The sequence below is a fragment of the Gopherus flavomarginatus genome, chromosome 18 (assembly GCF_025201925.1).
Source record: "Gopherus flavomarginatus isolate rGopFla2 chromosome 18, rGopFla2.mat.asm, whole genome shotgun sequence".
Classification (NCBI taxonomy): Eukaryota; Metazoa; Chordata; order Testudines; family Testudinidae; genus Gopherus; species Gopherus flavomarginatus.
Window position 1 is genome coordinate 6,248,034 of NC_066634.1, and position 69,737 is coordinate 6,317,770.

The 69,737-nt window shown below is 51.5% G+C and overlaps 4 protein-coding genes across 7 annotated transcripts; 1 reads left to right on the forward strand and 3 right to left on the reverse strand.

The window, feature by feature from the left end:
- Positions 1-12,903: 12,903 nt before the first annotated feature.
- On the forward strand, positions 12,904-19,869 carry LOC127036586 (E3 ubiquitin-protein ligase TRIM7-like). Of its 4 annotated transcripts, none has more exons than XM_050927622.1 (4): positions 12,904-12,931; positions 14,868-15,187; positions 17,406-17,516; positions 17,621-19,869. In XM_050927622.1, exons 2-4 carry the CDS (start codon positions 14,911-14,913, stop codon positions 18,136-18,138), a joined length of 906 nt encoding a protein of 301 aa, XP_050783579.1. In that variant the 5' UTR covers positions 12,904-12,931; positions 14,868-14,910; the 3' UTR covers positions 18,139-19,869. The 4 variants fall into 4 exon arrangements, with proteins under 4 accessions (XP_050783579.1, XP_050783578.1, XP_050783580.1 ...); XM_050927621.1 differs by having other exon boundaries at positions 12,915-12,931; positions 14,814-15,187; XM_050927623.1 differs by lacking the exon at positions 12,904-12,931 and adding an exon at positions 13,622-13,840.
- An 8,193-nt stretch (positions 19,870-28,062) lies between these two features.
- LOC127036581 (olfactory receptor 13H1-like) lies at positions 28,063-34,328 on the reverse strand. The gene is made up of 2 exons (XM_050927616.1): positions 34,247-34,328; positions 28,063-29,017 (listed from the first exon to the last, which is right to left on the reverse strand). The coding sequence occupies exon 2, from the start codon at positions 28,993-28,995 to the stop codon at positions 28,063-28,065; it is 933 nt and encodes a 310-aa protein (XP_050783573.1). The 5' UTR covers positions 28,996-29,017; positions 34,247-34,328.
- Positions 34,329-42,979: 8,651 nt separating this feature from the next.
- LOC127036592 (immunoglobulin superfamily member 1-like) lies at positions 42,980-49,632 on the reverse strand. Its single transcript, XM_050927634.1, has 7 exons — positions 49,499-49,632; positions 49,273-49,308; positions 48,708-48,983; positions 47,705-47,995; positions 46,582-46,647; positions 45,019-45,128; positions 42,980-43,741 (listed from the first exon to the last, which is right to left on the reverse strand). Exons 1-6 carry the CDS (start codon positions 49,527-49,529, stop codon positions 45,019-45,021), a joined length of 810 nt encoding a protein of 269 aa, XP_050783591.1. The 5' UTR covers positions 49,530-49,632; the 3' UTR covers positions 42,980-43,741.
- Positions 49,633-61,609: 11,977 nt separating this feature from the next.
- On the reverse strand, positions 61,610-63,369 carry LOC127036931 (olfactory receptor 10A7-like). The gene is made up of 2 exons (XM_050928216.1): positions 63,336-63,369; positions 61,610-62,514 (listed from the first exon to the last, which is right to left on the reverse strand). The coding sequence occupies exons 1-2, from the start codon at positions 63,367-63,369 to the stop codon at positions 61,610-61,612; spliced, it is 939 nt and encodes a 312-aa protein (XP_050784173.1).
- Between the last annotated feature and the right edge of the window lie 6,368 nt (positions 63,370-69,737).

Genomic DNA, 69,737 nt, shown 5'->3' on the forward strand with positions numbered 1-69,737 from the left:
TGAGATCGGGGCCCCATCGGGCCGGGCGTTGCTCAGACCCAGAGTCACCGAGATCGGGGCCCCGTTGGGCCGGGCATTGCTCAGATCCAGAGTCACTGAGATCGGGGCCCCGTTGGGCCGGGCGTTGCTCAGACCCAGAGTCACCGAGATCAGGGCCCCGTCACGCCAGGCGCTGCCCAGACACGGAGTCACCAAGATTGGGACCCCATCGCACCGGGCGCTTCCCAGACACAAAAAGTTCACAGTTTTAATGGGCACCACCTAGGGTGAAAGGAAAACTCTCCTCCCCCTGCCACAGTTGAAGAATAGGGGCTATGGGGACGTGGAGGGACTTGTCCAGGTCTGGTGGTGCTGGGTGCATCGGAAACCAAGAAGCCAATTGTTCCTGTGGGGGAAACTGAGGCACACTACAGCCTCGATCCTCAAAGGTGCTTACGTACCTAAATCCCATTGGTTTCCATGCAATCCAGGTGCCTAATTCCCTTTGGGAATCTGCAGCCAGGTAAGCTGCTCACGGTCACCCAGTGACTTGCTAGAAGAGTAGAATCAGCTCTCTCAAAGCCCACCCACAGAGGGGGAGCACTGCTGGGGCTGATGGGATATAAGTACTCCCCAACCTGAAGAATGTGACAGAGAACCCAGCTGGATCCATGTGAGAGTGACGGGGATGATGAAGTGGGGATTTCCTGTAATAATTTGTATGAATATCCTGTCTGCCTCAGTTTCCCTTGTATGTAGATGGTGGGAAAAGATTGGTTACTCTCTGCAGAGACCCTGAGACCCAGGTGTGTCGGATGCCTGGCTGGCTGGGGCCTGGGCCCCACGGTCATGGAGAGTCCACGAAGACAATGGTCAGGCCGGCTGCCCGGACATTTGGTACCTAGCAACTAAGGACCATGGCTGGCCCATCCCGCTGCAGGAAGCCGGCTGGGTTTGCCCGGGAAGACCAAAGGACTGAGGAGGGGCCAGGTAGGGGCTGTTGCATGTGGGGCGGCTGGAAGATGAACTGGGACAAAAGGGGGTGAAGATGGACCAGGCTGTAACTCTCTGGCCCCCGTGTTGACCAAGGACCCTATATGCTGTGCTCCAGCAGGCTGAGAAACCCTACTGTCTTTGCCCTGCTGGCGGAAGGTCACTGCAGGGGCTGGATTTGGGGGTGCACATGGCTCCGTGTGGGGGTACACCTCTCCCTCAGGTGCCCATCTCAGGGGGACCCGCTGAAGGGACTCAGAGGGTGAAGCTCCAAGGTTCAGTCCAAGGAGGTGGAGAAGCCACGTGGCTTCCCCTAGGGATGCAGTGAGGAAGGGGCTTTCCCGAGCTCTGGACATGTGGCTCCATGACCAGGGACTGTTAGCATTCGAGCCAGGGCGTTTTGCCCTTTTCCTGGTAGGTTTTTTCTTGGGTGTTAAAGTGCAGGAACTTTCCCACCACGGGTGGCCAAATCTCACTGCCAAAACACCCTCTCTTACCCTGCAAATGGCCCTGTTGGGTTTGGTTCAGCTGCATCTCCTTCTCCGCGGGGTTATTTGCTCATATCCAGGGCTGGATTTACCTTCTGTGGGCCCGGCTTCAAACATATTTGTAGGGCTCCATGGAGGCAATGGCGCATGGCATGGGGGAGAGGGGTCCCCAAAGCGAGGAGCCATCCAGGGGCAATGGGGTATGGCATAGTAGGAGTGGCCCCGCTCCACCCAGCCCAGCGCGAGGGCAGTATTTACAGCAGCTGCCAGATGCACACACAGTCCATCCACTGTGCTGCCAGCATGCCCCTTCCCTCGGGGGTGGGCCCATGCTCTGCCACACAGCCCCCCTCGCCCAACACAAACACCCTTGACTCCCTATGGCCACAGGCCCCTGGACCTGCTATGCCCAGCACCCCCCCAGACCCTGCCTCAAATGCACAGCACCGTGCACACCACCCCTACCCAAAGCCCCACCACAACTTCCCAGCACCCCCCCACAGAACCCCCACTCCCTAGTGCCCCAACACACACAGATCTTCCCTGCCCCCTCACAGCCCAGCACCCCCCCCGACTCCCCAGAGACTCCCTCCCGCATGCCCTGCCTCCCAGCCGCATTCACCGGCCCTGCTGGGAGGTGACCAGGGCTGGTCTCAGGGTCGGGAATTGCTTCGGCCCCTTGGGAGTGGCACAATCAGCCAGGCCAGGACCTGCCCCGACTGGGCTCCCTCAGGACTCATATTCCTGGAGGGGCTTAGCCAACCCCCTCCTATCCCTCTCCACCTGGCTGAGACTGTCCAGGCTTCTGCACCAGTCCCAGGCGACTCTGCTCCAGAGAGACTGGTGGGGGCCATACAGCTGGTGGGAAGCAGAGACTGCCTGGAGCCGGAGGTGCACTGGGGTCTGCCCGGGGGCAGTGAGGAGCCGGCAGGTGGGGCCAGAGGGTGGAGAGGAGCCCTGGGCTGGCTGGCAGGCAGGCCAAGAGGAGCAAGTGGTGGGCGGGGTGGGGAGAGCCAGCAGGCTGGTGGGGTCTCGGGGCACAGTGCAAGTGGAGCAGGCCAGGACCCCTTCTGAGCATGGGCCCAGCTCCATGGAGCCACTGGAGCTATTGTAAACCTGGGACTGCTCATATCTGGTGTGTGTGTGTGTGTGTGTGTGTCACAAATCTATTGGCCCCCACACAAGGGTGCCTGTCAGCATTTTTCCCTTGGAAAGGTATTGCTAAACTTGATTTCTAGAGCTAATGCTGGAGAGTGGGTGTTTTCCAGATGTGAGCAGTGAATCCAGCCATCCGTCCAGCCGGCCTCTGCCTCGCTCACCACCTTGGGGCTGAAATCTCTGGGAGGCAATCAATCAATCAATCAATCAATCAATCAATCAATCTTTCCCTGCCTCATTAACCTCCTCCCCTCTGTAATTGATGGCTTGTGGGTGAACTATCAATCAATCAATCATCAATCCCCTCCATCAATAACCCCCTTGGGTCTATAATCTATGGCTTCTGTATGAGCTGCCAATCAATCGATCAATGAACCAATCTATCCCCCAGTCATTCCTTCCCCACTCCGGCCCTGTGATCTCACCAGCCCACTTCAGGCTCTGTGGGGAGCCGGACTTTGGCCCTTGAACATCTGATTTCTGTTCCTCCCAAACCCTACCCCTCTCTGACGCAAGGTGTTGTCACCCAGCGGCTACAGCCCTGGCTGTTCATCCCAAGGTTCCCCCCAGCTCTTCACAAAAGAGGCTGGGCTGGCGATGCCCATTTGACAGATGGGGAAACTGAGGCAGAGAGTGGGGCTGTGCTGGGAGGCACTCGGTGGGTGCCCAGCAGAGACCAGGGTGGGTGTTCACGTGACCCTGGAGGATCCTCTAGCCCTCATGTGGGGAGAAATGAGGAGAGGGAGCGAGCACCTGGCAAGGGGCATGCACCGGGGTGGCCCATCTCTAAGCCATCTTCAGCTGCCATCCAGGGGTCAGCATGGCCTAGAGGCTAGAGCCCGGTTCTCAGGATTCCTGGGTTCTGTTCCTCGCTGTGCTCAGGCCCTTCTGCTTTCTCTGCACAATGGGGTGAGCAGCCTGTGACGTTATTGCAACTACTGTTCTATATTTGCAGCAAATATTGTAGAAAGGTTGTCGTGTGAGGTGTCCATGGAAAGGTTATGATTTGCTGGATATGATGATGCTATCTGTATGTGTGTATCATTTTTGCAGTTGAAGTTATGACTATAGGCTATGTACTTGTATCTCAATGTGTTTTGATTCTAAGCAGCCTCAGTGAAGCATTTGAGAAGTAGCCTCAGTTTCTTGAGAAGGGACTATTCTCAGTAAGTGACCAGTCAAGAAACACTTAGCTGACAATGCAGCAAAGAGTCCTGTGGCACCTTATAGACTAACAGACATATTGGAGCATGAGCTTTCGTGGGTGAATACCCACTTCGTTGAATGCATGACAATGGGTTTTGGGAGACACAAATCCACATCTGAGCTTTCCTGGGAACATTCAAACTAACATGTAGACAATGGCGTGGGCCTGCAGACTGAGTCATGCATGGACATGTGACTTGCCCATGCAACTCCAGACTCCATCTTGCTGCTGTAATTTTCCACAGTAAGGACAAAGAGAGGTCCTTCCACCTGGAAGAGACTATAAAAGGCAGCTGCCTCATCTCCATTTTGTCTTCAATCCTGCTTCTTACCTCTGGAGGGACTTTGCTACAAACTGAAGCTCTGAACAAAGGACTGAATGACCCATCCCAGCGGGGGATGCTCCAGAGACTTGATTTGAACTTGCAGTTTATTCCATCACTGCTACAAGCCTGAACCAGGAACTTTGCCCATCACTGTATGTAATTGATTCCATTTAACCAATTCTAGCTCTCATCTAGATCTTTTTCCTTTTATGGATAAACCTTTAGATTCTAAAGGATTGGCCACAGTGTGATTTGTGGGGAAGATCTGATTTGTATATTTAGCTGGAGCTGGGGCTTGGTCCTTTGGGATTGAGAGAACTTTTTTCTTTTATTGGGGTGTTGGTTTTCATAACCTTTCATCCCCAGGACGAGTGGCACTGGTGGTGATATTGGGAAACTGGAGTGTCTAAGGGAATTGCTTGTGTAACTTCTGGATAACCAGTGGGGTAAACCAAAGTCCTCTCTGTTTGGCTGGCCTTGGTGTGCAAAGGAACTCCAGCCTTGGGCTATAACTACCCTGCTCTACACAAATTGTCCTGAATTGGTATGCTTTTTTAGAAATCATAAAATATCAGGGTTGGAAGGGACCTCAGGATGTTCTAGTCCAACCCCCTGCTCAAAGGGGGACCAATCCCCAGATTTTTGCCCCAGATCCCTAAATGGCCCTCTCAAGGATTGAACTCACAACCCTGGGTTTAGAAGACCAATGCTCAGAAGTGTCCCACCAAGGGCAGCATCATTACACAGCCCCCACCCCTCCCTTATGCTGGGGGTGCTGTGGACTGGAGGGTGCTGTTCCATATACCCTGGTGGAGGGGGGGGAATGGGAAGTCCCAGACCCACAGGGGGGCCGGTCTGGGTCCAGGGGCTGGGCTGGAGCTGGGGTAGGCCCCATTCCCTGCAGGGGGTGAGGCATGGCAGAGTCTTGGATCTGGGGGGCAGACGGTGACAGCAGAACGTGGGGGGAAAGGCAGGGGGGGTGGGTATGGCAAGGGATGGGGCCACTAACCCAGTGGTGGTGGTGACAGGGCAGGGGGCTGGAGGCTCTGAGCTTTGGTCCAAGGAGGCGGAGAAGCCACGCGGCTTCCCCTAGGGACACAGCGAGGAAGGGGCCTCCCGAGCTCTGGACATGTGGCTCTGTGACCAGGGACTGTTGGCATTCGAACCAGGATGTTTTGCATTTTTCCTGGTAGGTTTTTTCTTGGGTGTTAACATGCAGGAACTTTCCCACCGCGGGTGGCCAAATCTCACTGCCAAACCCTCCCCGTCCCCCTGCAAAGGGCCCTCTTGGGTTTGTTTCAACCTTCTCCGTGGGGTTATTTGCTCAAATCTCAGGGGGGAGAGTCACAAATCCACTGGCCCCCACGCAAGGGCACCTGTCAGGGTTTTTCCCTTGGAAAAGGTTTTCCTCAATTTAATTTCTAGAGCTAATGTTGGAGAGCTGCAGTTTTCCAGATGTGAGCAGTGAATCCAGCCATCTGTCCATCTATCCAGCCCATCTCAATTATCGCCTTGGACCTGAAATCTTTGAGTTTTGCGTGAGCTACCAATCAATCAATCAATAAATCCATTCCCCAGTCAACCCTCTACTTGGCCCTAGGATGTCACCAGCCCGCTCCAGGCTCTGGGAGGAGCCTGACTCTAGCCCTTGAAAAGACGGTTACTCACCTTTGTAACTGTTGTTCTTCGAGATGTGTTGCTCATATCCATTCCAGTTAGGTGTGCGCGTGCCATGTGCACGTTCGTCGGAGGATTTTTACCCTAGCAACACTCGGTGGGTTGACTGGGTGCCCCCTGGAGTGGCGCCGTCATGGCGCCGGATATATACCCCTGCCGACCCAGCCACCCTTCAGTTCCTTCTTGCCGGCTACTCCGACAGAGGGGAAGGAGGGTGGGTTTGGAATGGATATGAGCAACACATCTCGACGAACAACAGTTACAAAGGTGAGTAACCGTCTTTTCTTCTTCGAGTGCTTGCTCATATCCATTCCAGTTAGGTGATTCCCAAGCCTTATGTAGGTGGTGGGGTCGGAGTGAAATGTGGCAGAATGTAAAACTGCTGAGCCAGAGGCTGCAGCATCTCTTGACTGTTGAACCAGAGCATAATGCGAAGCAAAGTTATGGACCGAGGACCATGTAGCTGCACGACAGCTCTCGTGGGTAGGTACACGAGCCAGCAAGGCGGCAGATGAAACCTGAGCCCTGGTAGAATGCACGGTGATGTGGCTTGGGGAAATATGAGCCAAATCATAACAAGTGCGAATGCATGCCATCACCCAAGATGAGATCCTCTGAGAGGAAACAGGTAGGCCTCTCCTTCGGTCTGCTACCGCAACAGAGAGTTGGGGCTTTTTACGAAATGGTTCTGTCCACGCAATATAAATGCGAGCGCTCTACAGACGTCCAGGGAGTGCAATTGTTGCTCCCATTGCGTTGAGTGTGGGTAACATGAAAGGCCGAAACCACCTTAGGGAGGAAAGCCGGGTGTGGTCGTAACTGCACCTTGTCTTTGTGAAACATAGTGTACGGCGGAACCACCGTAAGAGCACTGAGCTCGGAGACTCGTCTGGCCGATGTAATGGCTATGAGGAAAGCTGTCTTCCAAGACCGGTATAGCAGCGAGCAGGTCGCTAACGGCTCGAATGGGGGAGACATAAGTCTGGTTAAAACCAGGTTGAGGTCCCAGGTTGGGGCTGGGCGGCGTACTTGAGGGTGTAAGCGCTCCAAGCCCTTGAGGAACCTAGAAACCATAGAGTGTGAGAACACGGAACGACCACCTTAGCCTGGGTGGAAGGTAGAGATGGCTGCCAAGTGTACCCTCAGCGATGACACCACTAGGCCCTGCTGTTGTAGGCCAGAGGTAGGCCAAATAGCGGGGATCGAGACCTCAGTAGGAGTAAGATCAAGCATTTCGCACCTGTAGGAGAAACGCTTCCACTCGGCCAGGTACGTTGACCAGGTGGAAGGCTTCCTGCTACCCCGGTTTAGCCATGCAGCAGCCACACCCTGAGGTGAAGAGACTGCAGGTCCGGGTGGCGAAGCCTGCCGTGGTCCTGAGTTATGAGGTCTGGGTGGGGTGGCAGGGCAATTGGGTTGGCTATTGACAGGTCGAGCAACGTGGTGTATCAGTGCTGCCTGGACTGCGCTGGAGTGATCATGATGATGCACGCTCTGCCCCTGCGGAGTTTGAGGAGGACCCAATGAACCAGCAGGAACGATGGGAAGGCATAAAGGAGTTGGCCCTTCCAGGGCATCAGGAAAGCGTCTGAGATCGATCCTGGGGAGAGACCTTGGAAGGAGCAGAACATCTGGCATTTCCTGCTCTCGTGGTAAGCGAACAGGTCTATGTGGGGAAAAGTCTCCACTTCTGGAAAACAGAATGCATCACATCGGGGTAGAGCGACCACTCGTGAGACAGGAAAGACCTGCTGAGTCTAAGCGCCAAGGCGTTCTGAACACCTGGGAGAAAGGACGCTACCAGATTTATCGAGTGGGCTATGCAAAAGTCCCAGAGATGGATGGCCTCCTGACAAAAGGGGGAGGACCATGTCCCTCCCTGGTTGTTTATGTAGCACATGGCCATTGTGTTGGCTGTAAACACTGAGACACCACGGCCTCGCAGCTACTGCTGGAACCCCTGGCACGCCAGGCGGACTGCTCTCATCTTTGGACATTGATGTGATGCCAGCTCCTGAGAAGACCAAAGGCCTTAAGCTCGAAGGTGACTGAGGTGAGCACCCGAGCCGAGAGATGACGCATCCGTCGTCAGGGACAGTGGGGGCTGGGGTGGATGGAACGGCATCCCTGCCCACACCAGGGAGGGAGTTAGCCACCATTCTAGGGAGCCTAGGGTGCTCAAGGGAATGGTGACTATCATGACCATTGGGTCCCTGTCTGGGCGGTACGCCGAGTTGAGCCAAACTTGGAGAGGACGGAGGCGGAGCTTGGCGTGTTTGGTTACAAACTTGCAGGCAGCCATGGGACCCAGGAGACCGAGACAAGTGCTAGCCGAGGTCATTGGGAAAGTCTGCAGACCTCAGATGATTGTTGCCATCGCCTGAAACCGCGGCTGTAGTAAGCAGGCTCCAGCTAGGTCGGAGTCCAGGATAGCTCCTAGGAAGTCTAACCTCTGCGTGGGAACCAGAGTGGATTGTTCTATAGTAATCATCAGGCCTAGACTTGTGAATAGGTCCTTGATGATGCCCACATGCTGAGTGATTTGTGTCTCGGAGTCTCCTCGGATAAGCCAATTGTCCAGATACGGAAAAACACATATCCGATGTCGGCGAAGGTAGGCGGCTACTACGACTATACACTTGGTCAATACCCGTGGGGCTGTAGAAAGGCCAAACAGCAGGACCATAAACTGGAAATACTGACAGTTGGCTAGAAAGCAGAGGTATCTCTTGTGCGGAGGGAAGATGGCGATGTGAAAGTATGCGTCCTTCATATCGAGGGCGGCATACCAGTCTCCAGGATCCACGGACTGGATAATGGTTCCCAGGGATACCATGCGGAACTGCAACCTTATCATAAACTGGTTGAGTCCTTGCAGGTCTAGGATAGGTCTGAGACCTCCGTTCGAGTTGGGGATTAGGGAATAACGGGAGTAAAACCCCTTGCCCCTTTCGTCCATCGGCGTCTGCACCTCTTGTAAGAGGAATTGCTCGTGAGAGGGGTCCCTGAAGGGGGACAGGGTTGGAACAAATTGGAGGTGGTACCCACACTCCATCGTGCATAGGACCCAGCGATCTGAAGTTAACTGGGACCACGCCAGGAGAAAGTAGGAGTGGGATCCTGGCCTGTAACTGGTACGCTGCCCTCGGGCGCACCTTCAAAAGTTCGTCTTTGGTCCCGGTGGTGATTGCGAGGGATCTTGATCTTGGCCCTCTAGGGGTCCTGACGGTCACTTGCGACCATCTCGGCCGCACCATCTGCCAAAGTCCTGTCTCTGGGTAGGCACAGAGTACGGCGGTGTGGCTGGGGACGGAAAGGCCTGCGTTTGGTCGCCGGCGTATGCACGCTGAGAGAGCGCATTAGGACCCTGTTGTCCTTCAGGCTTTGCAGCCTGGGGCTGTCTTTGCCGTGAAGAGGCCTTTACCATCAAATGGTAAGTCCTGAATGGTATACTGCAGCTCTGGCTGGAGGTTTGAAACCTGAAGCCATGAGATGTGCCTCATGGCAACACCCGAGGCCAGAGTCCTGGCTGCTGAGTCTGCTGCATCCAACGAGGCCTGAAGGGAAGCTCTGGCCACCATTTTCCCTTCCTCCAAGAGGGCAGCGAACTCTTGGCGGGAGTCTTGAGAGAGAAGCTCCATAAACTTAACTACTTCCACCCAGGTGTTATAATTATAGTGGCTAAGCAAGGCTTGTCGATTTGCCACCCAGAGTTGTAAGGCCCCTGCAGAGTGCACCTTGCGGCCGAGTAGGTTCATTCTCCTAGCCTCCTTCGATTTCGAGGCTGACGCCTGCTGGCCATGCTGTTCCTTCTCCTTAACGGACTGAACGACTAGTGAGCAGGGAGGAGGACGGACATACAAGTAGTCGTACCCCTTAGAGGGCACCATATATTTATGCTCGACTCCCCTGGCCGCAGGAGGGATAGAGGCTGGGGACTGCCACATAGTATCAGCATTCGCCTGGATGGTCCGAATAAACGGGTAGGGCCCCTCTAGTGGGGCAACCGCCGATAGAATGCCCACTACCGGGTCCTCTACCTCAGGGACCTCCTCCACCTGGAGGTCCATATGGAGAGCTACCCTCCTTAGGAGGTCCTGATGGGCTCTCAGGTTGTTGGTGGGCACATCAGAATCACGGTCCTAAGCATAAGAGCTGTCTCCGTGGGATGACACTGATGCACATCTGGATGGCCATGGAGGTGCTGAAAAACCATGGGCAGAGTCTCTGACTCTATCAGACTTTGCCCAACTCGGCACCGGGGATCGGTACCGGGAGGTGTACCAGTACCTGGAACGAGATCCAGACCTGCGACCAGAGCGGTGCCGGGAGGTCGACCGAGATCTCGAGGCTCGACGTCAGGAGTGGCTACGGGAGTCATGGTGCCTGTAGCGGTGCCGGGAGCTGGAACGGTGCTGAGAGTAGCGGGTTGGCGAACAGGATACCAACCGGTGCGGCGACTGCGACTGGTACCGAGGAGGAGAATAGCACCGGGACTGCAAGTAGTGTCGGGAGCGGGAGTGCCGACAGGACCTGGAGCGTCTGTGGGACCATGATCATGAACGGTGCCGCTCTGCTGTGCCGACAGAGGATGGTCATATCAAGGGAGACTTGCCAAGAGACTGTATTACCCGCACCGGTGGTGCTGGGGTCAGGCAGCATCGACTCTGTCATGGCAATGAGATCCCTTACCATTGGGAATGTCTCCGGCGTGGAGGGAACAGTAGGCTCAACCACAGCGTGTACCGGGGAGCTGTCAGGCACTGGATTCGACGGCCCTCGTGGGACCGGGATCGACGGTGCCGACTTCGTCAGTGTCTCGGCAGGTGTCGGTGCTGGGCGGTCCGACTTAGACAGGCTCTCTGGCTGCAGTGCAGTTGGCACGGAAGCAGCAGGAGCAGGGAGCTCAACCACAGCGCGCGCTGGGGAGCTGTCAGGCACTGGATTCGACGGCCCTCGTTGGACCGGGATCGACGGTGCTGACGTCGTCGGTGCCTTGGCAGGTGTTGGTGCCGGGTGATCCAACTTAGATGAGCTCTCTGGCTGCAGTGCAGGTGGTATGGAAGCAGCAGGAGCAAGGAGCTCAACCACGGCGCGTGCCGGGGAGCCGTCAGGCACTGGCAGGAGGAGTCATAGGCTTTCTCGACCTCGGAGAAAGGGAGTGGTGCCGAGTCGACTTCGGTGCCAGCGAGGGCCGGTGCTGAAAGGTCTTGGCAGTACCGGCGGGGTCCAGTGCCAAGGAGGCGCTTGAAGCGAGGATTGATCATCACTCAGTGCCAAAGGCGGAGGGGTAAGTGAAAGTCCAGCTCCTTTTTGTTCTCGGCTTAAAAGCCTTGCAAATGGGGCACTTAGCTGTCAAGTGCAATTCCCTGAGGCACTTCAAACGGGAGTCGTGCGGATCTCCTGTCGGCATCGGCTTGTGGCAGGCCGAGCACGGTTTAAAACCCGGTGAGCCGGGCCTGGGCTCCGGCACCAGGTGCGGGGAAGGGGCTACTCCCCGAACCCCGCTAACTATTACTAAACTAACTATGCTAGTAAAGAAAAAATGTATAACTATGTAAATATATATATAAAAGGATTATAACTATATAACTATATACACAAGAACTACGAGTAGCTAGAGAAGCGGAGGTCAGCTAAGCCACGCTCCACTGTTCCAATGACCGACGTGGGCGGTAAGAAGGAACTGAAGGGCAGCTGGGTTGGCAGGAGGATATATCTGGCGCCATAGCGGCGCCACTCCAGGGGGCGCCCAGCAGACCCACCGAGTGTGTTGCTAGGGTAAAAATCTTCCGACGAACGTGCACGTGGCGTGTGCACACCTAACTGGAATGGATATGAGCAAGCACTCGAAGAAGAACATCCGATTTCTTTTCCTCCTGCCCCCACCCCAAGACACAGGGTGGTGTTTCCCAGTGGCTAGAGCCCAGCCCAGGACTCTTGGGTTCTGTCCCTGCAGCGGGCGCTCCCACGGTGCTGCCCTGTTTGTCCTGAGATTCCCTGAGTGCTTCACAAAGGAGGCTGGGCTGCTGATAGCCATTTGATGGATGGGGAAACTGAGGCAGGGAGCAGGATTCTGCCTCAGGGGATGCAGTGGGTGCCCAGCAGAAATGGGGTTAGAGTGGGTGTCGAGGTGTCTCTAGTGTCTCTTTGAGCCCCATGGAGGGTGGACAATGGGCCTCTCATGCTGGCTGAGACACGGAGAGGGACCGAGCGCTCTGGCAGGCACCAGCGTTTCCCATCTCTGAGCCATCTTTAGCTGCCATCCAGGGGGCAGTGTGTCCTAGCATCTAAAGGCTGGTGTTCAGGATTCCTGGGTTCTATTCCCTGCTGTGTCAGGCCCATCTGCTATCTCTGCCTCAGTTTCCCTCTCTGCACAATGGGGTGAATGGCCCTGAGTTCCCCTTGATCTGGGGGCACTACAGATGGGGAGAACTGGCAGGAGTTGCTGTTCCAGATGTGGGTGACACCCTGGGGAGGGGATTGGTTGTCCCAGCCTCCCTAGCAGGGCCGGTTCAGGGTAGGGGGCTGGGCAGGAGCTGGGAAGGCCCTGCTCACTGTGGGCATCAGGTGGGGATGGGCCCTGTCTCCTCCCCTATTGCCTTGGATCAGGGGTGCAGGGGGTGCCAGCAGAATGGGGGCTGGGGAAGGACAGGGGGTCAGTATGGCAAGGGATGGGGGCAGGTGGAGATGGGGGATGAGGTGGGGGCACGTGGGGGCAGCAGTGATGCCAGGGGAGTAGGGGATATGGGGGGGCAATGGGGAGATGGGGGGGTGGAGGAAGGGGGCTGGTATGGGGGGGCTGGGATCCCTCCCAGGCAACAGAATCAAAGCAGAGGCCTGATCTACAGGGAAAAGCCAGGTTGCAATCGCCCTGTATCCCCCATTTCCCCCCATGTTCCCTGTGCTGCTCCCTGCCCTGCCACCCCTCCCTGCCCAGCTCCCCCGGTGAGTCTCCACACGCAGACGGGCTGGGTCTAGCCTCCCCTGCCCCATGGGGATGCTCCGCAGCAGCCCTGGGCTAAGGGAGGGCTGGAGCCCAGGGGATGTGGGTGGACTTTGTCCTTCCTTCCTCGCCTCCGAGCACTTTCACTTTCGGGGCTGGTGAGTGGGGCTGGGCTGGGGCAATGCTCGGGGATGTGGGGGAGGGAGGTTCCCCTCAACCTGCATCCTCAGGCACCTTCCCCTCTCCTCCGCCCCCTCCCCCCGCTTTCTCCTGTCCCCCCTCCAGGGCTTCCTAACCCCGGCCCCTCTGAGCCTGGCGCTTCCTAACCCCGCTGGGCCTGGCCCGTCTGTTATGAAAGCTAAAATATTGCTTGAGCTCCGGCAGCTCTTCACCACTCATGAAGTGCTGTCCCCGTCCCATCCTCACCCCCCTTCTCTTCCCATCTGCCCCCTGATCCTCTCCTGTCTCCTCCCTCTGACCTCCCCCCTCCATCTTCCTCTCCTGCCCCCTCTCCCTCCTCCTCCCCCATCTCTTCTTCTTCTCCTGTCCCCTCCCCTCCCCTCCTCTCCTCTCGCCTGACCCCCTTCTCTTCCCATCTGTCTCCCTGATCCTCTCCTGTCTCCTTCTCCCTCTGACTCCCCCTCCATCTTCCTCTCCCGTGCCCTCTTCCTCTCCCTCCCCCTGATCTCCTCTTCCTCTCCACCCCTCTTGACCCCCATCTGACCCCCTTTTCCTCCCCTTCCCCCGAGACCCTCCACCTCTCCACCCCTCCCCTCCTGTCCCCCATCTGATAACCCTCCCTTCTTCTCTGACTCTTGCCCCCCCCTTCTGCTGCCCCCCCCCACAGCCACCCCTGGGCTCTGGGGGAAGCAGGCGGGCAGGGACCTGAGAGGCCGCAGCAGCTGGGCCTGGGAGCTCTCAGCTGCCTTCTGACTTCCTCATGGGGGTGACGCCAATTCCCACCAGCCGAGTGGCTGGAGCCCGGGTGCCAACCCAAGAGGGCACTGGGGGCCCGGCGGTTAAAGCTGGCTTCAAGCAGTTCAAGCTCCCTGCGCCCAAAGCAGGAGGTGAGGATGAAACTGAGGCAAGGGACTGGCTTGGGGAAGCTGCAGGGATGCACGAGGAGCCCAGATTTGGGATCCGGACCCAGTTCTGCTATGGGATGTGCATGGGGGGGCGATGTGGGATTGTGTCTGTGTCAGGTGCTTCATAACGCCCCATAGCCCCTGGGTCTTCCCTTCAGCAGCTCTTGAAGTGCTCTGCAAAAGAAATCGGGATCATTAACCCCATGGCCCAGGTGGGGAAACTGAGGCACGGTGGGGGGAAGTGACTTGTCCAAAGTCCCCTACTAACAGAGACGGACAGAGGACCCAGGTGTCCTGCATCCCAGTTCGGGTCTCTAGCCACTGTCTGAGCACCTCTGGGGATTTATTGATCCTCTCAACACCTGTGATGGAGGCAGGGTCCTGGAGCTCTGGCTCCTGCCTGAGCCGGAACAGTTACGCGGCCGTGTTCTAACCCCGCAGCCTGAGCTCCGTGAGCCCGAGGCTGCTGGCACCGCTCAGCTGTGGATGTTTTATTACAGCCAAGGGACTGATTTGTAAAGGGATGCAGGAGCCTAAAGGTGCAAATGGGTGCTTAGTGGGATGGCTGTAGACGCTGGATGCCCAGCTCCCACTGGTTTCCATGGGGGGCTAGGCACCGGGGGTCATTTGGCCAAAACGAGACCCGTTTGTCAAAATATTTTGATGTTGACAAAATTGGCATTTCCCTGGGTAAATTTCCAGCCACCGCTAGCTTGGTGCACAAACATCAGGCTGCATGGCCTAGTGGGCGGAGCTAGGCCGTGGCTAAGGACCGTCAGGACTTCAGGGTTCTATCCCTGGCTCTGGGAGGGGAGTGGGGTCTAGTGCCTAGACTGGGCTGAGAGTCAGGACTCCTGGGTTCTATCCTGACCTTGTGCAAGTCACTTCCCCCTTTCTGTGCCTCAGTTTCCCAATTGATAAAATGGCACTGATAATACTGCCCTCCTTCTTAAAGGGCTTTGAGACCGACAGATGTACAGCAATAGTGATTCATATTATCACGGCACAGGGCACTTTCCTGCTGAGCTCTGGGATGCCAGCCCAGGGCAGAGATGGCAGAGAGCGCGTGCTGCAAGCTCGTAGATTATTTGAACGATCTAGAAGCGCGGGAATTCAAGATGTTCAAGTTTCACCTGGAGAACTATCCGCTGGAAGACGGCTACAAGCGCATCCCCCGCTCCAAGACAGAGGCGGCCGACACGATGGACATAGCTCGAGCCATGGTCCAGGCTTACCAGGAGCCCAGGGCTCTGCAAATGGCCGTGAAGATATTGGACGGCATTAGCCGGAAGGATCTGTCGCTAAGGATCCAAAATGACATGCCGGAGGGTGAGTAGATGGAGGAGATCCCCCTTGTTTCCCCCCATAGTCTGACTCATTCCTTGCTGGAGCTTTTTGATAAATGGGTGGGTTGTCACCCCCTGGCATGCCTCAGTTTCCCCCAGTCCAGCAAGGGTGGCCTAGGGGCTAGCGCACAGAGGTGGCAATCAGCTGACCAGGGTTCTATGCCAAGCTCTGCTGCTGGGTGATCCCAGACAAATCACAGCCCCTCCCCTGCTCCCTGCCTCAGTTTTCTCATCTGAAAAATGGCTGGAAGGGACATTGGCCTACCCTCTAAAGTGCTTTGCCTCTACAGATGAAAAGCACTAAGGCACAGAGAGGCTGCAGCTACATCTCTGCTACTGAACCTCATGTAGACGCCACGGCCGCTCTTTCCCACTGCAAGGGCTGCCCCTCTCCCGCTGGGGTAGAAATGCCTCCTAGTTCAGTGGAAGGGGTTTTTCTGTCCTCTCTCCAAGAGGCAGTAGCGAGGTCGACCTAGCTGCAGTGATGCTGGGGATGAGGGTGACCCATCTCCGGCGCTCGGGAAATGACATTTTTCACTGCCCGATACCATAGCTGATACTATTAGGGTCCCTGGGCTAGAGGGTGAGCCTGGGCTCCACCCTCTTTGCCCCCCTGCTTAATCACTGAGACTGTGAGACAACAGAGACTGTGCAAGGGAGGATAGCTTCTCCTCACCTTCCTCGCTGGCTTATGAGGAAAATGGCTCAGTAGACGATGACCCTTGTCTCTAGAGAGAGAAGGGTTAAGTGGAGGGTCACAGTGAGCCTCTGAGGCTGGTGAAATCCGCCAGGAAACATGGGACCCACGAGGACAGGGACAGAGCTTTGTCACTATATATGTATATATATACACACACAGAGTATAATTTTTAAACAAACAATTTCATACTGTTTACAGCAATGCTGATTGTGAAGCTTGGTTGAGGTGGTGAAGTCAGGGGGTGGAAGAGGGAGGGATATTTCCCAGGGAGCCTTACTGCTAAACGATGAACTAGCACTCGGCTGAGCCCTCCAGGGTTAACACATCGTTAATGTAGCCTCATACCCTACAAGGCAGCACAAATGGAGGGAAGGGAGACAGCATGGCAGAGAGAGACAGAGACACACACCCTGTGTGTGTGGGGGAGAGATGCGTGCTGCCCCTTTAAATATACATCCCCACTCTAAGTACGTTGCCCTTTTAAGTAGATCAGCAAGTTGAGACAGCAGCTGCTGCCTGCAAACTCCCTCTGTCCTGAGCCCTGTCGTGTCCCCCACCTGCACTGTGGAGATGGGGTACAGGAGCGGGGGGAAGGGGACACCCTGACATCAGCACCCCTCTTTCCCCCCACCCCCTGCACAGCAAGCAGGAGGCTCCCGCGAGCAGCTCCAAGGCAGAGGGTAGGAGCAGCACATGGCAGTGGGGGGAGGGACAGCTGAACTGCCAGCAGTTGATAGCCTGCTGGGCGGCTGCTGCAAAAGAACTTGGGGTCAGGGGGTGGGGCTGCCGGTCCACCCTGGTTCCAAGCCCCCACCAGCTACCTGCAATGGGCTGCTCTTCCTGCAAGCAGTGCACAAAGCAGGTGGCTGCCAAAGAACGTTAGAAGGGAGCATTGCGCAACTTTAAACGAGCGTGTTCCCTAATTGATCAGCAAGGTAACAACGTTAACCAGGACAACTTTAAGTGAGGAGTTACTGTATTGTCTGACCCCCTTTACCCCCCAAAAAAGGATTTCCTGCAACTCTGAAAAATTTAAATCCATGAAAACAGAAAAGAGAGGTTTAAAACCCATCATGTGGCAGAACTGTGAAAATGTTGGTCGATCAAAATAGAACAAAATGCTTAAAACCCGAAATTTCCTGCACCTGTGAAAATTTCAGTTGACAAAAATAGAAAAAAAACTTCAAAATAAACATCGATATTTACCCCTCAAAATTATAAACCCATAAAAACTGACTGCTGCCAGTGCTGGCTGTAGGTGTAATTCGTTGTTCATGTATAAAACAAGAGAGGGAGAAGACAATGCAACATTCAGGGTTTGATTCCTCCCTCTATAGAGATTGTCTGCTCTCATTAGAGCACCCCCTACTGGGAAGTGAAGTACCTACAATGGGGCTGACCACGGGAGTTTGTAGCCTGAGCTCCCACCAGCCTGCCTCCGTTTGTCCCTTTTGGAGGCAGTTTCTCCCATGAGTAATTATTTCTCTCATGTGTCTCGTAGTTTTCCGTCAGACGCCAGAGCAGGCTGGCGCGAGAGAGGACAGCGAGAAGGACCAGCAGGAGGAGCTGATCTCGGATATGTGCGATCGATTTTTCGGAACCAAGAAGAAAGGTCAGTGACTGTCCGATACCAGTCCAGGGCGCAGTGAGATTTCACAGCGGCCGTTGTGCTGCATGCCAAGATCTCACTCTAACTCTCTGCTTCTCTCTCCCCAGTGGAGGTGAAGCTGGATCCCAACACCGCTTTCCCCACTCTGCTGATCTCCCAAGACCAGAAAAGCATGAGGCTCGGAGACCGCCCCCAGTACCTTCCCAGCAACTCCGAGCGTTTTGATTTCCGGCCCTGCGTGCTGGGTGCCCCGGGCATCAATAGGGGGCAGCTGGACTGGGTAGTGGATGTGGGTTCCGGGAAAGGCTGGATCGTCGGCGCCGCCCGGGAGTCGGTGGAGAGAAAGGGGATTCTCTACATAACGGCTGAGCGGGGGTTCTGGGGGCTGGAGTTTAACAATGGGGAGTACCAGGCGCTCAGCACCCCTAAGACGACGCTTTTCTTACGGGCGTCTCTGCGCAGGATCAAGGTGCATCTAGACTACCTCCTTGGACAACTCTCCTTCTACAACAACGACACCATGGAGCACATCTTCACTTTCAACTACCCCTTCTCCGAGAAGATGTTCCCCTTCTTCTTGACCTGGGACATGGACGTCCCACTCCAACTCTGCCCATGTGACTGAGAGCACCTCCCCACCTTACGTTTTGCAAGAGCAGGGATGTTATACCCCAGTGCCTGGCCAAAATTCCAGCCCTGGGAATGAGCCGCTGCCACCAGCCTATGTATGTCCACTTTCGCTTTCACGTCCTGTCCGGATCGGGTGCGTAGCCTCCTCGACTGTCTCGCGTGACTTTGTCAGGTAATATTTTGTGTTTCTTGACGTCTCCAGCTCTGTTAGCCAAGTTTTTTTGGTGAGAATCTGTGCTTTCATTTAAAAAAAAAAGGAACTAGTTTTCTAACCCTTTGAGTTGCGGAGAAAACCTGTGAAAACCTGACCCGAGAAAGGTCAAAACCCAGAAGGCAAATGTGGAAAAAAAACCTCCAAGGTTTATTACTGTATTTGTAAAATCTTGTGATTTTTTTTCAAGTCATAGACTCATAGACTCATAGGTCAGAAGAGACCAATATGATCATCTAGTCTGACCTCCTGCACAAGGCAGGCCACAGAACCCTACCCATCCACTTTTATAACAATCCCTAACCCAGGACTGAGTTATTGAAATCCTCAAAATTGGTTTGAAGACCTCAAGCTGCAGAGAATCCACCAGCAAGCGACCCATGCCCCACGCTGCAGGGGAAGGCGAAAAACCTCCAGGGCCCCTGCCAATCCGCCCTAGAGGAAAATTCCTTCCCGACCCCAAATATGGCGATCAGCTAAACCCTGAGCATGTGGGCAAGACTCACCAGCCAGCACCCAAGAAGGAATTCTCTGCAGTAACTCAGTTCCCATCCCATCCAACATCTCCCCCAGACCATTGAGCAATCCAATTCAGAGGGACTTTCAAGTCAGCAAACTCACCAGTACAGCAAGACTCACTGGGATGGCGCCTCCTGCTGGTCATATTGGGAATTAGCTCTTGTCCAGCCCAGAGCGCCCTCTGCAGGCTGGTGTCTCACCTGCCACTGGCCCCATGTCTGTCTCGGACTCCGGGGCCCTTTACTTCGGGGTTCTGTCCCAGCAGTATCCCCTCGTTCTGAGTCTCCTTTCCCAGAGGAACCCCCAACCTTCTAAACCCACCTTGCCTCAGTGGCTGCTGCCAGTCATCATCTAGCCCCTGCTCACTGGGGCAGACTGCAGTCTGTAATGGCCACCCATCATTGGCAAGAGAATTAAGACCTGCTGCCTTTGCCTATTCCCAGGCTGTATCTCTGCAGCCCTAGTACCTCTGTCGACCTTCAACAAGGCCCGCAGCCTGGGGTTTTACCAGGCTGGAGCTCCCTTGCTCCCTTGCCCTATTCCTCAGCACTGCTCCAGTTCAGGTACCTTCCTCTCAGGCAGCTAGCCCTTCCGCCTCCAGGGCTGGAGAGAGACTCCTCCATCTCCTGGCCTCCAGACCTCTTATCAGGGCCAACTACCCACTCAGCTGTTTTCATGGCTTTTCCCAGCCATGATGGCTTGCAGTCTTAATGCAGCATCTTCTACTAAACACCCAGGAGATGACGATGGCTAGCAGCCTTAATGCAGCATCTTCTGCTAAGCACCCAGGAGATGACGATGGCTTGCAGCCTTAATGCAGCATCTTCTGCTAAGCACCCAGGGAATGACGATGGCTAGCAGTCATACTGCACCGTCTGCTGCCAGCCTAAGATGTAAAGGATAGATGGAGTGGATCGAAACAAGAAATAGAGCAGATTTGGTTTGTATTCATTTGCTCTCTCTTTCCTCCGTGAAATAAACAGCCTGCTAAACCCATGGTTTTGAGTTCGATCCTTGAGGGGGCCTTTCCGAGTGATGGTTGCTTGTGTTTCTCCTTGATGGAAGCCTCCACCTTTGTGGATTTTAATTTCCCATAAGCCGTGTCGTTAGTCGCCCCTCTCTCTGTCAGAGCAATGGCAGACAATCGTTTTGTGCCTTTTTTCAGTGCAGGCACCATACCACGGCAAGCATGGAGCCCGCTCTGCTCAACGCAGCAGTCATGAGCATTGTAAACACCTCGCACATTATCGTGCAGTTTATGCTGAACCAGAACCTGGAAAACCAGGCAAGGAGGAGGAGACGGCAGTGCGGTGATGAGAGTGATGAGGACATGGATACAGAATTCTCTCAAACTGCGGGCCCCGGCGCTTTGGAGATCATGCTGTTAATGGGGTGGGTTCACACCGTGGAACACCAATTCTGGGCCCAGGAAACAAGCACAAACTGGTGGGACCACATAGTGTTGCAGGTGTGGGACGATTCCCAACTTTCGCACGTGTAAGGGGACTGTTGCACCCTTACTAACATTCAGCGGGGGTGTTTTGGTTGGCTAGCTCTCAGCACTAAAAGGGGAGGGCTGATAGATCGGAAATGAATGTGGCACCATGTCTCTCCGCTCTACGCCAATTAAAACAATTGCCACTTACAGAAACATTGGGAAAGTTGTCACATCCCCAAGGGTTTCATTAAAGGTCCGTTTCGCAGTTGTGTGATACCTCGTTGCTGTAGCGATCAGACCAAATGCCTCGAGAAAACTCTCTGCACACTGCAATGCACAGCGCAATGTGATCTTTTAATGATGCCCAGTGCGATTTAGCTGAGCCATTAAAAGTTGCATTGGGGCTGCTAACTTGGCCCCCCTCTGGAGACACACGCTCACACGGCAGCTCTCCTTCGGCATTGATTATGGCCAGACAGGATTGCTTCTGAAACCCTCTCTAAGTCATGGATGTGATTACTACAGAGTGATATTCATGGTGGATGGACCGCGAGTCAATTTGATAGCCAGTGGGCTCAACACACCAGCAGTCAAGCCGTTGCCAAGTCAGGCCTGGTCTACACATGAATTTGGTGCTGGTAGAAACTTCTTGGTTAGGGGTGTGATTTTCAAACCAGTGCGACAGCTAGAGTGGACACAGTTAGAACCAGTATAAAAGTGTCTTCTACTCGTATAATTGATTTCCCTTCTATGCAAGAATAGCTACACTGCTATGACACACCTTTTTAGCAATAGAACTAAGGCCTGGTCTATGGTTGAAAATTAGACTGATCTACCTCCGCCACTCAGAGCTGTGAAGAGTTGTGCCCTGAGCACTGTAGTTACATCATCCTTGATGTTCCCTTGAGGCCCTGCTCCTGCACTGCCTCTTCCCCCAAAATCCCACCCCCGCTCACTCTTCTTTGCCCCCTCCCCTCCCATTGCTTATCCTTATGATCAGTAAAAAATAGGAGGGCCCCTCTGGCCCCTCCTGTTTTAGCACCCTGATTAATGACATTTGACGGGGAAACCCAGTGCTATGGCACTAAAGTGGCCCAGCTACAGAGCCAATGCAGCAGCTGTAGTGTAGACGTGGTCTCAAAAATCCACACGGGGGCCCTGCACTGCACTGCACTGCACTGCACTGTGTATACTGGGACAGTGAAAACAGTCCAGCTTTTGTGTGTAGATGAGGCCTGGGGCTTGAACGCCATCTTCTCGACCAACTGCTTTGTCTCTGAAGTAGGTGTCCAGGGATCATAGTAATGACCTTGATATAAAACCTAGATACATTCCCAAATGCTTCTTTACCTCATGTCCACATATACCCTTCGTCAGACCTAGAATGCAAATTATTACACAGGCAAACAAACTTTCCTTGGGTTTTCATGGAAAGGAGGCAGGGTTGGGAGGTCAGGTTCTTTTGGGTGTATTCAGTGGTGCTGAAGGTACACGTGTACTACGGGTGTGTCTACATTGCACACTGAGGCCTGGTCGAGGCTACGTGATTGGGTCTACACAAGGCAGATTGCACCAATCTAGTGGTGTCTAGTGATGTCCCACTGCTGCAAGCATCCTGTTATGCCAACACAGTAACAGTCCACCTTCCCAAGTGGCCAGAGCCAGGACCTGGGGCCTAGGACTCTGCTAACAGGACAGTTGGTGCCTATGGTCTTTAGAGCCCTTCAGAAACTCTTATGTTCCACTTTTTGTTCTTATGATTTGTTTTAATCCTTCCTCTGGTAACTTTGCTCAGGGATTTTGCATTGAAATGATTTTCCCCTGGTAAAAGCCGCTTCTGTCAATTTGAAAATCTGCAGTGGGAAATTTTTGATTTTTTTCTGAAGTGAATTGTTTTAAATGTCATTTCACAGGGTATTTATTTATTTATTTATTTATTTTCTTCCCATTTTGGAATGAAAACAATAATCAGAATGTTAGACTATCCCCCAAAATGGAAATTCCATATTTTGTCCCCCTGTAGTTCTCTATAACTAGACTAGGAAGGGTTAGGTATTTTTTTTTATTGGTAAATATCCAAAAACATCGATTGCACTGTACAGATGCAAACTAATGAAAAAATGTCTATTGAAAATAATATAAATTTCCCCATTGGCAAAGGAAGAGAAATGCTGCTTGAGAACATAGGAGAGTTTGATTTACAGACCTTTACTCCGTGAATTTTGATATGTGATGTTGACAATTTGTGTTTTTAATGGGTATAATTTTTGAATCTCAAAGTCAATTGTCACTAAATAATTTGCACAACTGTGAAAATTTAAATAGATAAAAATTGAAAACAAATTATTTAAAATGAACATCAATATCATCTGCTGAAATGGTAAAAAAAAGTAAAACCTCTCATTCTGCCAAGCCTAATTATAGCGTGGTTTATGCCCTAAAGCATGAGGATTTACAGCACTTCAGGAGCTCCAGTAATCTATTCAGTGTCCCTATGATGGGGTCTAAATTAGCTATTACCACTCAAGAGAGAGATCCTGGAGTCACTGTAGATAGTTTTCTAAACAGCCACTCAATGTGCAGCGGCAGTCAAAAACGTGATCAGAATGCTGGGAATAATTAAGAAAGGGATAGATAATAGGACAGAAAATATCATGTTGCCTCTATATAAATCCATGGTACGTCCACATCTTGAATACTGTGTGAAGATGTGGTTGCCCCATCTCAAAAAAGATACATTGGAATTGGAAAAGGTTCAGAAAAAAGCAACAAAAATGATTAGCGGTATGGAACAGCTGCCGTATGAGACGAGATTAATAAAGCTGGGACTTTTCAGCTTGGAAAAGAGACGGCTAAGGGGAGATATGATTGAGGTCTATAAAATCATGACTAGTGTTGAGAAAGTAGATAAGGAGGTGTTGTTTACTCCTTCTCATAACACAAGAGCTAGGGTCACCAAATGAAATGAATAGGCAGCAGGTTTAAAACAAATGAAAGGAAGTATTTCTTCACACAACGCACAGTCAACCTGTGGAACTCCTTGCCAGAGGATGTTTTGAAGGCAAAGACCATAAAAGGGTTCAAAATAAGAACTAGATAAATTCATGGAGAATAGGTCCATCAATGGCTATTAGCCAGGATGGGCAGGGATGGTGTCCCGAGCCTTTGTTTGCCAGAAGCTGGGAATGGGCGACAGGGGATGGATCACTTGATGATTCCCTGTTCTGTTCATTCCCTCTTGGGCACCTGGTACTGGCCACTGTTGGAAGACAGGATATTGGGCTAGATGGGCCCTAGATGTGACCCAGTATAGTCATTCTTATGCTCTTATGTTCTTCCTTTCTGTTATAACTCTGCTGAGGAAGTTTCCATGGAAATGATTTTTCCATGGATAATGCAGCTTCTGCACATTCGAAAATTTCCATTGGAAAATTCAGACTTTTTTTCTGAAACAAATGAATTGTATTTTGTTTTAATTTTGTTTCACAGGAAATGTTGACTTTTTTTGCTTGCTTTCTGGTATGGCACAAAAAACACTTTTTACAAAAAAAAAAATTGCCGGATTTCCCACAGCATGGAAATTCCAAATATCGATCTTCCATAGTTCCCAGTATCTCACGACCACGAAGACATTGGCACAGTGACAATGGTTCTGAAGAGAACAAAGCTGGAGGTGCAACATAGCTTGGCTGTGTACAGTGGAATGGGATGTGGCAGCAGATTACACGTATCTGAAGAGTGAAAATATAAAGGCAGGCTAGGGAACAATTATGGTAGTTCCATCCAGGTGGTACCATTATGGGCATCCCTTTGTTTGACTGTTTGTTTAACTTGTTGCTCCTACAAAGAGAGATGTACAATAGGCTCCCAAGACAACTTTCCAAAACTCCATCAATTTGGGACATTTAAGAACCAGGGGTCACCCAATGAAATGAATAGGCAGCTGGTTTAAAATAAAGGGAAGTACTTCTTCACCCACCACATAGACCACCCGTGGAACTTGTTCCCAGGGGATGTGGTGAAGGTCAAAAGTGTAGCTGGATTCAAAACAGATTTACAGCAGTTCATGGAGAAATAGATCCATTAGTGGCTACTAGTCAAGATGGTCAGGGATGCAACCCCATGCTCTTGGTGTCCCTCGGCCTCTGGCTGCTAGATGCTGGGAGAGGATGAAAAGATGAACCACTTGATGATTGCCTGTTCTGTTCGTTCCCTCTGGGGCACCTGGCACTGACCACTGTCAGAAGCCAGGATACTGGGCTGGAAGGATCATTGGTCTGCGTAGCGGGGTGATTACCCGCTGCAGCCCTGACAGGGTAGAAGCCAGCCCTGGGAGAGGGCTTGGGGCTAGGAGAAAAAGCCCAAGATGACTGGGGAAGGAGCTACACCTGGGCAACGCCCCAATCAGGGCAGCTGGGCCTTTTAAGAAGGCCAGAGCAGCCAGAAGTTGAGCAGAGTCTCACCTCTAGTGGGGGAGGGAGACTGGCCTGGCTGCAGGGAAGTAAGAAGGTACTTGGGAGTGAAGCAGGGCTGGGAAAGAGCCAGAGGAGCAGGGGAGCTCTAGGCTGGCAGCTCCCCAGGCTGCAGGGCCTGGTTCCAGGCCCAGAGAGGTACTGAGTGGTAGAAGGCACAAGGTCAAACCTCCTTGCCTGTGATGAGTGGCTTTTATACTGCAGTCTGCCCCAGTGAGCCGGGGCTAGGTAAGGACTGGCAGTAGCCTGACTGAGGTGAGGTGGGGGTAGTGGGTGGGGGCTGCCTGGGGAAGGGAGACCCACAGAGATTGTTGGGGTATTGCCAGGGGGCAGCACCTCAGAGAGAACAGGGGTCCGGGAGGGACACAAAGGTCAGCTGTGGTGGATCACCGACCTGCAGAGGGTGCTCCGGGCTGGAAATTGAGCTAATTCCCTGAGAGACCAGCAGGAGGCGCCACTGGGTGAGTCTGCGCCCGATTACAGTCTGACCCAGTATGGCCATTCTTATGTTCCAACCTCAGTCTTGTCAAAGTAATTTAAAATTAGGGGTGGCAACAGGCATGTGCTGGGAGAGATGCACAAAGCTTGCTGGGTCTGATTCTTTGAATCAAGATCCACTAGTGATACACTGAGAGGGGAACTGGGTCCTGTCAATGGCAGAATGCTTGGCGAAAGCCTGCTTTTTCAGTGTCAAGGCAGAAAAGCCAAAATGCTTTATTTCAAGACCAATTTTATTAGTTCATTTATAGACAGGGTTGGGAATTTTCTGTCAAAACTTTTTTTTTTTGGGATGGAAAATGGAATTTCTGCAACTTGTTTCCATTTCCCATTGGGAAAATAAAAATGAAAGATTTCCAAAGCTGGGCCAAATCCACAATGGTGCTGCCTCTGGTTGAACTGATGCAATATATCATAGGAAACATAGTGACCACCATGCATCATGGGAGATATAATCCATACCATAGAGAACGATGGAACAAGACACCCGAACTACAACTCCCAAGATGCACTGCTGCCTCCCCTCTGACTGAATGATTGCAGTATATCCTAGGAAACGTGTGATGTTGTACTCCATATGAATATGTTTATAAGTATGAATATAATTTAACTGGAATATGCTTTATGCAAAAGGTCTCTTGTAAGGTATCATTACAAAGCTTAGGGTCCACTGCGTGTGTTCATACCATTTGTTTGCATGTGTTATTTCTATGTCTGGAGTTAGGAGAATAAAGTATAACTTGTATTACTGAAGCCATTAAGGGTGCTTCAGAATCAATGACTTGTAAATGGCTCTGTTTACTTGCAAACCTTCCTGTATACATGGGTGCCAGCCAGTGGGTAATGAAGGCTTACATGTCGTATGATATTGGAATCCATCTTTAACCTGGTGCTTTTCCATTTAGAAGGAGGGGTGGGAACCCAGAGGGAGACAATGGATTCCCACCTTGTGCCAAAGATAAAAGGAGGTGGAACAGAACAAAAGGGGCTGCCAGTCATGAGAAGTCCCCTAGTTGCCACCTGAGCTGGAACTAACAAGGATTGTACCAGGGGTAAGGATTGGGCCCAGACTAAGAAGGAGTCTAGTCTGTAAAAGAAGCTTATTAGAATATCTCTGAGAGTGAGATATTACCTGTAATCAGTTTCTTAATGTATTAGGCTTAGACTTGTGTGTTTTGTTTTATTTTGTTTGGTAACTTACTTTGTTCTGTCTGTTTATTACTTGAAACCACTTGAATCCTACTTTTTATACTTAATAAACTCACTTTTATTTATTAATTAACCAAAGTAAGTGATTGATACTTGAGGGAAGCAAACACCTGTGCATATCTCTCTATCAGTGGTATAGAGGGCAGACAGTTTATAAGTGTATCCTGTATAAGATTTATACAGAGTAAAATGGATTTATTTGGAGTTTGGATCCCATGGGGAGCTGGGTGTCTGGGTGCTGGAGATAGGTGACCTGCTGAGCTGTTTTCAGTTAAGTCTGCAGCTTTGGGGGCATGGCTGGAAACCCTCGGTCTGTGTTGCAGCAGGCTAGCATGTCTGGCTCAACAAGGCAGGGTTCTGGAGGCCCAAACTGGCAGAAAAAATGGGCTCAGAGGTAATCTCAGCACATCAGGTGACAGTCCCAAGGGTGTCTGTAGTGGGGCAGCCGCCCCACTCCAGCGGAACAGGGATTAAAAGCAGCCCTGGAGAGGGCTGCGGCTGGGATAAGGAGTGAGAGCAGCTGAGGGAGTAACTGACCACAGCTGTGGCCAGCTCAGTTAGAGCCCAGCTGGCCCTGATAAGGAGCCTAGGGGGGCCAGGAGCTGGAGGAGTCTCACTCTAGCTTTGGAGTGAGAAGAGCCTGGCTGCCTGGGAGCACAGGGTACCTGGAGCAGAGCAGCTCTGGGAAAGGGCAAGAGGAGCTGGGGAGCTCCAGCCTGGCAACTCCCCTGCAGGCCTTGTTGGGGGCCTAAAGAGGTACTGGGGTGGCAGATGTGTCACCTAGGGCTATGCAGCTGGTCCAAACCCCCTTGCAAGTGATAAGTGGCCCTTACAGGCTGCAGGCTGCCCTAGTGAATGAGAGCTAGATGACGACTGGCAGTAGCCACTGAGGCAAAGTGGGTGTAGAGGATTGGGGGGTCCCCCTGGGAGAGAAGACCCAGAGTGTGGGGACTTCTGGGGCAGAACCCCAAAATAAAGGTCACCAGGGTCTGGGAGGGACACAGGGCCTGACGTAGGCAAGACACCGGCCAGCAGAGGGTACTCTGAGACTGGAAAAGAGTTAATTCCCAGACGACCAGCAGGAGGCGCCACGCTGGTGAGTCTTCGGCCTTGCTACAGGGTCTCTGTGACTGAACCCATTACAACATGTGACTAGCATGCACCTTGGGGAAATATATTTCAGCCCACAGAAAATTATTTCCCCATGATTAACAGTAGTGCTCAGGGGAAGACAGGTTAGTGTCAGACATAACATTTTGACACTTCTGCACCAAAAGATTCCCTGTTCTAAGGAAAAAAATTAATATTTTGACTTTTTATTTCCATCTTCCTTCATTCTACTCACTTAAAATTTACTACAGAAAGAGATGCGAGGTGAAACTTAAACAAATAAAATCTGCCTCAGTCTGGGAAATTGGAATCCTTCCTTCACCATCCAACATGGTTTAGGTCAGGAATCAGGTTCCTCTACAACTTTCTATCCTGTGCTTCTCTACATTGTTAAGTCAGGAGGCACATGAAGAAGGCTGTGAAGCACACATGGGAGAAAGGAATCAAAGCTCTCGGAAGCTCTCAGCAATTCATTTTCTCTCCTGCCAACTTCCTCAGGGCCTCCTTCACATCCTTGTTTCTCAGGCTGTAGATCAGAGGGTTTAGAACCGGAGTGACTGCTCCGTACAAGAGGGAAATGTACTTGTCCTGATCTGTGGAAGATTTGGACTGAGGCCTCAGATACACAAAGATGGCTGCCCCGTAAAACAAGGCCACCACGGTGATGTGGGAGGCACAAGTGGAGAAGGCCTTGGTCCTGCCCTGGGTGGAGTGGATCCTCAGCACAGCCACAATGATGTGGACATAGGCCACGAGGATGAAGGAAAAGGGCACCAGCAGGACCAGGACGCTGGTGCTGATCATCACGATTTGGTTGCTGCGGGTGTCCGAACAGGCCAACTTCAGCATGGACTGGAGCTCACAAGCAAAGTGGTTGATGATGTTGGACCCGCAAAAACGAGGTTGCTTGGCCAGGAAATCAGACAGGCACAGGAGGAAACTGCCACTCCATGACATGGCTGCCAGTTGGAGGCAGACCCTGTTGCTCATGACAAGGGAATAGCGCAGTGGCTTACAGATGGCCACCCAGCGGTCATAAGCCATCACAGCCAGCAGAAGGCACTCAGTTATCCCCAAGAAGCGTGAGATGTACATCTGAGCCAAGCACCTGCCCAGGGAGATGGAGGGTCTCTTGGAGAGGCAATGGACCATCAACTGAGGGGCATTGCTGGTGATATAGCAGATATCTAAGAAGGACAAGTTACTGAGGAAAAAGTACATGGGGGTGTGGAGTCGGAGGTCCACTCTGGTGAGCAGGATCAGGAGAGTGTTTCCGACCAGGGTCAGTAGGTAGATTGCAAAAAGGAAGCCAAAGAGGGTGAACTTCACATGAGGGCCACCAGAAATTCCTGCCAGGATGAATTCAGCCACCACAGAGTCATTGTCTCCTTCCATGGTACCACAGTCCAGGGCTCAACTGCCAAGAGACAGCAGGAATGGTTACTACATTGAGGGCTAACAACAGGAGAGACATCATGCCATGGAAAGTCAGCAAAGCCAGGCATTATGTGCAAATGGACGGTTTTCTACAATAGTCTACACAATGCTGTGCACAATACCGAAATGTATCGAGTACAGTTGTTTGTATTGCACTAGGACCTGACATAAAACTACTGAAGATAGTTAAGTCCCAAGCAGACAGCGAAGAGCTACAAAAGGATCTCTCAAAACTGGGTGATGAGGCAACAAAATGGCAGATGAAATTCAGTGTTGATAAATGCAAAGCAATGCACATTGGAAAACATAATCCCAACTATATATATAAAATGATGAGGTCTAAATTAGCTGTTACCACTCAAGAAAGAACGAAGAGTAATGGTCTCAAGTTGCAGTGGGGGAGATTTAGGTTGGATATTAGGAAAAACTTTTGCACTAGAAGGGTGGTGAAGCACTGGAATGGGTTACCTAGGGAGGTGGTGGAATCTCCTTCCTCAGAGGTTTTTAAGGTCAGGCTGGGATGATTTAATTGGGGATTGGTCCTGCTTTGAGCAGAGGGTTGGACTAGATGACCTCCTGAGGTCCCTTCCAACCCTGATATTCTATTATTCTATGTTTCTTTGATTTTAGAGTCATTGTGGATAGTTCTCTGAAAACATCCACTCAATGTGCAGCGGCAGTCACAAAAGTTAACAAAAGGTTGGGAATCATTAAGAAAGGGATAGATCGGGGTCAGCAACCTTTCAGAAGTGGTGTGCCGAATCTTCATTTATTCACTCTAATTTAAGGTTTTGCGTGCCAGTAATACATTTAAACGTTTTTAGAAGGTCTTTCTATAAGTCTACAATATATAACTAAACGACTGTTGTATGTAAAGTAAATAAGGTTTTAAAAACATTTAAGAAGCTTCATGTAAAATTAAATTAAAATGCAGAGCCCCCGGACTGGTGGCCAGGACCCAGGCAGTGTGAGTGCCACTGAAAATCAGCTCACGTGCCGCCTTCGGCACGAGTGCCATAGGTTGCCTTCCCATGGGATAGATAATAAGACAGAAAATTTCATATTGCCTCTGTATAAATTCATGGTACATTCACATCTTGAATACTATATGCAGATGTGGTCACCCCATCTAAAAAAAGATATATTGGAATTGGAAAAGCTTCAGAAAGGGTATGGAACAGCTGCCATAGGAGGAGAGATTAATAAGACTGGGACTTTTCAGCTTGGAAAAGAGACGACTTAGGTGAGGATGCAATAGAAGTCTATACAATCATGACTGGTGTGGAGAAAGTAAATAAGGAAGTGCAATTTACTCCTCATAACACAAGAACTAGGGGCCACCAAATGAAATGAATAGGCAGCAGGTTTAAAACAAACAAAAGGAAGTCTTTCTTCACCCAATGCACAGTCAGTCTGTGGAACTCTTTGCCAGAGTATGTTGTGAAGGCCAAGACTATAACAGGGTTCAAAAAAAGACCTAGATAGCTCCATCAATGGCTATTAGCCAGGATGGACAGGGGTGCTGTCTCTAGCCTCTGTTTGCCAGAAGCTGGGAATGAGCGACAGGGGATGGATCACTTGATGTTATCTGTTCATTTTCTCTGCGGCGCCTGGCATTGGCCACTGTTGGGAGACAGGATACTGGGCTGGATGGACCTTTGGTCTGACCCAGTCTGGCCACTGTTATGTTTTTATGAGGCTCAAACCAAAATCACTTCCCGGAGGGTGCTAAGTGCTCTGGCAATAGTCTCTTTCCCATGCAACTTACAGTGTAAATGGACAAGGGTTATTACAGCAGGAGGAAATCTTCCAGCTGGAACTTTTTTGGGTGAAATGAAACAACAGATTTCAGGAACTTGTGTTGGTGTCACCAAATTGCTGATGTCAGGTGGAGGGGGGAAGGGGAGAGAACGAAACCAAAACAACCTGAAAAAGTAAAAAAAATTTTTTTTTACAATTTCCCCAAAGTGAAACAAAATTTTCAATTTGGAATAACATTTTGGTTTGGAATTTCCTTTAATTTTATTAAAAATAACTAAAAATACATTCACGGATGCTTTGAATTGAAACTGAACATGTTGAGTTCCGCCTGAAATGCAGATTGATTTTATTTTTTGATCCACCAAAAACTTCATAACGTTTTTTTTTCAGGTTGACCCAAACCTGCATATTTTAATAAAATTGGTACTGCTAGTGACTCAAAAACAATCAGTGATTCACACAGCTGTTGCTGTTATTAGAATAGATTCTCAGTTTTACAAACATCAGTCTTACAAACAACCAACTTTACAAACTACTTTCCCTGATGCAGTTAAAAAAAAGAAATCACCGGACAAAAGTAATATTGATGAAAAATAGAGCAACGTCTTTTCACATTCTGATGCCATCACTTTGTTGGAAATTGTTTTGCAACGACTTGAAAGACAAGAAGAAAGCACCATATGGCAGTTTATACACCAGACCTGTGTAATTTTGAGAGGTTCAATTTTATGATTGTTTTAATGCTATGAACTCCTCAAACCCCGCTCAGTTAGTAAACCAAGGGGGTCTAATGTATTTTCATTTCACAGATGGACGAAAGAGGGACAGGGAGGCAAAGGGTCTTATCTAAGATCACAAAACGGGGCCTACTGCAGATCTGGAAACTGAATCCATATCTCCAGAGTATTCATTTAACAGTTTAGCCACATGCCCATTCATGCTGCCCAGCTCCTGTTTTAAAAACCGTTTGGGTCTCGCTCCCCCACATACCCTGACAATGATGCACGTGGCTTAGTGTACATGGATTAAATTAGCTCTCTGGCAACATTTTAAAAAATGTGTAAGCAACTTAGGAACTGATGTCGTGCTTTCAAAACTGACACACGTGCTTTGGACGCAATAGGCCCCAGGGTTTCTCTAAACACTGAGTTAAGCCTTGTCTACACGATGGGGTCTAAATTAGCTGTTACCACTCAAGAGGGAGATCTTGGAGTCATTGTGGAGAGTTCTCTAAAAACTTCAATTCAGTGTGCAGCAACAGTCAAAAAAGCAAACAGAAGGTTGGGAATCATTAAGAAAGCAAGAGATAATAAGACAGAAAATATCATGTTCCCTCTATATAAATCCACGGTACGCCCACACCTTGAATATTGCATACAGGTGTGGTTGCCCCATCTCAAAAAAGATACATTGGAATCGGAAAAGGTTCAGAAAAGAGCAATAAAAATGATTTGGGGTATGGAACGGCTGCCATATGAGGAGAGATCAATAAGACTGGGACTTTTCAGCTTGGAAAAGAGACGACTAAGGTGGGATATGATAGAGCTCTATAAAATCATTAATAGTGTGGAGAAGGCAATTAAAGAAGTGTTATTTACTCCTTATCATATCGCAAGAACTAAGGGTCTCCAAATGAACGAATAGGCAGCAAGTTTAAAACAAACAAAAGGAAGTCTTTCTTCATACAATGCGCCGTCAACCTATGAAACTCTTTACCAGAGGATGTGGTGAAGGCCGAGACTATAACAGGGTTGAAAAAAGAACTAGATAAGTTCATGGAAGATACGTCCATCAATGGCTATTGGCCAGGATGGGCAGGGATGGTGTCCCTACCCTCTGTTTGCCAGAAGCTGGGAATGAACGACAGGGGATGGATCACTGGATGATTCCCTGTTGTGTTCATTCCCTTTGGAGCACCTGGCATTGGCCACTGTTGGAAGACAGGATACTGGGCTGGATGGACCTTTGGTCTGATTCAATGTGGCTGCTCTTATGTTCTATATTGAAAAATGATCAACCTCGCTGCAGTGTTCAGGGCTGTGAAAAATTTTGCAGCCTGCGCTCCATAGTTAGGTTGATCTAACCTCCGTTGTAGACACAGCTACTTCGACGTAAGAATTCTTCTGTCAAGATGGTATCACCTATGGAATAGATGGGTTAACTAAATCGTCAGTAAAACTCTCTACCGTTGAGTGGAAGCATCCACACTACGGTACTGCCAGAGGGTTAATAATAATAGCAGCCACAGAGTAGATACGGCCTCAGTGCGCTGCCAGCTGGAGTGTAAATCTGCAGCCCCCAAGCTTGCTGTGCACTTACTGGCCATTCGAACCTGCCCCCACACACTAAAAGTTCCCAACTGCTGCTTCAGTATGTGAAAATACGCCAGGGAACTAATGTAAAAGATTCTAAGACTGGATGAGACCACTTTGATCATCTAGTCCAGGGGTCGGCAAACTTTCAGAAGTGCTGTGCCGAGTCTTCATTTATTCACTTGAATTTAAGGTTTTGTGTGCCAGTAATACATGTTAACGTTTTTAGAAGGTCTCTTTCTATAAGTCTATAATATAGAACTAAACGATTGTTGTCTGTAAAGTAAAGAAGGTTTTTAAAATGTTTAAGAAGCTTCATTTAAAATTAAATTAAAATGCAGAGCCCCCCGAACCTGTGGCCAGGACCTGGGCAGTGTGAGTACTAATGAAAATCAGCTCGTGTGCCGCCTTCGGCATGCGTGCCATAGGTTGCCTACCCCTGATCTAGTCTGACACTCAGTATAACACAAGCCTGAGAACTTCCCAGGTCATCCCTGCTTTAAACCCAGACCAGATCAAGCTAGGCCAGTCTTGATTTAAAAACTTCAAGTGACGGAAAATCCCCCTTGTCCCTTATTGAATTGTCCCACAGGTTAATCAGCCTCATGGTTCAATATTTGTGCCTTATTTCAAGGCTGATTTTTTCTCATTTCCGTTTCTAACCATCACATCTCTTGATGCTTTTTTCTTCTGGAAAAGCTGCTGCTGATCAGATATTTCCTCCACAGGTAGGTGAGTGTAGATCATGACTGGCCAGAAATAGAGCCTCTAAATCCATATTCTCATTGTGCAACCAGAAAAGAAATTGTAGATGGTAGCATCATTAATGGCAGCCAATGTGGTTTTAAGAAAGCCAGACCCAATCGAGCAAGCATATAATCCTGCCTTGAGTACAGGGGACTGGACTAGCCAACCTATCAAGGTCCCTTCCAGTCCTACATGATTCTACTGATGGGACCACATATCATATTTAATAAATATAATAATAATAAATGATTGTTTCTAATTAAGTGTACCAAAATGCCTTTCTGATATATGTAGGAATGAAAAAGAGAAAACCAGAACAAAAATATATACACCGGATCAAACAGGGGCAATTCTGCACATGGAGTGAAGGGAAAATCCCAGTGACTCACCTCATTCCATAGCCCCAGGATTCACAGTGGTCAGGAGATTCGCAGAAGCATGTCCCGGGAATTTGCATCCTGCAGAATCACAAAGAAGAGTCCTGAGAAAACTTGGGACGGGAAAAGATGAAAAATTTTCCGGTTTCTGGGACTGGGTGCCAGTGACAGCGAGTGTGAAATTAAGACGTCTAAGGAGCCGTTTACCTTTTCAGATGTGAAAGCCAGGCAATATTGAGGCAATTCAGGGCTGTCACTGGAAGAATGCATCCCCAATAAAGTCAGGTGCTTGGAACACCATCGGTTTGGGTGAGTTAAAGCCAGAGATGATTATTTTAAGTACCAAAAAAGATTTCTATTGCTGATCTAATTAATTCTGGCTGATCACTTTAGCAGGAGGTTTCTCCATATAATTTAGCCTCTATTCCAGACCCCATTCCTGTGTGCGAATTCCAGTGCCTTCTGCGAGTCCTAGACAAGGACCCAGGCTCCTGGGCTTGTCCAGATGGCATGCATATTGGAAATGGAAGAGCAGAGAACGACTCAATAAGGAAATGACACGGAAAGCATCCCCTGCTAGATCAGAGGAGACAGGCCTGAGACACTTTCTAACCACTATGCTTAGCAGATTCGTTCATTTTCTCAGCCTGCAGAGAATTGGGGAGTTCAGATGAACTAGAAGAAAGTTACATTTTCTCAAGATCTTTATATGCTTGACAAAGGTTCTAAGCATAGGATCTTGGGCATAATGAGACGATTCACAAATTGATTCTCCAGGGAGTTTGAATCCCAAAGAAGCAATTAGCCTGAGCCTGGTGTCAATTTTTGAGTTGAATCCGCAGATGTGCAAGGCAGAGTAAGCGGCATCCAAGCAATGGAAAATTGAACCGCTTGGTGCTGAAAGGCTGGTAACGAGTCATCTTATGCAGAGAAAGTTCATTGAGTGCACTGCAGCCATGCTGACCCCTCCACCCGCCCTGTGCCCCCACAACAATTCCAAGCCATGCTGATAAGTGCCAAAACAAGTGCAGGTCTGCCCTGCGTTGTCCTGGTCCAGTTCTGTTGCAATGTTTTCTGGGTACCTGAACCACACTTCCTAGCTCAGAAGCTAGCAGCAGTGCATTGTGGGAGATTAGAAACCACAGGAACTGCTAGAGTGGACAGGAATGGAGAGCCGTCTGGTTCATATGTTTATGGGGCAGGGATGGTCTGATTGTCCTGGGTTTGTATAGCAGTTAGCACAATGGGGCCATGACTGGGGCTTCTCGATGCTTCCATAATAAATAACATACAGCACCTTGCCCATTAAAGACCATCAGCTGTACCAGCGGTTCCCAAACTTGTTTCGCCGCTTGTGCAGGGTAAGCCTCTGGCAGGGTGGGCTGGTTTGTTTACCTGCCGCGTCCACAGGTTCGGCCAATTATGGCTCCAAGTGGCCGCGGTTTGCTGCTCCACGCCAATAGGCATTGCTGGAATCGACAAGAGATGAGGGATGTACTGGCTGCCGCTTCCAGCAGCTCCCATTGGCCTGGATCAGCGAACCGCAGCCACTGGGAGCCGCGATCGGCTGAACTTGCATACGTGGCAGGTAAACAAACCGGGTTGGCCCACCAGGGGCTTTCCCTGCACAAGCAGCAGAACAAGTTTGGGAACCACTGAGCTATACAACTGACCCATTTTGCAAAGGCAGATACACCTTATGACTCAGCAAGGCAGGCAGGGGCTGCCTCTGGACAGAACTCTAAGCCTTCCAGGCCATGTGCCGGGCAGCCTGTCTTTGGGACAAAGGAAGCACAGGCCACATGGCAAAAGATTAAAAGGTACCTTCAGCTTCTGCTGTTTGTCTTCAGTCCTGCTTCGTCCCGCGGGAGGAACCGCTCTGCAAACGAAGCTCTGAATAAAGGACTGAGTGACCTTTCCAAGCTGGGGATCTGTTCCAGAGGGACTTTCAGGCCAGCAAACTCACCAATACCACCAGGAACCTCATGGACTTTGACGTCTGTGTCTATGTGATTGCTTTACCATTTAACAGCTCTCTTCTTCTTCTTTCTTTTTTCTTGATAATAAACCTTTATTTTTAGATACTAGCGGATTGGCTGGCAGGGTGGTATGTTGGGTAAGATCCAAACCTCGGGTGACATGGCCAAGCCTTTAGGGTCAGAAGAACATTTTGTAGAGTGAGCAGAGTTTTTAAATAACTTCTCACTGTACAGGACCTAGGTGCTGATTGGGAGCCAGAGACAGGAATGTTTACCAGTTTGTTGCAGTTTTGCAGGGAAAAGGATAGCTCAGTGGTTTGAGCATTGGCCTGCTAGATCCAGGGTTGTGAGTTCAGTCCCTGAGAGAACCACACAGGGATTTGGGATTGGCTCTGCTTTGAGCAAGGGGTTGGACTAGTTGCTCTCCTGAGGTCCCTTCCAACCTTGATATTCTATGAAAGGGGACTGTAGGGCTCCCTGATAACCAGGGTGGGGGATCAGATGCACAGTTTGTGACTGGAGGGGATATTTAACATCAGCATTATCCCCCTGTCTTGGGAGGATCTGCTCTGCCCTGACCTTGGCATTTCCAGTGACGGCTGCCCCAGGCACACTGGGTCACACAACATTTTGCTTTGTACAATTTTTTTTAAAATTTTTCTTGAGAAAATGGAACATTTTGGGTTTTCAGCCAAAATTTTTAGGTTTAATAACTATGGGGCTGAGCATTTTTGGCAAAAAAGTTTTGGTTTGCTCAAGAAATATTTAAAAAAAAAAATCTCCAGGAGAACTGACGCTTTCTGCTATCGTTTTTGTTCGGTTAAAAACCCAATTTTCCATTGAAATAAAGTTTTGGTGGGAAACATTTGACCTGTCCTGATTCCTGTCTGGAGAGGAACTGAGTTTGTAATGGAGCAAAAAATCTGTACCCATCTATCTATCTAATGGCCCCCCCACCAGCCTGGTGTTCCCGCTCCCCAACCCTGCCCCATGGGATGACACCTCTGGGCCCATCTAGCCAGTATCCTCCCCACACATCAAACCCACAGGCCCTCGCAGCCGCTGTCTTGTACGCAGCAGTTGCCAGTAGGTGCTACATCTTTGGCAGGGGCTGGAAACCCACCGTTCTCAGGCTCGTAGCACCGGGCACGGCCAGATTGTGTGTGGTCAAGTAACACCCGGCTCCTCTCCAGCGCTTTATACCTGCAGATCTCACAGTGCTTCACAGAGGGGGGCAGGGCATCAGCCCCATTTTACAGAGGGGGAAACTGAGGCAAAGAGAGGGGCACAGAGAGTCAGCCAAGGTCCCTCAGAAAATCACGGTCATACCAGGAATGGCAGCCAGGTCTCCTGATTCCCGGCCCCAGTGCTCTCCCCGTTAGGCCACCCGGCCACCCAGGGGATGTCAGCCTGAGCCAGTGCCTTGGAGGGTTGGTGGGCTAGTGGCTACAGCAGAGGATGGAGATCCACTAGAGAATGGGGTTTAGAACAGCAGGGCTGGGAGCCAGGACTCCTGGGTTCTCTCCCCAGCTCTGGGAGGGGAGTGGGGTCTAGTGGTTAGACTGGTGGGAGGGGCTGGAAGTCAGAGGTGCTGGAGGCTCCTCAGACACAGTGAGAAAAAGCCCCTGGCCTAAAGCCAAGCCGACTGTCTAACCAGCCAGCAGCTGCAGGAAGGATGATTATCCCCCAATCGTACAAGGGGAAATGGAGGCACAGACAGGATAAGTGACACCTGAGGGCCCCTTGGGGGCTTCAATTCCCCCCTCCCTTGTCCCCAAATCTCCAGTGGCTGGGAACCCCCCACTGACTCCGTCCCTGCTCCCCGGATGGGCTTCCTCTCTGCTGGGCCCAGGACTTAGGGCAGAGCCTGGCTCTGAGGGTCCCAATGGGTCCGAGCCCTGCTGAATGTCCAGCTGGCTGTGGGGCTGGGAGTGGGGACGCTGAGCCGGTCCCCTCACCTGCTACCACCAGCTGCATGGGGTCGCTGGGCTTCGACCAGTCAGGGGTTTGTGATGTGGTGTGATATTGGCAGGTGTAACTCCCTCCATCGCCCCATCCCACACTGGTGATGGGAAATTCAGCCTCATTCCCAGAAGGGTCCCGCGTCTTTATATGGGCTCCAGTTTTACTCAGAACATACCTCCTGCCTGGCTGCCCACCCACACACTGGAAGGTGACGTTTCCCCCCTGGCTCAGTCTCCCCCCTGGGGCTCACAGACAGGGATGGTTTGGGAAACTTTCTCTCTGGATTAAGAAAGAACCAGGTCAGTGGGGCAGGTGCCAGCCCTGCCCTATTGGTGTCTGTCTGTGAATCCTGCCCCCACCCAGCCCCTGGGTGTCCAGAGACCACCCCGTCATCACAGTCCCTGCGAATCACACAGCAGGGTGAGCAAGGCATTTCCGACCTGTCGCCTCTGCGAACCACACCCATCAGAATCTGATCTCAGCCCCCTGGGTCAATCTGGAGTCACCCCTGACTGCACTGGAGGCAGGGACAGGTTCCGATCTCAGCCCCGCTAGGTAAATTCAGGGGAATGGATTAGAGTTTGTGGGGGGGAAGGCTCAGGGTTCAGCTCCTCTTTTCCCCTCCCCGGTCCTTAGCACTAAAGTTTCCCTAGCCCCAGAGATACTCACGTCCCAACACCCTGCTCTGCCCGGCCAGCCAGCAGCCTGGAAAGGAGATGGGTCATTAGGGACCAGATCCCAGAGCACTTGGATCCTACACTCTGGTCTCAGATCCCCCCCAATGGACACATGCCCTAGCTATTTCCGATACTCACTGAGGAAGAGGATGAGGGCAGATTCCGTAATGGGGCAGTGAGGGGCCCCTCAACCAGCTTGACCGAGCCGCACATAAGGAACTTATCTGGTGGCTCCAGCTACAGGAAGTCGACAATATCTCCTCTCTTCCTGCATCCATCACACCTTGTTTCTAATCTGCTGGCGAAATCTAGTGCAGTTAAAGTAAGCAGAGGTCTTTGCAAAACCGAGGAAACCCTGAGACTGTCAGTTTGGCCAATCATCATGCAGGTTGCACCTGGTCTGTGTCATTTTTGCGAGGTCACCCTCAAATGTACCCTGCAGCCTTCTGGAGGGTCCAGCGGGCTGGGAGCCAGGAGATCACATGCCTCATCTTCAATCTTTGACTGACCACTATTTCCATGAAATTTCTGCCTCCTTTTTTCTCTCAGTTCAAGTGGCGGGTGACCCACGTAGGTAAAATTAACACATGCTCATGCAATTAAAGGATGGTGTCATAATGCATGTGCATGAGAGGGCAGAGTTAAGGTTTGTCAGGAAACTGTAACTGTGGCATTTCCTGGTGCTGGAGGGTTTGACTCTGAAACCTGCCTGCCAACCTGCCCATGTGTGACATCACCCACACAGCCTCCCTCCCCACAGTCCATCCTCCCTCACAGCCTATCCCTTGCCTCGTTTCCCCTCTAATGCTTCTCCGCCCTCAGTTAAGATGGCCGCCATATCCCAGAGCCCCTGGTGGGCTTGATGTCAGGCTGCCCTTGGGAAAATGGCGCCTACCTGGGCTGCAGGGGGGTGGGGGCTGTGGGGAGTAGGGGAATATGTGGGGGGTGAGACAACAAAAGTGGGGTGAACATTAGGGGGCTAGGGGGACAATGGTCCCCCCCTCATGAGTGTTTCAGAGTGTATCTGCCTGTCATGGTACAATTCCCCACTCTGAATCTTAGCGTCCAAAAGATGGGGGACCAGCATGAATTCCTCTAAGCTCAATTACCAGCTTAGAACCTGTAGCGCTGCCACCAACCAGGAATTCCAGTGCCTGGTACACTCTGGTCCCCCCAAAACCTTGCCCGGGGACCCCCAAGACCCAGACCCTCTGGATCTTAACACAAGGAAAGTAAACCCTTTCCCTCACCATGGCCTCTCCCAGCCTTCCCCTCCCTGGGTTACCCTGGAAGATCACTGTGATTCAAACTCCTTGAATCTTGAAACAGAGAGGAAAATGCACCTTTCCCCTCCTTCTCTCTTCCCCTCCTAGATTCTCCCTGAGAGAGAAAGTAATCCTAACACAGAGAGAAATTAGCCTTTCTCTCCCGCTTCCCTCCTTTCTCCCCACCAATTCCCTGGTGAATCCAGACCCCGTCCCCTGGGGTCTCACCAGAATAAAAAAACAATCAGGTTCTTAAACAAGAAAAGCTTTTAATTAAAGAAAGAAAAAACAGTAAAAATTATCTTTGTAAATTTAAAAAAATGGAATAGGTACAGGGTCTTTCAGCTATAGACACTGGGAACACCCTCCCAGCCTAAGTATACAGGTACAAATTAAAATCCTTTCAGCAAAATACACATTTGAACTCCTTCCAACCAAATACACATTTGCAAATAAAGAAAACAACCATAAGCCTAACTCGCCTGATCTACCTAGTACTCACTATTCTCAACTTAAAAAAGCCTGTATTGGAGAGAAACCTGGTTGCACATCTGGTCCCTCTGAGCCCCCAGAGTGAACAACAACCAAAAACTAGCAGCACACACAAAAACTTCCCTCCCTCAAGATTTGAAAGTATCCTGTCCCCTGATTGGTCCTCTGGTCAGGTGCCAGCCAGGCTCACTGTTTTTGTTAACCCCTTCCAGGCAAAGAGATATGAAGCACTTCTGTTCTATTAACTCTTACTTATCTGTTTATGACACTGCCCCATAGCCATGGGGGGCCGTCACCTGCCCCTCGCTCCCCTCCCAGCTGGCCAGAGGTGCCCCAGTTCAGCCAGAGTTTTGGCAGGAAAACAATCCCCTCCATCTGCCCACCCTGACTGTGTGAGAGGGGAGCCCTTCCCCCACCCTTGCCCATCCCCATCCAACCTCTGCCCCGCCAACCCCATCCCATTTCCTTTCCTTTCTGCCCCGTCCCATGTCCCCTCAAACTTCTGTCCCCCACTCCCAGCACTGACCTCGGCCCATCTCCCCGCCTGCCCCATCCCCACTCCAACCCCTATCCCCATTTCCTCAACCCCCTGTCCTGCCCTGCTGTGACCTCCCTGACCATAGCGTGTCTCCCCTCCAACGCCCGTCATGTCTCCCCTCTGACACTCACCCACCCAACCCCTATCCCCATTTCCCCTTAACTCCCTGTCCTGCCCTGCTGTGACCTCCCCAACCATAGCATGTCTCCCCTCCAACACCCATCATGTCTCCCCTCTAACACCCACCAACCCACCCCCTTTCTGTGTCCCCTCAAATTCCTGCCCCCCACTCCCTCCCTGACCTCAGCCGGTCTCCCCTCTAATCCTCCCCGCCCCCTGCCATCGGCCTGTTCCCCAAACTCCCCCATCCTGGCTGCTCTTTGCAGAGGGTCTCAGGCCCAGAGGGCTCAGGGGGGTGGGAAACTCTCTCCTTCTCCAGCGTTACACAGATTGGGGTATGGGGCTCGTTTTCAACCGAGCCCCTGGTTCTACTCGGTTCCTGGGCAAACCTCCAGCAGCAGCCACTCACAGGCAAAGCTTTCGAGTTAACCCCACAGCCAAGGAATCAAACCTGGCCTGTCTATTGAAACGGGGGCTGAGCGACCGTGGCCAAGAGCCAGAGTCAGCCCGGCTCCAAGTCTCGCTCCTTCAGGAGTCACCGGAGCAGAGTCGCTTGTGGGGGGAAGAACCGGTTCATTTCACTCTTCGGTCGGACGGGCAGGGCGGCCGCTGACCCTGCTCCTAGTGTAAGCGGGGGAAGGGTCCTGCTATTGTAGGGAACTTTCCTGGCTTATACCTGCCCCGGTGGGATTGGCTAGAGAAAGGATCTGAGTCCTCCCTCCCACTCCCTTTACCCAGAGGCCTGCCTGACCCCGAGGGCTCCCCTTCCTCCCTTCCGTGCAGCAGAGTCCTCGTAACCCTGGCAAGGCTGGGCCCCGGATCCCTGGGGGCTCAACCCCCAGTCTTTTCGTGGTCACTTAGGGCAGGTCACTTTCCTGACCCACTGATCATTACATAGAGTTCAGAGCACATACAATTTATTACACAGCAACTCATAAAAAATAAGTAAAAATGGGGAAGGTTAAAGGAAACTAATCACCCCTCCCTGCGGTCACGGGGACACCACGAACAGCCGCCTCTGCACGGGAAAGGAAATTCACAGTTTGTTCCTCACACCTCCCAGTCCTCCTGCCCAGGCCCTGGCCGCACTGCAGTGATCCCACAGGGTTACAGTCTGTACCTGAAGATAGCACCCTGGAGCCTCCATATTCACCACTGTGACGGAATTATGATGCATTGGGTACAAATTATTCCTTGTGAGACATCATTTTAAGAGTCTTGATCTGTTCAACATGAATATCCTGTTGGATTGTAGGTGGTATCCTGGTATGGGAAGTTACGAAGCATTGCTGTGGCACTACTGAAATGTGTTGTGAGGTTGGGAGACACCCACAGCCAACCTCTCAACTGCAACAAAGGACCAGCCAGCCAGTGTCAATGGCTCATCCACACCCATCGAGGAGAGAATCCACTATCCCAGCGACTGTGTACAATGGAGATTGCTGGACGAATGGGGACTGCCGGATTCCTGGATCACAGCAAAGCTCTTTCCAGCAAGCTGGCAGAAAATATAACAGAAGCGAAGTGACATCATCCCTCAGCTTCTCTTCCCCACAGCTGGAGGAACATCTGGAAGACAAAGACTTGGAACTGGGGAAGGGTGGTCCCAGGCTAGTCCAGTCTGTGTACTGAGGATCTGTAACCGGCTTGTACCATCTGTCAAGGGGTGATGCTGCCTGATTCAAATCCTGTTTTTTTTGTAGAACTCAGACTGCGAATATATTTTTATTTCTTAAGTATCCAACACCGATCTCTATGCTCACAATTTATAATTCCTTAAAATCTCTCCTTTGGGAGTTAATAAATTAGTTTTATATTTGACCTAAAACAGTGTGTTTTGGTTGATGTGCTTGGGAAATCTTAGCTCAGTTCCTTTCTCTGGTACTGCGAGAGGGCCCAGAAATGCACTAAATGTCAGTGAGGGGCCAACGCTCCCCTTACGTTAGCGAATGGAGAGACGGGAGGTGGGGGAGAGACAGGACCGAAACGGGGGTGAAATCGGGCTTCTGGGGATCGTGTCGGGCGCTGGACGTGGGTTAGTGACAAGTGGCTGCATGGCGACCCCGACCCCAGCTGCTCAGACTCTAGATGGTGACAATCTGGGCTGGGCTGACCTCACATTGGGTCTGTTCCTCTTAGGCAGGGCAGGTGGGATGGTGCCATGCACCCGACTGCAGCATCCGATGGAAAGCCAGGAGCGTGAGCTTGGAGAGGAGGAAACACACAGCAGGGAGGAAAACAGCACAACCAGGGAAGGGGAAAGGATCTCCAGAGCCTTTGGGACGCTGCTAATCAGCTATCCGCGCTGAGGGCTGGGGGCTGCAGGGCATGGCAACAGGACGACTTCCAGCTCGCAGAGGGGAAAACAAAGGTCCTTAAACAAGAGCCAGGCCAGCCGGCTCCAACCTCGCAGGGAGAGAGTCCTTTAGACGCGTCGAGCGGGCTGCAGCGTTGAGGGGTCTGGGGATGAGCTGGGGGAAGATGATGAGACAAGCTGAGCCTGGATGCAAGGTGGGACGGAAGAGGAGAGAGAGATATGAGTCTCATGGTGCAGGGCAGCCCGGGGGGGTGTGTGTGTGCAAGTGGGGCAATTTGCCCCAGGCCCCACAAGGGCCCCCACGAGAGTTTTTTGGGGCCCCTGGAGCAGGGTCCTTCACTCACTCCAGGGGCCCCGGAAAACTCTCGCGGGGTCCGGGACCCCGGAGATTCTTTCACTCTGGGTCTTCGGCGGCAATTTGGCGATGGGGAGTCCTTCTGCTTTGGGACCCGCTGCTGAAGTGCCCCGAAGACCCGTGGTGGGGGTCCTTCCGCCCTGGGACCCGCCGCTGAAGTGCTGGGTCTTCGGCGGCAATTCAGCGGCGAGGGGCCCCTGCCGCCGAAGACCCCAGGCCCCCTGAATCCTCTGGGAGGCCCTGCCATGGTGGGGTTTTTACCAATGTCTCTTTTTAACAAACCCATCAAGGGGGAACGTGGGTGGCATAGTCCTGCCCCCTCATTATTTTGCCCCCCAGTTAGTCCCAAAGTCCCTCCTGCCAATTTGGGGCTATTAACTCCTGGTTCCACCTTCTGTTTTCCCCCAGCGCGATGTCGGCAGTCCTGGGACTGTAGCCAGCGGGGTTTTTGGGTCAGACCAACCCAGCTGGTTCTCTTAGCGGGTTACAACGTTCAGCATCATCCCCAATTTCCCCTGGTTCTCGGGGCCTTGGCACAGCTGGGGAACTTGCCAATGGGTTTTACGTGTGAGCTCACAGCCGGGCCGCTTCGCAGACTCAGCAGCCACAATAGTGCAAACAACCCTCAGGCAGCTCAGGCTGGGGGGTTGAGCCAATGCCTTCTCCAGCGTGGCTGTGTCAGAGCACGTCCTGGAGGCTATGGGTATGGAGGTGCTGCCCACAAGCCATTGCCCCTAGGGTGCCCCATGTCCCCATGGCTCCAGCCGCCTTGTAGGCCCCGGAGATCTCCCCGAGGGCACCCTGTGGCACAGGCTCCCCATCCTGCTGCCATTAGCCATCTCCGCCACCCCCACATGAAGGCCCTGGCACTGCTCCTCCCCAGCCCCACACAGAGCCGGGTCCATCCAAATCCCTGGGGGCCACTCAGCAGGGCCGGCTCAGCACTGGTCCTTCTGGCTCTGTCCTGACAATGCGGCGTCACATTGCTTGGGGTGATGGTGACACTACTGCCCTTGCCCCATGCTGGGGCAGCCAGGCTGGAGTGGGGGGAATCATGTGTGTGGGGGTCACCTCACCTAGCATCTGCCCCATCTCCATCCTGGGGCAGCCTCAGCCAGGATCAGCGCCAGAGCCAGCAGGACCCCGCTCGCCAGGGCCAGACGGACGATGTTGCCCTGAGTGTAATCTGGGGGTGACAAAGGCGGAGGGGTCATCAGCAGCTGATCTCAGGGGGTGGGGCCAGGGGTCACTATTCAGTCAGATGAACAGAGATCCCCCACCCCCTTTCTGCTCCCCACGGCAGAAAACCATCACAGCCCCATATGCCCATCCACTCCCTCTATCTAATCTATTTGCACCCACCCCGCTCTCTCCTGGGGCACCATAACAGGGCGGGTGGGAGGGGGCAGAGAGGAGCTAGTGGAGGGGGGTCTTGGTGGGAGGCAGCGACACAGAAAGGGGTCTTTGGGGAAGAGATGATAGGGGAGCAGGATTTTAGGGAAACGGGTGACATGAGGGCTGGGCCTCAGGACCGGTGCGACGCTGGAGGGTGGGGCCATGGTTCAGGGACTTGTGCCCCCCCCACCTCGACACACACACTTTTGGGTCACTTCTGCTGCTCCTGCCTGTGTCTATCCATCTATCTCCCGATCCCACACACAGACACCCCTCTATATCCACCCATCCACAGCAACTGGAGACTGCTGTAGGTGGACCTGGCTCTGACCCAGGCTGACTGGTCCCAGGCTCCTCCAGTGTCTGTCTGTCTGTCTAAGGCATTTCCAGCCTTCCTCCCCCTCCATCCCCAGTACCATGGCACTAGCCAGGCCCGGCCATACCAGCTCTGGCCAATGGGCCCATCAACCTGGTATCCCGCCTCCCATGCTGGCCGCCCCTGGCTGCTTTGCAGGGAGCTCCAGGGTACCCCCCATGACCACTGACAGCCCCAGCTGCCCCCAGATAGAGTCACCAACTGTATAATCATCAAAATGGAAACACCCTTGTGCTGGGAGATCATTGGGAGAACCACGCCCCTCTGAAGCAATCAGCCGTGGTAGACGTAATGGTGCTGTCATCGCAACAGCCACTGTTAGGTTCCAGAGTCAACAATGTGTCACTCTGAATGGGTGGGTTCAGGTGTGAACTGATAGGTTCCAGGGTTAATGCCCTTGCTGGGCAGCACCCCTGCAGAGGGGAAGCCCTGCTTCTGAACCATTCCCCCAGCCTGTCTGCAGTCGCAGCCAGACAGACCGGATACATGGGACCATGATCCCCGGCTCTTCGTCGCCATTCTCCCAGGGGGATACGCACTGAGCTGTGCCCCACATGTGTGGCTTTGTGGTGCCAGGGGGCAGCATAGCATCCCAGTCTGTGGGGCCTAAGGGGTGGGGCTGTGCATTGAAAGGAAGCTTTTCCAGGCCTTGCCCCCACCAAGCCAATCTGGCAGCTGTCCAGTGACCACCCCCCAGCATATGAAATGAGCCAGAGGGGTCTCAGCGCAGATGGGACATTTGCTATGGGGATCTGCCCCTGTCCCACACAGCTAGCACTTTGTGGCTTCCCACAGTGGTGGCTCCTTGGGCAGCACAAACCTGTTTCTAGGGGTGCTGATGGCGATCTCCTGCCCCTAGTCCTGGTACCTGGCCCCACGCTGACTGGGCAGGTGGGAGCCGGCGCCGTTCCTGGCTGAGTTGGGTCAGGTCCCCCTGTGGGGATAGAAACTGCGACTGTCAGGAGCAGAGGCAGGGGTGCTGAGAAAGCTGGAGCCTTGGTGTCTGCGGTTAGTTATATGGGGAAACTCTCCTCCCGCCAACCGGCAATGGGGGCTTTTCCCTGGGCTGATGGAGAGGACGGGACCCAGGGATTCAGGCTGGTGCCTGATGTATTACTGGCAAACGAAACCTTAAATTAGAGTGAATAAATAAAGACTCGGCACAGCACTTCTGAAAGGTTGCCTACCCCCTGGTCCAGACAATGGAGACTGCTCGACCCACCGTTAGCAAAAGACCTTCCCAGTAAGCTGGAAGAAGCTATAAAGAGGGGAAGTGACAACATCCGTTGGCCTCACTCCCCCCACAACTCAACACCTGGAAACACGTCTGGAGGACAAAGACTTTGAACTGGGGAGGGTGGTCCTGGCCAGAAGGCAGTTCCAGTCTGTGTACTGAAGATCTGTGATCTCTATGTGCCAGCTACCAGGGGGAGATGCTGCTTGATTCAAATCCTGGTGAGTTTGTAGAATTCAGATTGTTCATTTATTTTTGTTTCTTAAGTAACTGACTCTGATCTCTAGCTAGTTATAATCACTTCAACTCCATCTCTCTGGAGTTAATAAATCTGTTTTATATTTGACCTCAAACAGTGTGTTTCTGTTGAAGTGCCTGGGAAATCTCAGCTCAGGTTGCAAAGGCTGGTGTGTGTCCTCTCCCCACCGAGGGAGGGCCGGACTGGGTAATGAACAGACACTGGTCAGGCTTCTGACCAGTGCAGGATGGTACCAGGCTGGGGATCAGGGAGGGACTTGGCTGGCGCGTCCCTATTAATGGTCTGTGAGAGGCTGGGAGATTGTTCATGTCACTCCGGTGGGTGTGTCCCTGGCTGCGGATGGCTGGGTAAGTGCAGGACCTGCCAGAGTTTGTAGCTTGACATCAGCATCACAGTTGCGAGGGAAACCCCAGGTTGGTGGGACAGAGAGTCCAGCGGTTTCACAGACCCACCCCGGGAACCCTGTCACAGCACAGAGATACTGAGCTGGCTCCTCACCTGCTACCATCAGCTCCACGGAGTCGCTGGGATGCGACCAGACGGGCGGGTCCGATTCGATGCCATATTGGCAGCTGTAGCTCCCTGTGTCTCTCCAGCTCACGTTGTCGATGGTAAACTCAGCCACACCCTCAGCAATCTCTGCCCAGCGCCGTACGTCTGGGTTTCCAAGTTTATACATGAGGACCGTCGTGTTCTGGCATCGACACTCACACCGAATGATCACAGTTTCCCCCAGGGCGACTTCCCCGCGGGGGTTCAGGGAGATGGAGGGTTTAGGGTAGCTGAGCTCTGCCGTGAGAAGGAGACAGGCCGTGAGACAGACCCTGGCACAGTCACTGCACTCGTCCTCACTGCACGATCCCAGACACGAGGCGCCTGGGAGAAAAGCAGCCAGAGGATCCTCTCCAAGATCCCAGAGCTTTCCGGGAGCTATGACCAATACTGCCTGAGGACCTAAATCCAGAGGGGAGAGGGATAGCTCAGTGGTTTGAGCATTGGCCTGCTAAACCCAAGGTTGTGAATTCAATCCTTGAGGGGGCCATTTAGGGAACTGGGGTAAAAATCTGGGGATTGGTCCTGCTTTGAGCAGGGGTTGGACTAGATGACCTCCTGAGGTCCCTTCCAACCCTGATATTCTATGATTCACCCTCTGTACCTGTCTATCCACTTAACAATCCCCAACCCGAGCCAGGATGCCTGGGTTCTATCTCTGGCACTGGGAAGGGAGTGGTATTTAGTGGTTAGAGCTGGGGGGCTGGGAGTCAGAAGTGCTGGGAGCTGCACAGGCATAGTGAGGGGAAAAATCGCCAACCCTGACTCTCTAACCAGACACAAGGTGCAGGGAGGATGATTCATACAAGAGGAAATGGAGACACAGGCAAGTAAGTGACACCACAAGGATCTCTGGGGGCAGGAATTCTCCCCCACCCCCAGTGTCAGTCCTGAATCTACAGCAGCTGGGAACCCCCAGCCCTCTGTCCCTAATCCCTGGGACCCTCACCTGCTACAACTATCCGTACATAATCACGGGGATCTGTGGGCGGCTCCGATCTGGAGTGAGATCTACAGCTGTAGAACCCTCCGTCTCCACGTCTGGCACTGGGGATAGTGAATTCATCCCTGGCCCCAGCATCCAGCTCCTTGATTTGGATTCCATCTTTATAAAGAAATAACTTCCTGGCCTCACACTGACACTGACAGCGGATGGTGACGGTTGCCCCCAGGACGATCACCCCGCTGGGGCTGACAGAGATGGAGGGTCTTGGCGCAGGAAGCTCTGCATTCACACACAAACAGGAGTGAGATGGGGAGACAGAAACCCCTCCGTGTGTGTCTGTAACCTGCCCTTAACGCCCAGCCCCAGGGACAGCACCAGGGTAACATACACCTCAGTGCATCTACAGGGAACCTGTGAGCCAGGTTCTGATCTCAGCCCCTGGGGGTCAATCTCGACTGAGTTTTGGGGGAAGGTTCCAGGTTCAGCTGTTCTTTTCCTCTCTACCTTCTGCTGCCTCCTCCACCTCCCCCATTGTTAATACTTAGCCTTGAGCAGCACAGATACTCACTTCCGGACACCTCGCTCCACAGGGTCAGCCAGCAGCCTGGGGAGGAGACGGCTTGTTAGCAACTGGATCCTACACTCTGGCCTCAAATCCCCACCATGGGCTCATGCCCTGGTTTCAGATCCCCCCTTGGGCACATGCCCTGGTCTCATGTCCCTCCTTGGGCACATGCCCTGGTCTCAGACCCCACCCCCCATGGGCACACGCCTTGGCTGTCTGCAATACTTACCGAGGAAGAGGATGGTGAGAGCAGATACCATGATGGGGCAGTGAGGGACTCCACAGCACTGCCACCAACACCCCGGTGACCAGCTCCACCGAGCCCCAAATAAGGAACTCAGCTGCTGGCTGCAGCTAGAGGAAGTTGACATGTCTTGTCTCTTCCTGCGTCCATCACACCTTGTCTTTAATCTGCAGGCGAAATCTAACGCAACCAAGGTAAGCAGCAGGCCCTGCAAAACTGAGGAAACCCGGAGACCGTCAGCCTGGCCAATCATCGTGCAGCTCACAGCTTGTTTGTGTCAGTGTGGGGAGCAGGAGCAGGTCACCCTCAATGTACCCTGCAGCCTTGGGGAAGGTGCACGGGGCTAGGAGCCAGGAGACCACAGAGTCTTGTCTTCAATCTTCACCTGATCACAATTTCCATGCTGATTCCACCCTCCAATCCTGTCCTTTCTTACATTCTGGAATTAAACCTCACTGGTGACCAATATAGGTAAAATTAATATGTGATCATGCAATTAAAGGATGGTGTCGTAATGCATGTGCACGAGGGGGCAGAGTTAAGGTTCAGGAAACTGTAACTGTGGCATTTCCCAGTGCTGGAGGATTTGACTCTGTAGCCTTCCCTCTCATCCTCCAAAGCTGCCCACGTGTGACATGAGCCGTGGCACCGTGTGAGGAGCAGGCGCGATAGGGAGCACCTGGGTTTGCTGCTTCTTGCACCCTAACTGAGCAGTGAGGGTAGCTTTACACTGTGACTCCTGGTTCCAAGGGTCTTTTCTCAGTGTGTGAATTAAATAAACCAGGTTCAAAGGAAAACTGGAGCATGAGAAATTTCATCCCATGACCCCAGCTGGGAGAGACCCAGGGACCTTCCAATGTCCCCGCAGAGACCCTGCCATCGGGCTGGAGGAGACACTGTCAGTGGTTATGTGGCCAGGCCCTTAGAGAGGGAGGTGACACGGATTTTGTTTATCCGCTATTGCCTAGTGGGCAGGAGGAAGCTGGGGGTCAGGAAGGTTTAACTCTGTTCTGGGTTCTGGCAGGGGAGTGGGGATTAGTGGTTAGAGCTGGGGGTGGCACTGGGGCCAGGACTCCTGGTGTCACCTTCACGGTGTTGCCCCCCTGGTGCTCACACTCAGCACTGGGCTGGGCCAGGGCTGCATTAAAGGTGCATCAGCTGCCCGGCCGATGGGTCCCAGTGAGCCTTCTTCAATCAGCCCCTTCGTCCCAGGGCCCCGACCCCCCTGCTCACCAGCCCCCTGGGAGCCTTCACCCCCGGCCCCAGAGCAGGAGGCAGATAGGCAGCAGATTCATTGTGAAGCAGGATCGTTCCCCCGACACACGGCCTGACCTCCCCACCCGGCCCAACCCCCCCAACCCAGCCTGACCCCCCAAGTCTCCCAGCTTAGCCTGTGTCACACACACCCTTTCCTCCCCACATTGTGCCCCCTGGCCCATGTCCCCTCACAGACCACTGGCCCCTTCTCCCCCCACACCCACCAGCATCTCCGACCTGTCCCCCCTCAGCCCACCTCTAGCCATGGCCACCATCTCCCATTGCTCCCCGAGGGCAGGGACCCCAGCTGCCCTCAGTTAACATGGGCACCCCGTCACCCCCTGCAGCCCTCGCAGGGCAGCTATGCTGCCCCCTGGCTAAGATGGTCGACGCTTCAGCCTGGGGGTGGGGAACAATCCTGCCCCCTGGACTGTCTATAGGGGCAGGGAGGGGTGGTTGTGGTTGGGGGCATTATGGGGCACTGAATGTGGGGAAGGAGGGATGCGGGGGAAGGACTGAGGGGACAGAAAAATGGGGGACCCTGAGGTTGAGGGGGCTGGAGCTGGGAGCAATGAAAGGGGAGGCTGCTGGGGATAGAAATTGGAGCCCAGAGGGAACCTGGGGGCACCGGCTCCCCTCTTGCTCCTCACTCCCCCCAAAATCTTGCCCCCTAGCTCTGACCTTCTGAGGAGGGGAGCCTGGCTGCTCTCCAACTCCATCCTGGCCCCTCTCCCCTCAGCCCTTCTCCTGAAACCTCCCGACCTATTTCCCCCAAGCTCTCAGCTCCCCGCATCCGGTTTCCCCCAAACATCCGCCATGGGGGGGCCCAGAAGCACCAGGGGCTAAATCCCTCTGCGCCCTGTTGTGTTCATGGAGACGCAATAAAGGGCCCAAGGTGTGAATATGCCCCAGCCCCTGCCCCACACTGAATAGGGTTAAACATGGGCCAGGGATGGGGTCCAGAACCCTCAGCCTCTTCAGCCCCATGGCAAACCCCTCACTGACCCCTGGGCCCGGCTGCAACAGACACAGCAGAGCAGGAATCAGGGGAGCCGTGGCAGGCGCCGCGTGAAACTAGGGGTTTGTTCCAGAGCGGCTCTAACATTTTTGCCACCCCAAGCGAAAAAAAAAGAGCACTGCCCTCCCCTCGCGAGTGCCGCCCGACCCCTCCCCGAGCGTCACTTTGCCCTAGTCCCCGCCCCCCAGCACCGTGTCGCGACACCCAAGTCCCTGCCCCCCCACACCGCGTCGCACAGCCAAAGTCCCCGCTCCCCCCCCAGCGCCGCCCAAGTCCCCGCTCCCTCAAGCGCCGCCCGAGTCCCCGCCCCGCCCAGTGCCACGTCGGACCGCCCAAGTCCCTGCTCCCCCTCCAGTGCCGCCCAAGTCCCTGCCCCCCCAGCACTGCGTTGCGCTGCCCAAGTCCCGGCTCCCCCCACAGTGCCGCCCGGCTGAACCAAAAAAACCAAAAACAAAGCCTGAGCACCAACCCGTCCCAAGGTGCCGCCCCAAGCACATGCTTGGTAGGCTGGTGCCTGGAGCCGGCCCTGGTTTGTTCCAGTCCCAGCCCTGTTCACTGGAACGAGTCTCTAGCCAGAAAATCCCCCAGGTTTGGGTGTCTCCTTGCTGGCCCCAGAGACGCTAGCGACTGTCCTCGGGGGGCAGAGGAGGCAATGGAGCTGCGCTGGAGCCAGCGTTGCCACGGCTGCTGTTAAAGTCCAACCCCGTTTCCTCCTGGGCTGGGGGTTCAGCCCAGGGGAGGGGCATTGGCATCGGGGTCCCTCTCTCTGGCCGCTCTGCTCAGGCCGTCTCTGTGGAGCAGGGTCCAGACAGCCCGGGGGCCCAGGATATGGGAAGTGGCAGCCACGACTGTGAAGGCAATTTCCTTCCCCCCAAGTCCAGAGAAAGGGCCCATGAACTTCATGGCAGGCGACACCTGGGTGGGAGTCCTGGCTGATCAGCTCTGAATTGATGGTGATGTCGGGCTGGGCAAGGGGCAGGCTGACTTGCTGTAAAAGCAGGAGCTAGGCAGGGTTTGGTGGGTGAAGGTCTCCAGGTCTAGAGAGGGAAGGGGGGAAATCAAGGAGAACAGATGCCCTGGGTGCTGGCCCCAAGGGAAGGGCCACAGAGGAGGGCAGAGAAGGACCCTGATGGAGCGATAGCAGCCCAGGTTTGGGATGGGACAAAGGTTGGCTGGTGGTTGTGGGCTGGACCCTGGAGTGGCAGGCGAGCCAGGGTTCCCCTACCAGCCACGGGGACAGTGGCACAGAGCAGGTAGAGGAGCAGGATTCTGCCTGGACCAGTTACCCAGTGGGAGTTTGATACCCCAGATGAGAAGGACCAGAGCGACTAGCCAGAGATGAAGCCCCAGAGATGGGGCATCCTGCTTGATGCAAAGGGAGTAGCCAGGCTTTAGACAGGTAAGAGACCAAAGGAGGGGGCATCGGACAGGATATGAGCTTATCCCCAGACATAGCTGCAAGGAGGCACCCTGGTGGTGAGTATAACACACCTAAGCCCCCTCGTTCTCAATTTAAACCGATTTTTATGGAAAAAAATCCCGGGTTTTACAAAAATTCGGTTTATTCCAATTTTCACCCTTGTTTTGTATCATTCAACTATATAAAAAGTAACTGGTTTTATTTGGAAAATAAGATCCCCATTGCCTGAGAGATCTGTCCTATGCTAAGACATTAGTCTGTGTGCATATGCAGAGCTGCCGGTTGAAGTAAGGCTATAGATTAGCCGATATACCCAATAACCAAACAGGTGCGCACGCAAGCTCTGAAGCGCGTTCGCATCTGAACATACCGATTAATCTCACACGCCCACCATGGACATATTTCAAGCTGCTAGCAGAGAACGGGTTAAAAATCTGACACACTAAAATAGGAAGAAAATGACAATCTGCCTCAGAACACGTTTCAGGACACAAGGCATCGAAGTTATAGGCTAACAGTTCTAACTCTACAACAGTGAACTGTTTATTCAAATAAAAAGTTTTATTGGGGGCACACACCCCGGTCTCAGATTCCCCCTCTCCCATGGACACATGCCCTGGCTGTCTCCGATACTCACCGAGGAAGAGGATGAGAGCAGATGCCCCTCACCCAGCTCCACCAAGCCCCAGATAAGGAACTCAGCTGGTGGCTCCAGCTACAGGAAGCCGACAATGGTTCGTCTCTTCCTGCGTCCATCACACCTTGTCTCTAATCTGCAGGCGAAATCTACTTCAGTCAAAGTAAGCAGAGATCTTTGCAAACTTCAGAAATCCTGGGACCGTCAGCCTGGGCAATCATCATGTAGCTTGAAGCTTGTCCATGTCTCTGTGGGGAAGGGGAACAGGCCACCCTCAATGTACCCTGCAGCCTTGGGGAAGGGGCACTGGGCTAGGAGCCAAGAGACCAAAGGGTCTGGTCTTCAATCTTCGACTGACCATGATTTCCATGAAAATTCCACCCCCTTTTCAACTCCTGGGTTAGTGGCTGATGACCCATGTATGTAAAATTAGTATGTGATCATGCACTGAAAGGATGGCGGTGTAATGCATGTGCACAAGGGGGCACTGGAGGGTTTGACTCTGCAGCCTTCCCTCTCAGCCTGGGAGGGAGTTTAGGTGCAGGAGGGGGCTCTGGGCTGGGGCAGAGGGTTGGGTGCAGGAGAGGGTATCGGGTGCTGCCTCTGGGAGGGAGCTGAGGGCTGGGGCAGGGGATGGCGGGTGAAGGGTGTGAGCTCTGGGAGGGAGTTTGGGTTCAGGAGGGAGCTCCAGGCTGGGGCAGAGGGTTCAGGTGCGAGAGAGGGTGAGGGATCTGGGCTCTGGCTTGGCAGCACTTACTTCGAGTGGCTCCTGATTGGCAGCACAGCAGGGCTAAGGCAGGTTCACTGCCTGCTCTGGTCCCTGTGGCCCTGGGGGGTGAGCAGGAGGTCATCTAGTCCAATCCCCTGCTCAAAGCAGGACAAACCCCAACTAAATCATCCCAGCCAGGGCTTTGTCAAGCCTGACCTTAAAAACCTCTAAGAAAGGAGATTCCACCACCTCCCTAGGTAACCCATGTGACGGGTTGGATCACAGAAACCCCCTGGGAACTGCAAACTGATGTGCCAAGACTACTTCTGCCCCAACTTTCCCTGGCAGCCTGGGACCCCAGCATGCTGTCTTGCTGAGCCAGCCACACCCGTCTGCTCCAACACAGACCCAGGGTCTGAACCACGTGCCCCAAAGCTGCAGACTTAACTGAAAGCAGCTTACAGAAGCGTTCCTGTCTTTAACACTCAGATACCCAACTCCCAATGGAGTCTAAAACTCAAATAAATCCATTTTACCCTGCATAAAGCTTATACAGGGTAAACTCATAAATTGTTTGCCCTCTATAACACTGATAGAGAGATATGCACAGCTGTTTGCCCTCCCTCCCCCCGGTATGAATACATACTCTAGGTTAATTAATAAGTAAAAAGTGATTTTATTAAATACAGAAAGTAGGATTTAAGTGGTTCCAAGTAGTAACAGACAGAACAAAGTGAATTACCAAGTCAAATAAAATAAAACACACAAGTCTATGTCTAATACAGTAATAAAACTGAATACAGATAAAATCTCACCAGTTCCAGTAAGCTTCTTTTTACAGACTACTCTCCTGCTAGTCTGGGTCCAGCAATCGCTCACACCCCCTGTGGTTACTGTTCTTTGTTCCAGTTTCTTTCAGGTATCCTTAGGGGTGGAGAGGCTCTCTCTTTAACCAGCTGAAGAGCCCAATGGAGGGGTCTCTCAGGGGTTTAACTAGACTTTCTCGTGTCGGTGGAGACCCCCTTCCTCTCTCCTATGTAAAGTCCAGCTCCAAGATGGAGTTTTAGAGTCACATGGGCAAGTCACATGTCCATGCATGACTCAGTTTTCACCAGCCAAGCCACATTCCTGGGAAAGCTCAGATGTGGATTGGCATCTTCAAGTTCATTGTTGGCTTAAATAGTTTTTGACTGGGCACTTAATTTGCACTTAATTTGCACTTTTCTCAAGAAGCCGACCAAATACTCTACTGGGCTAGTCAAAATCAAGCTAGCACACAGCCAATATTCATAACCTCGAATACAAAAATGATACACACATACAAATAGGCTGAATACATTAAGTAGATCATAACCTTTACATAGATATGTTACATGGCATATGTAACCCAAAACATATTCCAGTTATGGTACATATACATTCATATGCATATTCCATAAAGCCTTATGGGGGGCACCATCACAACCCATTCCAGTGCTTCACCACCCTCCTAGTGAAAAAGTTTTTTCCTAATATCCAAACTAAACTTCCCCCACTGCAACTTGAGACCATTGCTCCTTGTTCTGTCATCTGCTACCACTGAGAACAGTCTAGATCCATCCTCTTTGGAACCCCCTTTCAGGTAGTTGAAAGCAGCTATCAAATCCCGCCTCATTCTTCTCGTCTGCAGACTAAACAATCCCAGTTCCCTCAACCTCTCCTCATTAGTCATGTGCTCCAGCCCCCTATCCATTTTTGTTGCTCTCTGCTGGACTCCTTCATTGGGCCAGGGTTGGGCCCCCACTTTTTGCCAGAGTGACTCCCGTGGCTCCCCTGCCCCAGACCTCTGGCCGAGACGTCACCCCCTTGGGAGCGATGTACCCGGTAGGGACTGGGCAGAGAGGCGGCACAGCCTTTGCCAATCTAGCAGGCATTTATCAGTCGCCAGGATCCGGGATTTAAGGGGCTTTGGAGTGGGTTTGGGACAGTGGCACGTAACTGAGAGCCCCAGTCTGGCAATATTTCATCCCTGCGGGATACTGGGACGAAGGTTTAGTTTGTGTTGGTCCCCTCCAAAGGGGTTGCTGTTTGGTACCTGAAGGTCTGCTTCCCAGGTGAAGGGAAACTGAGGCAGGGCTCACCCATGGCACCACACCTGGCCACAAGGGTCTGCACTTGCACGGCCTGCGCTATAACCAACCAGCTTCTCTCCAGCACCTGGCTGGCCAAGGGGGCTCAGCACATAGGGATCGGGCCCCAAGCAGGCACGCTATTGTTCTAATGCAGGGTTAATGTGGGGCAGGTTGTAGGTGCCAGGTGGCGTAAGAGCATAAGAAGGGCCAGCCTGGATCACAGCTGGGGCCGGGCTCACAGGCACCGCCCTGTCCTTCAGGGGCTGTGACATACCAAAGTACAATCCAGACTAATGAGCAGCTGCGTCACCCCTGTCCTGCACCCTCGGGTGCCTTACAATGCTTTGCTGAAATAGCTCCCATGCAGGCCACTCACCAACAGCCTCCGGTGCGCAAGCCCCACCCTGAGTGTGTGTGTAACTGCAGCTGGCCAGCAACACCCTTGTTCTCACCAGCCCTCGTTATACTGCAGGGTGGCAATGAAAGGGGAGGCTGCTGTGGGTAGAAATGGGAGCCCAGAGGGAACTTGGGGGCACCAGCTCCCGCCTCACTCCTCGGGCCCCCCAACAATTCTGACCACCGGCTCTGACCTTCTGAGGGGAGCCTGGCTGCTCTCAAACTCCATCCTGGCTCTTCTCCCGTCAGCCCCCCTCCCGACACCTCCCAACCTACTTCCCTCAAACTCTTAGCTCCCCACATCCAGTTTTCCCCAAACATCCAGCATGGGAGGGGGGCCCAGAAGCACCAGGGGCTAAATCGCTCTGCACCCTGTTGTGTTCATGGAGACGCAATAAAGGGCCCAAGGTGTGAACACGCCCCAGCCCCTGCCCCACACTGAACAGGGGGTGGGGCTGGCTTGGCTCTGCCAACTGGGGGGTCTTGGGATGGTTCGTCCCCATCAAGCTTGGAGTGAGGCCGCTCTGCCTCATGACAGGGACATGTAAGGATTTGCCGTGATGTCATCTTAGTTAAACAATAAGCATCTGCAGTGTCACAGACCCCATAACTGAGTTGCTCCCCGTGCCACTGACAAAACTGAACTAGTGGCTTTTTCTGATTCCGGTTTAAAAAACAACACAATTTAGCAACTGCTAATCCTGGATTGAAAGTAGGACCTTTCCCTGTGCTAACATGATAGGCTATGGTCTAACACCGATTGTGATAATGCTTAACACATATACTGAATGCAGAACTGATTGACGACGTCCTGTACACATTACTACACCTCCCACTCTGTGGTTATTGACTGGAAGACAGACCTTTTCCCAGGTTACTAAAGGTGACGTGGTTACATCCGCTAACTTGTAGCGGAGGGTCACACTTTCACTGTGCCCTTTGCAATCTGCCCCTCTTAAAGACGTATTTTTTTCTTCTAATCTGTATATATCAAGCCCCCCTTCTTGTTCCCAGGATGAGGTTGTTCCAGAGACGGGAAGTCTGTCTTGTGACTTTTTACACCACTTTGGGAAACTGGGCCTCCATGTGCTCTGTGTTGTGTGTTGGCCTGTATCGACCTCAGACCAGACCCACTCAGACAAAACACCGGGAAGAAGGTTTTATTCCGTAAAGAAACACAAGATGATAATCCAGTAGCCTTCTCTCTGCCTGCCTGCCTTGTGCTCCCAGCTCCATCAGTGCTGATTCTTCCAGCTGGGAGGGCAGAGGGTACATCCTGGCAGGAACCAGGAAGTTCTCCCAACATGCCACAGTTTGTAATGCACAACTTGTATTTCCCTCAGCTGCTGTTGAAGCCCACTGGACCTTGGGCTACATATAAATTGACACCGTTAGTTTTATTAGGCAATAAATGCGATGCTCTCCCATGTTTGATTATTAGTCTTCCCCAAATGCTGTCATCTGGCCTACTGCTCTGAGGATGACACCAATGCACTAAAGCATGTTCTAACAGACATCTGGAGTTCTACACAAAAGTCCATTTTCTCAGCTTCCTTCACACAGCAAGCAAAAACTGGAGTTTGCGAGTCTGCCTTTAGTTGCCCAGATGGTTCACTGATCCAACTGCCAGCACATCTGGGCTGCTTCAGAGGAGGAACAGTGCTGTCAGCTACATGGTGCTATGAGCCGGTTCTGGCTTGGGTCTTCTCTGAAGGTCTTGCATCATTGCTGAGTACCTGTTAGGACATGTCTTTTTCTTAATACAACATTGTGGGACTTCGACGTTATGGGCATTTACCAACTTTTCATTTGATAATTCCTTTCACCATCCCTGAAAACCTGTGGCGTCATGGAAAGTTTGTTTCCATCGTGTTTCCTGATTTAAAGTGGCAAATCGCGTACAGGGTCTGTTGTACATTGACAATGACCTATTACCTTGTATAAAACCAAGTGCTTTTACATACCTGAGGGGTAAACAATTTAAGGAGTGAAGATAAAATACCTGAATGATACAAATTGAACAAGAGCAAAATCCAAGACAAATATTTAACAAGACTTTATCCCAGTATTTTGTGCAGAATGGACATATATACCCCCATTGTTAAGGCAATAATACGCCCATTGTTGGGGCAATAATTTTTATGTATATAAAAATTGGTGACAGATTAGTTGTCTGGTTGGCCAGTGTCTACCGAGGTATTCCGACCCTGGCAAAGGTCTTCAGGAGCTCGGTGGTGATGGTGGGGGCCATTGTTGTTCATAGAGGGATGGCCAGGGGATACCTGGTTGTATAGTCTACAACTACAAGGATATAATGGTAACCTGACCCGTTTTTCTTGAAGGGCTCCACTAGGTCCATGCTAATATGTTCAAAAGACACCCCAACCATGGGGAGTGGTATCAGGGGAGCCCTAGGTATCCCCTTTGGTCCAGCTGTCTGGCATTCTGGACAGGAGGCAGAATAGTCCTGGACTCTCTGGTGTATGTTGGGCCAAAAGAATCTTTGCGCCACCTGTTGTAGAGTTTTCTTCCTTCCCAAGTGTCCCACCCAGGGCACTGAGAAGGCTAGATGCAACAGGGCCTGCCAAAACATAAGAAAGGCCATACTAGGTCTGACCAAAGGTCTATCTAGCACAGTATCCTGTCTTCCAACAGTAGCCAATGCTAGGTGCCCCAGAGGGAATGAACAGGACAGGTAATCATCAAGTGTTGCCCATTCCCAGCTTCAGTCCTCTGCGGGACTAACAATTGCCAGATGTGTTCCTATATAGTGGGGGTCCTTAGCTATCTGGCAGAGGTGGTTGTCCCGGACCTTGAATTGGGGCCCCTTGGGTAACTGTGGGGGATTACCCTCCCTTTGGACTGGGTACACCACTTTGGGTCAGGTCCTCCTTTTGTTCCTTTGGAAAGTCCCTGTTGACATCCAGCCACTCTGGATTGCCCTGCTCCAAGATTCCTGTAGCAGGATGGCCTTGAGCTGGTGTTTCGGGATGGCCTGAGGGACCTTCCCCTGGGTCCTCAAGTCTTCAGCAGTTCAGTAAACCTCTCTTCACAGGTTCCGTTCTCCTCACATCTGTGGGGCAGGTGCTCCATTCTTGCAAGACCTTATGGAACCACCACCGGCCACGCCCCAAAATCATGGGGTAGGCCAGGTTTGAAGCTGGGCCAACATGACATAGTTTCTCATGCAGGACAACTTGCAGCTGCACCCTGGCTGTTAGATACAGCTGCACATCCCCAGGGATGCATTGTAGGTGGATAAGTGTTCCCGCCAGATCTGGGCATTCTGCCAAGCCGGCTTGGACAAGTGTTTGGCTACAACCTGAATCACCAGGGTTGCTGTGCATCCTCATTCCAAAATAGGTATCAAGTTAATTGCAATTCCAGACTTCCCCAATGTGGGAAAGGAAGCTAGGAATGTATAATCTTTCTGCTTTATATAGGAATTATTCTTTTAAGGAAATATTGAAGCCTCTAGCAAGGAAAATGTATCAAACTTTGCTACTCACAATGGAAATCAGGGTTCCTAATATAATTCCTAATTTATCAAAGTAAAATATCTAATTTTAGAATGACGCACAACAACCAGTTAGTTAAATAAAGAACAAGTTCATTAACAACTGAAAAAGTGAACCCAGTAAGTTCTGTGGCCACAATTTGGCCAATGCAAACATGCACGTAACAAAACAATATAAATGCTTGAATTTCACCTAAACGTGTTACCCTCGCTCCTTTTCCTACGGCCTCCCCCGCCACTTACATGTTAGAGGCAGAGCAACCTTGTATATTAGACATAGCCTGGTGTAAAAGGATGCTGAACTTTATCTTTTAATTTGATGTCTTAGGGGTCTCTACTTTTAATATCATTCTACCAGATTCAGGTGACAAGCAATTTGCTCTGCCTGCTTCCTCTTTTTTCCTAGAGTGCCTGGAAGCACTTCCCCCTCAGTTTCCACAACACCCTAGTTCCAGTTCCCCAAAACTTGCGGGTGATCTTAGATCATTTATCTGTGACAAAGTTCATAGACTTCAAGCTTTAAGCAAACTCCTACAGCCAATCTCTTATAGGATACAGGCCTGGAGGTGTCTTGCATTACTGCTTGAAGTCTTTAAACAACGATTTGAGGACTTCAATAGCTCGAACATAGGTCAGAGTTTGTTACAGGAGTGGGTGGGTGAGATTCTGTGATCTGCAATGTGCAGGAGGTCAGGCTAGACCAGGAGTTCTCAAACTGGGGGTTGGGACCCTTCAGGGGGTCATGAGGTTATTACATGGGGGGGTCGCAAGCTGTCAACTTCCACCTCAAGTCCTGCTTTGCCTCGAGCATTTATAATGGTGTTAAAAATATAAACAAGTGTTTTTAATTTATAAGGGGGGGTCACACTCAAAGGCTTGCTATGTGAAAGGCATAACCAAAGAGACTATGCTTTGCAAAGACTCATTAAATAGGACCCCAAGAAAGGGGAATGTAACTTTAAGTACTGGACTGCGACTGAGTTATTGGGAGACCGAGAAGGAAACGGAGGGTAGAGTAGTGCAGACAAGAGCTAGGATGATACTTTCATGCCCCAGGCTCTCATCATGGCCCCCTTTACCTCCTTGTTCCTGAGACTGTATATCATGGGGTTGACCATGGGCGTGATGACGGCATAGAACAGGGAGATCATCTTGTCCTGCTGGGGTGAGTGGGTGGACCGGGGCCTCATGTACATAAATATGGCTGCCCCGTAGAAGACCGAGACCACAGTCAGGTGGGAGGCGCAGGTGGAGAACGTCTTGCGGCGCCCGGCGGCTGTGCTCATCTGCAGGATGGTGGCCAGGATACGGGAGTAGGAGACGAAGACCAGTGAGAGGGGAATGATGAGGACCAGCACGGCTACGGCGAAGATGACCAGCTCGTTGACATAGGTGTCGGCGCAGGCCAGCTTCAGCACCTGGGGCGCCTCGCAGAAGAAGTGGTCGATACAATTAGGCCCACAGAAAGGCAAGTGGAAAGTGTAGACCGTCAGCACCACTGAGTGGAGGAAACCGCTGATCCATGACCCTGCTGCCAACTTGGCACAGGCCTGGCGACTCATCACTACGGTGTAGTGCAAAGGGTTGCAGATGGCGACGTAGCGGTCGTAGGACATGACGGCCAGCAGGAAGCACTCAGTCACCCCGAAGGCAAAGAAGGCGTAGTTTTGGGTGGCGCACGCCAGCATGGAAATGGTGCGAGTGTGGCTCAGGAAGTGCACCAGGAGCTGCGGCACCGTGCTGGAGATGTAGCAGATGTCGATGACCGAGAGATTGCGCAGGAAGTAGTACATAGGGGTGTCCAGGTTGGGGTCGGTGCTGGTGAGCGTGATGATGATCCCGTTGCCTGCTAGAGTGATCACGTAGATGGCCAGGAACAAGGCAAAGAGCAGCCCCTGGCTACTGGGGATGCTGGCGAAGCCTACCAGGATGAATTCTTTCACCACCGTCTGGTTCTCACTGGCTGCTGGCATCGGTCCCTTACTGCAGGAAGGAAAAAGGGGATGGCTAGTGATGCTAGAGATGGTGGGAAAACAAGAACTACAGTTCACCAAAAATACTCAGCTTTTGGCATTTCTTTTCATTCCACATTGGAACAAAATCGAGGCCTATCCAAAAAAATGTATGGAAAAAAACTTACAAGAGATCCAACCCAGAATAGCCAAAAGAGGTGGTTATGGGGCTCATCTAGCACATGGGAGACCCAGGTTCAAGTCTCTCTTATGCTCTAACCACTGAACTACAGAGCCAGCCTCTGGCTTGGCCTTTATGTCTCCCTTTGGAGCTGTTCCGTTGTGTATAAATAGCTCAATGTTCATTGGGTGTTAGGGAAAGAAGGAGTCCATAGCCCAGGATTTGGGCACTCGCCTGCTAGGTGGGATGACTGGGGTCAAGTCATTCACACGTGGCAGGGCTGGAATTTTGGTTCCCTTACGCCAGGGGGCGCTCTTACATCTGGGTGATTGGCTGAATTTGAATGACTTCCCCCCCGCCCCTACTCTGGTTTTGACCAGAGGTCCCATCCCAGACCAACTGGCATTTTCAAACAACAAAATCTTTCCTTGAAAATGTCCCAGAGCCCATGAATAAGGATACGGTTCTGTCACAGAGGTCATGGATTCTGAGACTTTCTGGGAACTCTGTGACTACTTCTGGGGCCGGGCAGGAGCAGCTGTCAGCCCCAGGGCCCCCAGAACAGTGGCATCTGGGGTGGGGTTGGCACCCAGGGCTGGAGCAGTGCTGGTCCCTGACCTTTACTAAATACTTGTGATAGAATCTTAACCTTACCCATGAGGACGCTATGCACCTCTGTTTCTATATATGATCCCCTGACACACACACAATTGTCGTTGCTCCTCTGCTGCAGACAGTAGAATGAGGATAACTGCAGCAGATGAAGATGCACAAAGCTATCTGCTTCTGTAAATGACTCCACCTCCTTCTGCTGCTGAGAATAGATCGGAGGGTATCCAGTTTGAGGAGAAATCCAGGATGAGCCAGCATTGCAATTCCAATTTTCCCTGGCTCCTAGTGGAATAAGTGGGGTTGCAAACACTTTCGAGGAGAGAGCTAAAATTCAAAGGGATCCTGATAAACTGGAGAACTGGCCAATTGACAACACAAGGAAATTCAGCAAAGACAAATGTAAGGTGCTGCACTTAGGGAAATAAAACCAAACGCACAAATACAGAATGGGGGATAACTGGCTTGGCAGCAGCACTGCTGAGAAGGATCTGGGAATTGTGGTGGATCCCAACCTCAACATGACTCAGCAATGCGATGCTGTTGTAAGAAAAGCAAATTCAATTTCGGGTTGCATTAACAGAGGCATAGCATGCAAGTCCCAGGAGGTGATAGTACCCCTCTACATGGTGCTGGTCAGTCCTCAGCTGAGATCCTGGGTTTAAATTTGGTCACTGCTGTATAGGAAGGATGTAGAAAACTGGAAAGGAGCCAGAGGCAAGCAACAAAAATGCTGAAAGGGATGGAATGCCAGCCCTATGAACAAAGGCTGAAAGACCTGGGTATGTTCAGTTTGGAAAGGGGGGACATAATAGCGGTCTTCAAATACTTGAAAGCTGCCATAAAAAGATGGAGAACGGTTGTTCTCTCTTGGAACAACAAAGGACAGGACAAGATGCAATGGGTTCAGACTCGAGATTTAAATTAAATCTCAGGAGAAACTTCCTAACCGTAAGAACAGTAGGACAATGGGACAGATGCCTAGGGAGGTCCTGGAAGCTCCTTCATGGGAGGTTTTCAAAAGGAGGCTGGAGCCATCTGTCTTGGATGGTTTAGACACAACAAATCCCCCTTCTTGGAAGGGGGTTAGACTAGATGACCCTTGCGGTCCCTTCTCACCCCATGGTTCTCTGACTCTATAAGGCAGAACATCATGATGGCTGGCAATGCTCAGAGCTGCTCACCTCAGCTTTTACATGATTCTCCGCCTCTCCGCCCTCAGAGACTCATAGACTTTAAGGTTAGAAGGGACCATTATGATCATCTAGTCTGACCTCCTGCACAATGCAGGCCACAGAATCTCATCCATCCACTCCTGTCACAAACCCCTAACCTATGTATGAGTTATTGAAGTCCTCAAATCATGGTTTAAAGACTTCAAGCTGCAGCGAATCCTCCAGCAAGTGACTCATGCCCTTTGCTGCAGAGGAAGGTGAATAGCCTCCAGGGCCTCCACCAATCTTCCCTGGAGGAAAATTTCTTCCTGACCCCAAATATGGCGATCAGTTAAACCCGGAGCATGTGGGCAAGACTCACCAGACAGCACACAGGAAAGAATTATCTGTAGTAACTCAGATCTCATCCCATCACAGACCATTGGGCATACTTACCTGCTAATAATCAAAGATCAATTAATTGCCAAAATTAGGCTATCCCATCATACCATCCCCTCCATAAACTTATCAAGCTTAGTCTTGAAACCAGATATGTCTTTTGCCCCCACTACTCCCCTTGGAAGGCTGTTCCAGAACTTCACTCCTCTAATGGTTAGAACCTTCATCTAATTTCAAGTCTAAACTACCTAGTGTCCAATTTATATCCATTTGTTCTTGTGTCCACACTGGTAAATAATTCCTCTTCCTCCCTGATATTTATCCTTCTGATATATTTACAAAGAGCAATCATATTTCCGTCATCCTTCTTTTGGTTAGGCTAAACAAGCCAAGCTCTTTGAGTCTCCTTTCATAAGACAGGTTTTCCATTCCTCAGATCATCCTAGTAGCCCTTCTCTGTTCCTGTTCCAGTTTGAATTCATCCTTCTTAAACATGGGGGACCAGAACTGCACACAGTGTTCCAGATGAGGTCTCATCAGTGCCTTGTATAACGATACGAACACCTCCTTATCTTTACTCCTCACACCCTTGCTACAGGAAGTGGGCTGAGGGTGAACATCGCACCACACGAACAGGCTCAAAGCCACCTCCCTCTGCTTCTCTAAAACGATTTGGCTTGGCCACCAATCTCCTGCTGCCAAGAATGGAAGGAAGTGGTGACCACTGCAGCACATGAGATTCTCCAAGCTAAACACTCCAGCTTCTATCAATAATTCCACACCCCTTCTGCCTTCTCATCGTCCTCCTGCTTCTGAGTGTGCAACTCAGAAGAACATCATAGGACACGGTGATGCTGAGAGCTACCCACTTTCAGATTGCCCCCTTCTCCCTCACTGCTCCCTGGCTGCAGAGAGTGGACTGAGGGTGAACATCAGCCATGGCAAAGGAAGATGCTCCAAGTGACACACTCCTACTATAAAGTTTGTGGACAATGCCAAGCCGGGAGGGGTTGCAAGTGCTTTGGGGGACAGCATGAAAATTCAAAATGACCTTGACAAAGTGGAGGAATGGCCTGAAATAAATAGGTTGGAATTCAAGAAGGACAAATGCAAAGTAACTCCACTTACGAAAGAACAATCAGATGCACACATACTAAAAGGGGAAAGGATTGCCTAGGAAGGAGTACTGGGGAAAGGGATCTGGGGGTTAGAACGGATAACAAATTAAATACGAGTCAGCGATATAACACTGTTGCCAAAAAAGCAAACATCACTCTGGGATATATTACCAGGAGTGCTGTGAGCAAGACACGAGAAGTAATTCTTCTGCTCTACTCAACACTGATAAGACCTCAGTTGGAGTATTGTGTCCTTCTGGTCAATGCACATCAGCGAAGATGCGGACAAATTGGAGAAAGACCAGAGGAAAGCAACAAAAATGACTCAAGGTCTAGAAAGCGTGACCTGTGAGGGAAGATTGAAAGAATTGGGTTTGTATAGTCTAGAGAAAAGAAAACTGAGGAGGGGGGACACATGATCACAGACTGCAAGTTTGTCAAAAGTTGTTATAAACAGATGGATGATTAAATTGTTCTCCTTAAACACTGAGGACAGGACTAGAAGAAATGGAATTACACTGCAGCAAGGGAGGTTTAGGTTGGACATTAGAAAAAACTTCCTAACTATCAGGGTGGTTAAGCACTGGAATAAATTGCCTAGGGAGGTTGTGGAGTCTCCGTCAATGGAGGTTTTTAAGAACAGGTTGGACAAACACCTGTCAGGGGTGGTTTTAATACTTAGTCCTGCTGCAGGGCAGGGGACTGGACTAGATGACCCAACAAGGTCCCTTCCACTCCTACATTTCTATGACCTTATAGATGATTCTGCCACCTCAATTATGAAGGGATGGCTCATAATTTCTTCCCTGGTAGCCAGGGGGGCCAGAAGTGAGGGGAGGAGGGATAGCTCAGTGGTTTGAGCATTGGCTCGCTAAACCCAGGGTTGTGAGTTCAATCCTTGAGGGGGCCATTTAGGGAACTGGGGTAAAAAATCTGTCTGGCGATTGGTCCTGCCTTGAGCAGCAGGTTGGGTAAGATGACCTTCTGAGGTCCCTTCCAACCCTAATCTACTATGATTCCATCACACAGTGTTTTTCTTCAGATGTGGATGGAGAGCAACAACTGTAATTTTCCATTTAGGTGGTTAAGCCAGATCGCATGACGATGCTCAAAGCTAAATGCTCCTGCTTCTCTATAAATGATCCCCATCCACCCACCCCCACTTCCTGCCATTCCCCTCTGCTGCAGACACTAGAACGAGCATGAATCTCTCTCAAAGGAAACCCTCCCATTTATCCAGCCAAACTAGCTCCCCAGCCACTGTTGAGGTCTCACTGCAGGGATTTTTGGGACCTGACTACATGAGGGGACATCTTCTAGAGAGGGTCGGCTAAGCTGATATGAAATCTGGTCTGAACCATAGTGTGGTGCCAGGTTTTTAAGTGTCCTGATGTGTTTATACTGAACCGGGCTAAGAATATGAAATAGGTTGCAGGGAAAACAGAACAGCCGCTAGCTTCATTGCATTCGGGGCTAAGAGTAACGCCAAGTTGCCCCACAACTCAACCCTTTCCCCCACAGATTCAGTCTTGTCAGACAACACCCTCAGCTTGCTGCTTGGAAGCAGAGAGAAAAAGGGAGAAGATATGGTCATTGGTTTTGTAACGGGAGGGGCTCAGATTAGAGTTGGCCAGAAAATTTTCATCTCAACATTTTTTTCCGGCAAAAAATGCCTTTTTTGGTCACAATTGAAATGTTTCCAGAAAGTGTCAATTTTGATGAAATTTTGTTTAGGAAAAAACAAAACCCCTTAAATGAAGCATTTTGATAATGATGATATGTCCTCTTTTGACATTTTCAGAAGGGAACGTTGTGGGTTTTTCCTTTCAAAATGACTTTTTTGAAAATAAAATTAATTGTTTTTTGACAGAAAACAAAAACTAAAAAGTTCTGAAAGGTTGAAACTGGAATAAAATGTTGCAATTTTATCGGAAAGATTTGATCAACCCGAAACAAATTTATTTTAGAATTCCATCTTGCAGTGAATTTTGAAATGTTGGAACAGAAAACTCTCTGGATCTGAGAGTGAGGGGCGGGGGGAGGGGGAGAGAGAGACAGAGAGGTGTGTATGGGGATAGATAGATAGATAGAGGGGGCGGATGGGGATAGATAGATAGATAGATAAAGGGGGTGACAGGGATAGATAGATAGATAGAGGGGGTGGATGGTGATAGATAGATAGATGAGGTGGCTGGGGATAGATAGACAGATAGAGGGGGTGGCTGGGGATAGATAGATAGACAGAGCGGGTAGATGGGGATGGATAGATAGATAGATGTGGGGTGTTGGGATAGATGGGTGGCTGGGGATAGATAGATAGAGGGAGTGGCTGGGGATAGATAGATAGACGAGATGGCTGGGGATGGATAGGTAGATAGAGGGGGTGGCTGGGGATAGACAGATGGGGATGGATGGACAGATAGTTAGATGGGGGTGGATGGGGGCAGATGGATAGATAGATAGAGGGGGTGGATGGGGATGGATAGATAGATAGATGGGGTGGAAGGGGATAGATAGATAGATGGGGGTGTTGGGATAGATAGGTGGATGGGGATAGATAGCTAGAGGAGGTGGCTGGGGATGGATAGATAGATAGAGGGGGTGGCTGGCTGGGGATGGATAGATAGATGGGGTGGATGGGGATGCATAAATAGATAGATAGAGGGGGTGGCTGGGGATGGGTAGATAGATAGATAGAGGGGGTGGCTGGCTGGGGATAGATAGATGGATGGGGATAGATAGATAGATGGGGTGGATGGGGATAGATAGATAGAATTAAAGCACTTCAGAGAATCAGGAAAATGCTCTAACTAACGGTTCCCGTCCTCTCAGACATGCTCACACAGAAGGAGCTGTAGCACCGCAGAGCAGAATCGTTACTGGAAGAACCAAACTGCCGGGGTGAGATTCCATCTCCAGCATGTACCTGGCAGGTGCCTGAGGGGTCCAGTGCAGGCAGCGCACGGTGTCACTATCTTCTCCGTCCTGGGCTTGGAAAGAATCTGCCTGTAAGGGAGCAATGAGCTGCAAAGAGAGATGAAGCGGCAGGGACAAGGGGCTTGTGTGCGTGTCTCTACTAAGGGACTTAGATGGGCCCCATCACTGCAGTGTCTGAACCCCTGATAGTCTTTATTCACAACCCCCCTTCCCCTATAGGCCAGTGCTATTATGTCTATTGTGCAGATGGGGAAACTGAGGCATGGAGAGGCTACGGGATTGTTGAAGGTCACACAGGAAACCGGTAGCAAAGCAAGGAGTTGAACCTGAGTCTGCCGATTACTGCGCTAGTGCCCTAACCAATCTCCCAGCCTTTCCGTATGGGTTTCTCACCTCTTGTTCTGAAGCAGCGGGTGCTGGCCACTGTTGGAGATGGGATCCCAGATTCGATGGGTCCCTGGGCAGATCCAGTCTGGCAATTCCTACCCCCTGCAATAATAGCATGGCTAAGTCTGTACTTAGTGGCACTAGCTAACAAACCGAAAAGCCGGCTTCCCCGGGCGGTAGCTACACATACCAGCTCCGGCAGATCTGAAGCCATCAGTCAGAAAGTAACTAAGACAAACCTAATGTTGCATCGTAGCCCGCAATCCATGGAGGATGATGGGATGAGAAACCAGATGGATAATAGAGTAGGAAAAAATCCTACACTGGTTGAAAGGGGTCTGTTTCTGGCCTACAGACTGTCTTTGCCGCTCGCGTCTATGAGTCTAGGAAAGATGCTAAAGGATTTTACCTGATGTGCTTGA

Bases quoted from the DNA above. Each gene is read 5' to 3' on its own strand.
- LOC127036586 (XM_050927622.1), top strand. From the start codon at position 14,911: ATGGCAGAGAGCGCGTGCTGCAAGCTCGTAGATTATTTGAACGATCTA. The intron at 15,188-17,405 runs GTGAGTAGATGG...TGTGTCTCGTAG, and splicing joins CCAAAATGACATGCCGGAGG to TTTTCCGTCAGACGCCAGAG. The intron at 17,517-17,620 runs GTCAGTGACTGT...CTCTCTCCCCAG, and splicing joins TTTCGGAACCAAGAAGAAAG to TGGAGGTGAAGCTGGATCCC.
- LOC127036592 (XM_050927634.1), bottom strand. From the start codon at position 49,529: ATGGTATCTGCTCTCACCATCCTCTTCCTCG. The intron at 49,309-49,498 runs GTAAGTATTGCA...TCTCCTCCCCAG, and splicing joins TCTCACCATCCTCTTCCTCG to GCTGCTGGCTGACCCTGTGG. The intron at 47,996-48,707 runs GTGAGGGTCCCA...TTCTCACGGCAG, and splicing joins TGTACGGATAGTTGTAGCAG to AGCTCAGCTACCCTAAACCC.
- LOC127036581 (XM_050927616.1), bottom strand. From the start codon at position 28,995: ATGGAAGGAGACAATGACTCTGTGGTGGCTGAATTCATCCTGGCAGGA.
- LOC127036931 (XM_050928216.1), bottom strand. From the start codon at position 63,369: ATGGGTAAGGTTAAGATTCTATCACAAGTATTTA. The intron at 62,515-63,335 runs GTAAAGGTCAGG...CGGTGGTGAAAG, and splicing joins GATTCTATCACAAGTATTTA to AATTCATCCTGGTAGGCTTC.